Below are 72,089 nucleotides of genomic sequence, written 5' to 3'. Positions count from 1 at the left end.
AAAATCAATTATACACTTTAAAGTGGTGAATTTTATGATACGTAAATAATGTCTGAGCTTTTAAAATTACATAAAATAAATTATAAACTCGGTATATTAGTTTCCATGACTGCTGTTGTAACAGCAGGTGTAACCTGTGGCTTAAAACAACAGAAATTTATTCTCTCACAGTTCTGAGGCCAAAAGTCTGAAATCAAGGTGTCGGCAGAGCTCCACTCCCTCTGGAAGCTCTATGAGGGCATCTATTCCTTGCCTGACAGCTTTGGTGGCTGCTGGCATTCCTTGGTCACATTACTCCAATCTCTGCCTCTGTCCTCACATTGCCTTCTTGTGTGCGCACGTGCACACGTTCGTGTGTGTGTGTGTGTGTGTGTGCATGTCCCGTTTGCCTCTGCCTCTTTCTTTTTCTCTTTTTTTTTTTTTTTTTTTTGAGATGGAGTCTTGATCTGTCGCCCAGGCTGGAGTGCAGTGGCTTGATCTCGGCTCACTGCAAGCTCCGCCTCCCAGGTTCACGCCATTCTCCTGCCTCAGCCTCCTGAGTAGCTGGGATTACAGGCGCCCGCCACCACACCCGGCTAATTTTTTGTATTTTTAGTAGAGACGGGGTTTCACCGTGTTAGCCAGGATGGTCTCGATCTCCTGACCTCGTGATCCACCCGCCTCGGCCTCCCAAAGTGCTGGGATTACAGGCGTGAGCCACCGCGCCCGACCACCTCTGCCTCTTGCTGGTAAAGACACTTGTAGCATTTAGGGACCATCAAGATCATCTCATCTCAAGGTCCTCAACTTAATCATGTCTGCAAAGACCCATTTTCCAAATATTCACAGGTTCTAGTGATTCTGAAGCGGACAAATCTTTGAGAGTCATTATCAACCTACCACACCTGGGTTTAGAGATAAATAACTGATGTGGTATGGCAGCCATCCATGCGTGCCACTTGGATTTTCCTTCAAGAAATAACTTGCCTCTCACTCATAAGTGGGAGTTGAACAATGAGAACGCACGGACACAGGGAAGGGAACATCACATACTGGGGTTTGTTGGGGGGTGGGGGGCAAGGTAGGGGAGAGCATTAGGACAAATACCTAATGCATGCGGGGCTTAAAACCTAGATGACAGATTGATAGGTGCAACAAACCACCATGGCACATGTGTATCTATGTTACAAACCTGCACATTCTGTACACGTATCCCAGAACTTAAAGTAAAATAAAAAAGGAAAAAACAACAAAAACAAAAAACGAACTTGCCAATCAGCATGAGGCTGTATATTAGATGGCAGCCTCCAGCTATATCACCTTCAGGATATGCCACATCATTTGAGCTGAAGCCACATTCTTCTCAAGCAGTCCCAAGCCAGTAACTGAGTCCGGCAGATATATGAGAAGCTAGTCATTCACCCAGCATGGAATTCATCTCCTGGCAGTCTTTACGCCAGAGCTCCCCATTGGCTTGGCTGAGATTTAGCTCTTCCTCCTTAATCTACCTCTCTTTTCCTTCTCCTTACCTGCCTATTCTTATTTCTTCTCCCTTTTATATTTCACAGGGTTACTCTCATGAATCTCTTGCGTTGCCAACTTGGGCTTGGCATCTTCTCCCTTAGAGAAACCAGACTTAATCATTGATAACTGAAAGTGGTCCAAGACAGCAGATAGCAAGATGGACCTCGGGGATTAGGTAACTCACTTCCTCGCGAGAAATGATGACCCCATGCCCCAGTGGCATGGCTAGTCTCTGGTAGAAGGTAGGGGTCTGTTTGCTAAACTTTTACCAATGGTGACTCAGGACGGTATTCCGGTGGAGGCAACTTCTCTGGCCAGTGCAATAATTCGGGCAGTTTAGGGTGAACGATGCATACAAGGACAATGGAATTGGCTGGTTATTATTAATTTGTATTGATGCCATACAATAGTATAATGAGAAATTGAAGGCAGTTAACAAACATTTAAAAACTAAGTGTGAGAGCCAAAGGACCTCTCTGGCAGCTTGCAAAGAGGCCTTATCTACTGCAGTGAGAGAACAGACACAGCTGTGGAGCAAATTCAGGGCAGCCAAACTTCAAAGACGACGAATACTCAGCCAAGGCAAGTCTGTTATGCTAAGATCAGGGCTTTGTTTAGAAACTATGGGACCCTGAATCATGGGATGTGGATGAATCCTCAAAGACTTTGGCTCTCAGAGCCTGTTGAGGTTCCCTACCCCTCCCTATTAAGAGTTAGTGATTCTTCCATGAGGCCCTGTTTTGAGTTAGCATTTCCCCTGTGTGAAAAGACCCCTCCCCTGCAAGACAACTGATCTCCCTTCAGAAGCTGACCCCACTTCTCACCTGGCTGCCAGATTGATAACTAGGGTTAAATCTCAACTAAAACAACTGGGCACATACTGGCAATGATAAGACAGATTACATCCTAAAGGAGCTGCAAGGATTAGCTAGGATATACTAGTGAAAACTATTGGATTGGATTTTGAGCACGCCTGATCAACTGCTGTTTAAGAGTTTATTGACTTATGAGCACTTTCTCAGAACACAGGATTTAACACCCTAGCAAGGGAATGGAACAAACTAACTGAAACGGTGGTTTTATTTTATTTTTTGAGACGGAGTTTCACTTTAGTCGCCCAGGCTGGAGTGCAATGATGCAATCTCGACTCACTGCAATCTCTGCCTCCCGGGTTCAAGAGATTCTTCTGCCTCAGCCTCCTATCTGGAATTACAGGCATGCACCACCATGCCCAGCTAATTTTCACCATATTGGCCAGGCTGGTCTCGAACTCCTGACCTCAGGTGATCCACCCACCTCGGCCTCCCAAAGTACTGGGATTACAGGCGTGAGCTTTCACACCCGGCCTAAAAGTGGTTTTAAAAACCTCGAGAAAGTGATGGCCCATGCTGAGTGGACTTGAAATGCATGAATTGCTATAACAAGCAGGGGTGAAATAATGACAATGCAGGGAAATAGGCATGCTGGAATGTATGTATTATGTAGGGCCAGAAGACCAATCAGATGATTATGCTTCATAGGAGAACCTAGAAGACACCTCATTCAAAGAGGCCATCAGAAATGCAGTGGTTAGAGAAGTACCAGCATCACTAAGGAATTCAGTGGTGGTCCTCTTCCGTAGTCCAGGGCTGACAAAAGGAGAAGCAATCTCAGAGAGTAGCTTGCTAATAGCAGTGGTGACAATGAGTCCCTGAAATAATACAGGCCAGGTGGTGGTAGAAAACTGCCCAGCAGAAGTCCCCCATAAGGATAGAAAAGGGTACACCTGGGATCAGCCCAGGCAGAACAAGTAGCACGTGTGACCTGCCTGAGGCGGTAGTGCAGGCTCCCACTTCAACGCTCCTTCTTTTGCTTATACCTACTGGTCATACAGAGGGTCCCACATGACCAGCTGAAGTCAGAAGAGACAGCCTGAGCTTCATTTATAAATGTGTTGGCTCTGTTTGTGTGTAAAAGCTGAAAATAAATAGAGGCTGCTTTACAGTCCCCTTCAGGACTGCCCTTGAAAAATAGTAGGGAGAGACAATCTTTCCAAGGACAGAAGCTTCACCAGGTACACTTGGTCATTCACTTTGTGTGGAAAGAGAGGTGGTCTGACATAAGAATACATATGGAATCATGGGCAGTAATTAATGGCCCAGGAGGCTGGTCAAGGGCCTAGAAAGCAAATTCTGAGAGACTGATGCAAAGAATTCTGGAGTAGAGGCAAGTGGGTGGACGTATGGAGATGAGCACAAAGTGTAAATTGTTGTATCACACATTAATGCCCATCAGAAAGCACGTACCAGAGAAGAGGCAACAAGCAACCAAGTAGATAAAATGACTCAGCCAATTGACATTAGCCAGCCTTCATTATCCATCACTTAAGAATTGGAAAGGGCTGGGTGCGGTGGCTCACGCCTGTAATCCCAGCACTTTGGGAGGCCAAGGTGGGCGGATCACCTGAGGTCAGAAGTTCGAGACCAGCCCTGACTAACATGGTGAAATCCCATCTCTACTAAAAGTACAAAAATTAGCCAGGCATGGTGGCGCATGCCTGTAGTCCCAGCTCATCGGGAAGCTGAGGCAGGGGAATCACTTGAACCCGGAGGTGGAGGTTGCAGTGAGCCAAGATCAGGCCACTGCACTCTAGCCTGAGTGACAAAGTGAGACTCTATCTCCAAAAATAAAATAAAATACAACTGAAACGACTGGCATGCAAATGGAGCATAATTACCCTGGCAAAGATGGGGAAACACATGCACCCAACAGCATAGACAACAGCATTTACTTGCCAGTGCTCATCTAGGTACTGTTATCACTGAATGTCTAATCTGCCAACAATAGAGACCAATAGTGAACCCATGAGATGGCACTGTTCCTTGAGGGGACCAACTAGCCATTTCTGGCCAAGCTGACTACATTGGACCTCTTATGTCATGGAAGGACCATTGATTTGTTCTCTCAGGAATAAACACTTACTTCAAATAAGGGCTTGTCTTTCCTGCCTACACCTTTCCTGCCAGCACCATGATCTGGGGGCTTAGAGAAGCTAATCTGCAGGCATGAAATCACACACAACATAGTGTCCAACCTACTTTACAGCAAAGGAAATAGAGTAGTGGGTCCGTGACCATGGGATCCTCTGGTCATACCAGACACAATGCCATCCAAAATGCAACCAGGCTGCTAGAGCTGGCTGGCTGGTGAGACGACCTGCCAAGACCCAAGCTGAGGGGCAACACTGTAGCAAACCCTGAAGAAGCTGCTCCCCATATGTGTGTGGAGAAGTGGATCTGCTTGGCATCGGAGGACTGTGGTAACCACGAAGTGCACCTCGTGGATCTCCCTTCAAGAACTTAAAGTATTTGGGCTCAGCCCATGATCCTCCTGGATAGCCCCCAGCTAATGACTGAGCCACTGCTGCCCGAGATGGAACTCATCTATGGGAAATCTTTATACCGGAGCTTTCTGGTGGGCTGGCTGAGACTTTCTCAGACAGGCACCATAGTCTGTGGCTCTTCCCACACAACCCTCTTTCTTTCCATCTCCTTTCATAGGCATCAGACTTGCACTGCATCTGAAGACTTCCTCTGCCTCCTCTCACTCCGCCTTCTTTCTAATTCCCATGCACTTTTGACAGGTGTCTTTCACAATACAGCTCTTGCATGTCTAACCCATCCCAGTGTCTCCTTCCTGGAGGGCCTAAACTGACACATGTGATCGATTTTTCTTACCAGCCAATCTAATAAAATTAACTTATATTTCTTACTTCACCATCACCCCACCGATGGGCCTCTATGTAACAGCACACAATGAAGTACTCATTAAGGATCTCAATATGTACTGTTAGCTACAATACCTGCAATAGGCCTAAAGTCACTAATTCATTCATTCAACAATTATTTATGAAGTATCTACTCTATTCTAGATATTCTGGTACGCAATGGGAATACAACAGGAACCGAAACACGAAAAAGTTCTTCTCTTCATGAAACTTACATTCTAATGAGACAGACAGGCAAACAGACAATTAAAAAGATAGACCAGGCCGAATGCGGTGGCTCATGCCTGAAATCCCAGCAGTTTGGGAGGCCAAGGCGGGAAGATCACTTGCGTCCAGGAGTTCAGGAAGAGCCTGGGCAACATAAGGAGACCGCTTCTCTACAAAAAGTAAAAAAAATTAGCCAGGCATGGTGGTGGGCACCCCTAGTGCTAGTCACTCGGGAGGCTGAGGTGGGAGGATTGCTTGAGCCTGGGAGATCCAGGCTGCAGTGAGCTATGATGGCGCCACTGCATTTTAGCCTGGGCGACAGAGTGAGATCCAGTCTCAAAAAAAAAAAAAAAAAAAAAAAGACCAGCAGAAAGATGCAAAAGATGCATATTGCTTTTTATTCCTCAATGGATTTGCCTTTCACAGTATGACAGTGCAAACATCAGCCTCGGCTTTTTATTATGAACAAATAGAAGAAACAACCATATGCACAATCTCCATTGCATTTTTTTTCGGTAGAATGACGAAAATGGAAAGTTATTAAAGAGTATTTTTAAATGAAGTTCAATGAAGGAGGAAAAACAAACCCTCTTCTGCATAATAAGAAGCCAAAACTGTGTGGGAATTGACACCACAGAGTCAGAGGGAGAGAACACACACACACACACACGCACACACACACGAGAAGGCAATGTGAGGACAGAGGCAGAGATTAGAGTAATGTGGCCGAGGCATGCCAGCAGCCACCAAAGCTGTCAGGCAAGGAACAGATTCTCTCATAGAGCTTCCAGAGGGAGAAGAGGCCTGCAGACAACTTGATTTCCTTGATTTCAGACATTTGGCCTCAGAATTGTGAAAGGGTAAATTTCTGTTGTTTTACACCACAAGTTCCAAGTTGATGGTTGTTTGTTAAAGCAGCCATGGAAACTAATACGCCAAGTTTATAATTTATCTTACGTAATTTTAAAAACTCAAGACATAATTTACATATAAAATTCACCCTTTTAAACAGTATAACTAATTTTTAATGTAGTCACAAGTTGTACAACCATTACCACTATCTAATTCCAGAATATTTTTATCAATCCCCCAAAAAAACCCATTAGCAGTCACTGTCCATCTCCCTTTTCCTGTTTCCTAGCAATCACTGCTCTATGTCTTGAATTTGCCTACTCTGAACCATTCATAGAAATGCAATCACACAAAATGTTGCTTTTTGGTCTGGTTTCTTTAACTTAGCATCATGTTTTCAAGGATCATTCGTGTTGTAGCATGACAGAAATTAACCCAGAATCCTTCAGTGTTAGGTATTTGAAATTTAATATATGTCAATTATATACATGATTTTATTTATGTATAAATTTTTTTCAAGACCAATTATAAAGAAAAAAGCAGGAAGCTGCCACACCAAGTCTATGGCCCTCAGTGAATCTCAGGACCTTCTTCTGTCCAACTTTGAAAATTAGGGGAAAAAGCAACAAAACAAAACTCATACCCTACAACAAAGTATGGAAAATTAAAAGCTATCTAAGAACGAGGATCTGGACTTACAAGTCTGTGGGCTAATCCCACAGAGGAGGGGAGACCAGCCAGGTGAGAGAGTGGCCTCCCCCAGTTCTGGGTTGAGAGGTCTCCCACACTGGGATCAGGGCCCCATAAAGCACAGAGCAGCAAGCGGGGCCAAGACCAAGGCCTGGTGGACAGATTCAATCAGAGGAGACACACGAGCCCTTTTTAGACTTAGACAATGTATTTCTTACCTAGACAGAAGGTAGCCAAAAGTCCCAGCTCCCTGTGATCCTTGTCTCATACAACAAAAAGGATGACCCAAAACAAAGGGGGCCAGATGATTGCCACGTGAGCTGTGGGACATCACATTGCTGAGAAGCGAATTCTAAACTCAAGGTAGGGAGTTTTATAGTCTGCAGCCGTATTCTAAGGCAGACTACTTCATACCTCACCAGAACCCAGGAGGCCATGAAAGACTCCTGAGAGATGGCCTTGGAGCCACTAATCATGGACCTCACATTCTGTCATGTGCTGGGAGAATAATAAGGTGCTTCTGCTAAGACTCAGGTTAGCTGTGGTTCCAGCCTTTGCCTGCACAGCCTATGTGGATATGTCCAAGGTTGCTCAATATGCCATAGTGGAGCCATTCCCCTAGTGACCCCACAGGGAGCCTATCATTAGGAATCTCATGTAAAGACAATAAACTTCTGGAGTTCTGTGTGTGCTTTCTTGCAAAGGACAAGAGGACACCGATTGTTCAACCAACCATACTCAGTAGGGACAGCCAGGGAGGTTAAGAATTCCTGATCTAGAGATCATATGATTGTTAAAACTGCACATAGTACCAGTTTAATTAATATTCTTTCCCATTTCCAAGATAAGGAAATTAGTGCCTGGGCTATAGGAATAATGACACCTATTAATACAGTCATGTGCCACAAAACAACGTTTTGGTCAAGAACGGACTGCATATATGATGGTGGTCCCATAAGATTATGATGGAGCTGAAAAATTCCTATCACCTAGTGACGTCATAGCCATCTCAATGTTCTAATGCGACATTTTGTGTTTGTGATGATGATCATGTAAAACCGATCATGCTGCCAGTCACATAAAACTATAGCACATACAATTATGTACAGTACATAACACCTGATAGTGGTAATAAGCGACTATGCTACTGGTTTATGTATTTACTGTGCTATACTTTTTATTGTTATTTTAATAGAATGTACTCCTTTTACTTTGGTTTTTTTTTTGTTTTTTTCCTGAGACGTAGTCTCACTCTGTCACCCCGGCTAGAATGCAGTGGTGCGAACTTGGCTCACTGCAACCTCTGCCTTCTGGGTTCAAGAGATTCTCCTGCCTCAGCCTCCTGAGTAACTTGGATTACAGGTGCACACCACCACACCCAGCTAATTTTTATATTTTTAATAGAGGCGGGGTTTCACCATGTTGGCCAGGCTGGTCTCAAACTCCTGACCTCAAGCGATCTGCCCGCCTCAGCCTCCCAAAGTGCTGGGATTACAGGCTTGAGCCACCGCACCTGGCTCCTTTTTTTTTCCCTTTCTCTTATCATAATTTTATTTTTTTAACATTACATGTTATTTAATTTTATTATTATTATACTTTAAGTTTTAGGGTACATGTGCACAACGTGCAGGTTTGTTACATATGTATACATGTGCCATGTTGGTGTGCTGCACCCATTAACTCATCATTTAGCATTAGGTATATCTCCTAATGCTATCCCTCCCGCCTCCCCCCACCCCACAACAGTCCCCGGTGTGTGATGTTCCCCTTCCTGTGTCCATGTGTTCTCATTGTTCAATTCCCACATGAGTGAGAACATGCCGTGTTTGGTTTTTGTCCTTACGATAGTTTGCTGAGAATGATGATTTCCAGTTTCATCCATGTCCCTACAAAGGACATGAACTCATCATTTTTTATGGCTGCATAGTATTCCATGGTGTATACGTGCCACATTTTCTTAATCCAGTCTATCGTTGTTGGACATTTAGGTTGCTTCCAAGTCTTTAAAAGGTTAACTATAAAACAGCCTCAGGCAGGTTCTTTAGGTGTTTAAAAAGAAGGCATTTTTATCACAGGGATGACAGCTCCATGCCTGTTACTGCCCTGAAGACCTTCCACTGGGACAAGATGTGGAGGTGGCAGACAGTGATACTGAAGATCCTGACCCTGTGTAGGCCCAGGCTAATGTGTGTGTTTGTGACTTAGTTTTTACCAAAAAAGTTTAAAAGTTAAAAAAAAAAAAAAAAAAGGAAATAGAAAAAAGCTTATAGAGTATGAATATAAAAAAGAAAATATTTTTGTACAGCTATACAAAGTAATAAGTGTGATTATAACATCAAAAAGGTTAAAAAATTTAAAAGCTTAGAAAGTAAAAACATTACAGTAAGCTAAGGTTATTATCAAAGAAAAGTATTTTTTCATAAATTTAGTGTAGCTAAATGTAGGGTGTTTATAAAGTCTACAGTAGTATACAGTAATGTCGCAGGCCTTCACATTCACTCATCACTCACTCAGTCACCCACAGCAATGTCTAAACTGCAAGTTCCATTTACGCTAAGTGCTCTATACAGGTGTACTATTTTTTATATTTTATACCATATTTTTAATATTTTATACCATATTTTTAATATTTTATACCATACTTATTTTGTAATTTATTGATTCCACGTTTGAAAACTTACTATCAGCCAGTATTGAATCACACTGATATGGTTTGCCTCTGTATCCCCACCCAAATCTCATCTCAAATTGTAACCCCCATGTGTCGAGGGAGGGAGGTGATTGGATCATGGGGGTGGTTTCCCCCATGCTGTTCTCGTGATAGTGAGTTCTCACGAGATCTGATGGTTTTATAAGGCAGTTTTCCCTGCTCTTACATGCTCTCTCACCTGCCACTATGTAAGATGTGCCTGCTTCCCCTTCCACCATGATTGTAAGTTTCCTGGGGCCTCCCCAGCCATGAAGAACTGCGAGTCAATTAAATCTCTTTTCTTTATATAAACAACCCAGTCTCAAGTGTGTCTTTACAGCAGTGTGAAAACGGACTAATACACACATGCTGGACAGAAATTGGTGAGTAAACAAGGCCCCATTCTCATAAAGTCTCTATGCTAGTAGGGAAGACAGGCACACAATAAATATATATACACAGGTGATGCTAGGTGGAAAGAAGGAAAACCATTTATTACAGTAGGCATATTGACAGACACAAAAATGTAATGTACACAATAACTATTAACACCTTTAAGGAGTCTACATAACCTAGTGGACAATGTTTACACATTTTTATTAAGAAATATATTTTAAAAAGCTTTTCAACTTTATAATTTAGTTCTTTTTTCCAGCTTTTCTTTATTGATATTATCTATTTGGTTAAGGATTGTTCTCATATTTTAATTCTTTAGACATGGTTTCCTTTAGACTTTATTTTTATGTATATATTAATATTTATAAATATTATTTTTTTGAGAGAGGACCTCACTCTGTTGTGCAGGTTGGAGTGCAGTGGTGCAATCACAGCTCACTGCAGCGTCAACTTCCTAGGCTCAAACAATCCTCCCATCTCAGCCAGCAGAGTAGCTGGGACCACAGGCATGCATGATGGGGTTTCACCACGTTGCCCAGGCTGGTGTTGAACTCCTAGGCTCAAAGCAATCCATCCACCTCAGCCTCCCAAAGTGCTGGGATTACAGGCATGAGTCACTGCACCTAGTCTATAATATTTTTATATTTATCCTATAAATAATATATATATTTAATAGCTGGTTTAAAGTATTTGTAAGACGAACAATTAGACCTCTCAGGGATAGTTTCTATTGACAGTTCTTTTCCTGTATATAGGTCATACTTTCCTATTTCTTTGCATATTTCAATATTTTTAATTGAAAACTAAGTATTTTAGATAATATAATGTAAAAACTCTGGAAATCAGATTTCCCCCACCCTTAGGGTCTGTTGTAATTGCTGTTTTGTTGTTTCTGCTGCTGCTATTTGTTAGCATAGTGACCTTCTGGGACCAATTCAATAGTCTTTATTCCCTGTACTGTACAACCACTAAAGTCTCTGCTCAGCTAACTTAGTGGTCAGCTAATGATTCGACAGACATTTCCTTAAATTCTGTAAACCAATAAATATTCCATTCTTTGCTGAGAAGCTCTAGATGTATGCATGTGTTTAAGACATGCCCTCAACATTCAGGCAGCTTAGAACTCTGCCTTAGCCTTCACTTCCTACTTGCACAGAAACTCCAATCAGCCAGAGGTGAAAAAGTAGGGCCCTCTCAGGTCTTTCCCAGTCATGCACACAGCTTTGCACATTTATGCAACCTTTTAGATCCCCAGGAACGTATCAGAGCTTTTCAAAGACCCTGTGGACAGCTTGTTCCCCAGATTTTTTTTTTCAAGTTTTGACCAGGCTCTTGTTTGTCCCAACTGGTATCACAGTGTCAAACCACAGAAGTGAAAATAACCAATGTGGGAGAAATTTTAGGTAAATATTCAATAAAACTTTGTGTTAGTATATGGTGCCAAGAAAAGTGAGGAGACAGAAATGATGCTGAGCCTCCTGTGTCACTCTCCCTGACCCAACTGCATTATGTTCATTTGGAGATGTGGGCAATTCACTGGCAGAATGGACTCTGCTTGAGAAACAGGCTCTCTTCCTTTACTCAAGATGAACTACCAATGCTCCACTTACCATCATGCACTGGCGTCAAGCAAATTTTTCTTGAATTGATTTCCACACAGTTTTACTGTGATTCAGAAGAAAAACAAAATTACTTGGCACGAGATGTTAAGCCTTAAATACTATATAATACAAACCCTTCTGTACATCCAAGAAGAAGATAGATTATATATTGAAGACTAAATCCAGATCATTTTTCTACTGGACAGTGGGGCTGAGGAAGGAAATCAGGCTTCATGACCGTTCCATACTGTAATTTTATCTCACAGAATCTGTACTAAAAATTCCTTAAGCACTTACACTGTTAACAAGTTCTATTGCTACAACACACCTGCACATAAAAAAAATGTTTGCTCATAGTTTCACCTATGGCAAGTGAAAACAGCTGTTTTATGATGGCTATGATATAAAAAAAAAAAAAACCTACTCCAGAATTTAAATACACAACTTAAACTACATAATTTAGAATCAGTATACTCAACAATCTCTAAGAGGCAGCACCCATTCTTAAATTAGCACTTAAAATGTAGTGGCCATTTTTCTTCAGAATAATTCTCATCAATATCTTTAGCTCAAAAGGAACTCACATATTTTCGTTTTGTTTTTATCCAGCCACTTATAACCATCCTCATGTTCTCTCAGATCTTACCTGGTCATCCAGTATAGCCAAAGAAATGTCCTGGCTCCAAATGCAATCTGGCAGTTGCTATTGATTACCCTGGGCAATTTGGGGTTACTGTGATTCGTTCCTCAAAAGACTGTCACACATTATTATGCCACATTCTAAGTTAGACTTGAGATCCTTTCTCTGTAGGAACCAAAAGAAGAGGAATGTTATAGCTCTGCTAGGTTACAGATGTGTTAAGTAGTAAGCACAGTATGAAAACCCGAAAACTATCAGTTATTATGGCCAAGTGGTTTCTCTGGTTCTATTAAGGCATCAAAGCTACCTCACTAACTCACCTAAATATATCCTAAACATAAGAAGGTCACTGTGTAAAACAGCAGTAATAATCAGCTACTAGGCTACCATTTGACACAGTGAAATAACCACATTCAAACTCAGATTTCCAGGTAGTCAATCAGCTAGTAAAATAGGTCTAGCTCAATGGATGATAAACACCACTCACTTTACTTAATTATCTGTGACCAGTGACAACTCTCGAAAAAAAAAAAATAAACCTTCTATTTTTCCAGGTCAAAAAAGCTGACAAAATCTCAACTCAAAAACTTAACATCTGATGAATACACCAACTTCTCCTTAGGATGTCATTTTTTTGCTGTGGCAAGTGAGTCTATATAACACTATCCTGGTGCACCAAACCAACACAGAGAGTCTTTTCAAAATAACACCAACACAGGAAAACAATCTTTCCTGACAATGATCAGAAACAGCTTGCAATGGGTCTAAGGGAAGAAAGTGGAGGAATTGGTCAATGCCAAAGAGAAGTATCCTGTGAGTGTTAGCTATATGAGTCTATGAATGATCTTTGAAAGCACAAGAATTATGTTGCAAGCCCACTGACTTACCACTACTGAAATTCCCTCTCACACATATAAGTGCATGAGGGTGAGCAACCAGAGGCCTGTTTGGTTGATGCCTGGATCCCTGGCACCCACACATGGGTAAGCACATAGGGGTAGAAGTAATATTTCTTAAATGTATGAATAAGTGATTGCCTTATCTATGAGTTAAAAGATAATTAGATAAAATTCAGTCAATGCTGCCAGAAAATGTAACTATTTGTTGATAACTCAACCTCGGTGACAGCCCCCACTTCTGTGATTATGAAAACCTTTTTCCCTAAGGACCAACACTGGGTATCTTCTATCACATTTACTCAAACTGACATCACATCGCTCCACTTACAAAACACTAAGAATACAGAATTTCTGCTCCTCCCCTACAAAAGCAGATTATAAAGAAACATTAAACTGAGTTTCCGCCAAAAAAAAACTAGTTATCTTCAATAAGTTTGCCATGAAATGCAAAGAAAGGCTGAGGAACTGCTCCAAACTGAAGAAAATTAGAGTCATACCAGTAGATGATCCTGGATCAAATCCTGGACCAGGAGAGAACATTCTGGAATAATCCCCCAAACCTGAACAAGGTCTGTAGAGTACATGGTTTTATCAGATCAACGCTGATTTCCTGATTTTGATGGTATGTGCTGTGGTTATGTAAGAGAGTAATTCTCAAAAGAGTGTTTGCCACAACCAGTACACCATCAGCAGTTCCTGGCTCTGTGGCTTACGGAGATTAGAATAATGGGCAACTTGGACAAAATTCTCAGATTCCAATTACCTGCCAGCAACCCACTGTGAAAGCACTGAGAACACAGGGCAATGTGTTGAGACTGAAAATGAGAATTCACAGAACAGTGAAAAGAATGCCAGGAAGGGTAGTAAAGGGACAAAAAGTCCAAGGGAGGAAGCACAAGCATCCAGGTATGGAATAAGAGAACTCTAGAAGGCAATGGTCCTGTCTGGTCTTGGGTCTGGGCAGTTACCAAGGATAACACATAGGAGAGGCATAAAGGGAACAGCTAGGCTCAAACCTAGTGGTTTTCTCATATTTGCTACCAGGAGACCACGGCTGTGCTATTGTTTTCATTAAAAAAGAACTGTAAGTATTATTCAGCAATAAAAAGGACCGAAATACTGATCCATGCTACAACACAATGACAAAACATCGTGGTAAATGAAAGAAGCCAACACAAAGGCCACATATTTTACTACTCCATTCATATGAACTATCCAGAAAAGGATATACTATAAAGACAGAAAGTAGATTAGTGCTGGCTTGGAACCGGGGGGTGGGAATGATACTTAACTATAAACTACAATATGCCACAATTTTCTCATCTAATGTATTGCGAAAATTACAGTATCTAACTCATAAAGGTCCTTTGAAGACCAAATGAGATAACAGGTTAAAAGCTTAGAACAATCTCTGGCACTCAGTAAGGGCTCAAGATGTTCACACACACACACACACACACACACACACACACACCTTTTAACCTTAAAATAAGTAAACCTGGAAATAAATTACACTATTTATGTAATAAATTATAAACACAGAAAATTGTAAGTTTATAGTTAAAGATTCAACAACAAACTATATTTTCTTTACATAGCAGCCCTTTGCTGAAAATGGACTTCCATTTTACATTTTCACTGTAGTAATTTTTTTTGGTTTTTTTTTTTTTTTGAGACAGAGTCTTGCTCTGTCGCCCAGGCTGGAGTGCAGTGGTGCGATCTCGGCTTACTGCAAGCTCCGCCTCTCAGGTTCACGCCATTCTCCTGCCTCAGCCTCCTGAGTAGCTGGGACTACAGGCACCTGCCACCACGCCCGGTTAATTTTTTGTATTTTGTTTAGTAGAGACGGGGTTTCACCATGTTAGCCAGGATGGTCTTGATCTCCTGACCTCGTGATCTGCCCGCCTCGGCCTCCCAAAGTCCTGGGATTACAGGCCTGAGCCACCACGCCCGGCCATGATTTTTTATAAAGATTAGGGGCCGGGCGTGGTGGCTCATGCCTGTAATCCCAGCACTCTGGGAGGCCAAGGTGGGTGGATCACCTGAGGTCAGGAGTTCAAGACCAGCCTGGCCAACATGGTAAAACCCCATCTCTACTAAAAATACAAAATTTAGCTGGGTGTGGTGGCGCACGCCTGTAATCCCAGCTACTCGGGAGGCTGAGACAGGAGAATCACTTGAACCTGGAAGGCAGGGGTTGCAGTGAGCTGAGATTGCACCACTGCACTCCAGCCTGGGCGACAAAGAGAGGCTCCACCTCAAGAAAGGAAAAAAAAAGATTAGGATGTTGTTTATCCTGGCAATAACATCTAGGCCAACAAACTCTGGAAGTCAGTACTACTGGGGCCAAAGGCACCTACCTCACTGACACACATACACTTTCTCATGTTTTCTTGTCTTTTATAATACATGCTGTGGTAGTGGAGGCTCCCAAGTTCTCCCTTCCCAGTAGGTGTCACACAGTGATACAGATAGAGCCTCATGAACTCAGTCTTGTTCACGGGCCCTTTCAATACAGGTACACAAAGTGAAAAGCTGCTAATCCACCACTCCACCAGACAAATGGTTTAATTTTAATCCTTTGAAATAACTACTGCATCGAATATAATCTGTATATCTTTGGTTAAACTATTTTCTCACTGGCATCAACATTTACAATCTCTCATTTATTATCTCTCAGGCCATTATTCTCTTATCCTTCAAGCATTCCCAGAAACAGTTTCTAACATGAAGACAGAACAGACAAATTTCAAGGTTTAATAAATTTTATCTTGATAACATCAAAAACAAGTTTAGCTTTTACACTGCAATATAAAAAATACATTAGTCTTCACATTAGTTTTACATGGAAATATATAATTATTTGAATATTTAAATATAGCTTTTCTTTAACCAAAAAAAAAAAAAGTGTTACTCACAGCCCTAGTTACATAAATAATTTAAATGCACAAATGCAAAAACACACTTCACACGATATTGTTCACATACTGTAGAACTCAGGACAATTACAATAAAAATCTATGCAAAATACTGAACAAGAACAAGATTAAAATACTCATTATGGTTGTAATTTGACTTTTTACTATTAAAAGAATTTAATGCATTCTTGAATACACAAAAACATCAATTGTTTTATCTATTCTGCAAATTAAGCCAACATTTATTTAGACAAAGGGGCACATCTTGTATACTACCAAATTCTGAAAGTAATTTCCAATTTAATTTAAATTATAAGTTTCAACAATTTCAAGTTTTCAAGCTTGTCTAAAATAATAATGATTACAAGAACTTAGTAAACATTTCAAAAACTTTAAACAAAATCATCAGTACTGCACTGTACTTTTATGTCTGGTAACATAAAATTTAAATATAAACCTTCTCCCTGCCCCCAGTGAAAATGGTACTTAGAAGGGCTTCCAATGTGAAAATGGTAACATTTTTATAACTTGAAATTTTAATTACTTGAATTATAGGAACTGTTCTCTCTGCATGATGTAATCACAGTATGACACATCATAAGTACATAGTACACATTTTCATTTGATCTCTTGCTTTTAAACTTACACTGAAAGAATGTAGAATGTCTATTAATAACATTTAAGGGAACTATGTGTCTATTCCATAGGGAAAAAAGACACCAATACCCACAAATAGAGTATTTTATATATCAGCTGTTTGTTTACTTCCTAGTCAGTAGGACAAAGCTTTGTTCCTAAATTAAAATTGGAGGATTATTTTGAACTACTGGCCCACAGTGATCTTTTAAGAAGAGAAATGAAAATATATTTGTGTATGAGGAGGCAAGGTTGAAGGAAACGAGACATATACTGCTTTGCAACTAAAGACAAAAACATTTGTTTTTAAACATAATTACTACTTAAATTTAGAAGTAAAGAAATTACAAAAGAACTCCATCATAGCATACACACAGGTTAAATAATGGCCCCTGAAATAAAACCACATTTAGAAACCAACTGTTACACTATATTTCATTATTTCTAAGGTAACACATTTTAAATTCTGAAATCAAGATATGGTTCAACATTGACCTTAGTTTCAATAAAATATGGCAGTCATACAATATAGTTGTAATTCATGTTTCCTCTTAACATTAATGATAGAAGATCCAGGATCTTGGCTTAACATGAATGAATGACAACTGAATGCATCTGTACCAACTCAACCAGTGTCCCTGAATAAAGGTTCTGGATCTATTCTGAGTATCCCAGACTCAAACTGCATCTCGTTAACATCTTTCATTTGAACTGTTAAAATCTGTTAACAAGTTAAAGACAAACTAATGTATAAATACAGGTTTCCACTTGCAAAATGGGCCTCCACAAAGATTACCAGTTGTATTCAGTTTTTTGAAATATTAAGTAATTTTCTAATGAGAATTAATGGCCTGCCCAAATATTACCAGGCCAATAATTTCAGTTCAAGTTATTAAAAACTGATATGGTAGGCTGGGCATGGTGGCTCATGCCTGTAATCCCAACACTTTGGGAGGCTGAGGCGGGTGGATCACGAGGTCAGGAGTTTGAAACCAGCCTGGCCAACACAGTGAAACCCCCATCTCTACTAAAAATACAAAAGTTAGCCGGGCATGGTGGCGCATGCCTATAGTCCCAGCTACTCGAGAGGCTTAGGCAGCAGAATCGCTTGAACCCAGGAGGCGGAGGTTGTGATGAGCTGACATCAGGCCACTGCACTCCAGCCTGGGCAACAGAGTGAGACTCTGTCTCAAAAAATAATAATAATAAATAAAAATAAAAATAAAAACTGATATGGTAATACCTAAAGTATTTTTAGGGGATAAGGCCACAAAGTAACCTGGATTTTCATATTAAACCACCAACTCTTCATGTAGAAGGGAGTAAAGGTGGTTAAAAAAAGGGGGGAAAAACGCCTAAACACATGGGCAAAATTATTTTCCCCTTTAAGATCTAATAGGCTAACCCAAAAAACCTAGAGACTGTATGTGTGCATGTGTCCAAATGATAAAAGTTAGAGACTTGCAGATCCAATTTAAATGAAGCAGGAGGAGTTTGTGTTATGCATAAAAAAAAATCACCAGTTTTTAAAAACTGTATTAAAGATTATGGACTCTCATTTTCTGGAATGCTTTAAAAAGAAAGAAAACTTATATTTTGTTTGTATTCATTTAAGTCAACCCCATTCAAAAGTTGACATAATTCATTATAGTTCTTTCTTTTTAATAAGTTTGCTATATTCATTCTCACAATGTTAAATTTGCTGGCATGAGAGATAATCATAAAAAATAACAGGGATATGATTTAAGGAACAAAATCCTATATACGGTGCTAAATTATTTTGTGACATAAATTAAGATGAAGTTCTTCTACAGAAAATGTTGGACAAAGGCTGCTTCTGAATCTTAAAATGAAAGGACTCTAAACACTAATTTTAAATGAATATAAAAATTCTGAAAAATAATATTTATAGCAAAATAGTTCAAGATTAGTTTTCTCACCAAAGCTGGGAAAGCTGTGTGCACAAAGTACCAAATATATTTCAACTGAAGTACTGAATCCTCAACTAGCCTGAACACAAAACCAACTTCTATTTTACCTCATTACCTCTCAATTTGTTTGCTAGCCGAGTCATCATTCTCTCACGTTGTTGTAAAGAAGATGAGCTTCTCAGATCATATGCTCTCACAGGTGTAGAAGGATTTCTCTGTCGGCCATGGTAGCTTTCATCACTCTTCTTCCTCCTCCTTGCAACGCGGCAAGAAGCCCGCACAGGTCGCTTTGGAGGAGGATTTGCGATAGTGCTCGACAGCTCTTCAGCACCAGCTGGTGGAACTGAGGAGTTCAAAAGCACTTTAGCTGTTCTCTTCGCCTTCTTTAGCCTACTGACAACAGATTTTTTCTTCTTCAGATACATTCCAAGAAAAGCGCTCCTGGACTGATATCTACGACGTAAAAAAACAGAGTATTTCGAAATATACTTTCTAATGATATCACTTGGTTTGGTCCGAATCCAAATTGACTGTTTCTCTGAAGCTTTTCTGGGTTTTTGCCGGAGAATAATTGGTTTATAAATCTTTTTGGGAAAACCTAGCTTATTACTACTAGTGGTCACCTTCTTTCCGTGAATTTTCTTTTTACTTTTACTTTCCAAAAGCTTATTTCTAACTGATTTTGGAGAGATTTTGACAACATCACGATTTAAAAATGTTAGCTGGAAATTTCTTTTCTTTGGAACCTCGCGAACATGCAGAACCTTTGATTCTTCCAGAAACAGAGAAGAGTCACTGGTTCCCTGATGTGAATTAAATCCATATCTTGCCGGCACTGCCATTAAAGGTGCTGAAGCAGAGCCTTGTCCATCAGCATCATTATCTCCTGCACTGGAGTTTTGGTTGCTCCTATTAAAATGAATTTTAACCCAGTTACGCCTCTCAAACTCTGGTACTATTACATTCAGGGGAGGACTAATTACAATTTGCTTAATCAAGGGCTCATAATAATCAAAGATATTCCGTTTATATTTGCATATAAACCGAATATCATTATCCCAACTATGGTGCCTCATTTTAGGGAAAGGAAGGCCTTCACCCTCCTTCAGTTTAATATTTAAAGAAGAAAGAACACAGACTAAGGCTTTGGGTTGCATAGGCTTCAAAACTTTAGTACATGATGCAGGAAATTCAACTGTCCCAATTTTGACTTTCTTTTTGGTTTTTCTGTCATCCTGTAAACGTGAACACTTACTTTTTGGTGGGTCTTCCTCTTGTCTAATTATTTTTCTTTTCATCACTGGGTAATTCTTATAACTGGTCTGAGTACTATGGCTGATTTTCGCTGTCTGGCATTGAGAAGCCACACGCCACTTTTGCTTAGGAGGCCTCTCTGCTGGAGGATGACGATGGCATGGTTTATCTAAGGCCACTGACAAGTCATCAATATCTGAAATACCACAGGCAATATCATCACTCTCTGACACAGCTTGAGTTGGTGCAGTGTCCTCCTTACCTTGCAAGTCAGCCCAGGTAACCTTTTTTTTCCCCTTTGAAGAAACTTTTTTGGTCTCACAGTCATCATCAAAGTAACAGTGGAAACGACCTTCCCTAAACTCCTTCACAAGAGCATTAATTTTTATGTCATCTTCTCTCATTATCTGAGACCATGTTTTCCCCACAAATGAAGGAGGTACATGAGGCAAGGCTTCAAGAACTGGTTCATCAGGATTATCTTCTATGACATCCTTTACTTTTTTCAGGTTCCTTACAGAATCAACCTTGGGAACAGAGCTTGACTGGGAATCACGGTTCTTTTCTTTCAAGTCAAAAGATACCTTCTTACAAGGGTGTCTTTTCTTAACAGTTTCTTGAGGCTGATCAGTATCAGACGGAAGAGGGGGAGCACACTGAAAATTCATCTCAAAACCATCTGGCTCACAGCTCACTTCTAGATCTCTATGTTTTAGCTTCGAACGTTTTTTTTTATCAGCCCTTCGATGGAGCGCTGACTTGGAAGAGGCACCAAAATCCACTGCAGAAGCACTAGACTGACAGCTCTTACCTTTTAGGCCAGCATTTCTTGGATCTTTCCGAAGGTTGGCTTCTTTGTGAGCTTTCTGCAGTCGGTGAGTCGTTCGATGAGAAGTGTCTTCCAAATTAAATTTTCCTTTAGAACCATTATATCCACAGCTCTTATCTTCTGAGTCAATATATTTCACCATTTTCTCATCAGGTCCTTGTGACTCGTAAGTCACGGACTGATCAGAGGCATCAACATTAAAATTCATTTCAGAACCACAAGATTGACAACTTGGCTCTCCCAGAATAATATAGTCCTTCTTCCGGTTTATTATTTTGAAAGTCTCTTTGCATTGGTTTGTCATTGAGGGAGTAGAGGCTTTACAACTACATCTGACTTCAGAACCAAAAAAGTCACAGCTCTTATCTTCTATATCAATACATTCTGTATTTATACAGTTGATATCTTTGATAGTCAACTGAGGTGGGTCAGTCACTAACTGAAGGGGAATATCATCTGAAATTACTTCATAATCACTATCACTGGGCACCAGATTCACAAGTACCACCTTTGGAAGGTGGGTTTCTTTGACTGACCCTGGAAATTGGTTAACTACTATTTGAAAAGGAACATCAGAATCATACATCATTTCTGAATCACTAGGTTCATCGGTCTTTTCTTCCATGACAACATGCTCTTCCTTCTGAAGGTCTGCCTCTTTGTAAGACACTTGAGGTTGGTCAACTTCTGACTGAAGATGAACACAAGAATGACATTTTATTTCAGAACCACAAACTTCACAGTTCTTACTTTTTAGATCATTATGATCCTTCTTTTGCAGGTTTATTTCTTTGACAGGTACAGAAGATTGATCAGTCACAAACTGAACAGGAATATGAGAAGCATAACTTACATCAAAATCACCTAATTTATAGCTCTTATCTTCCAGGTAAATATGGTCTTCCTTCCAAAGATTTATTTCTTTGACAGGTTTTTGAAGCTCATCTGCTGCTGCCTGAAAAGAGTCATTGGAATCAGAACTTTCTTCAGGACTACAAGAATTACTGCTCTTATCTTCCAGACTGGCATACTCCTCTTCCAAAATTTGTGGTTGTTTTATTACTGACTGAAGAGGGATATTTGAAACATAAATTATTTCAGAATCACTGGGCACATAGCCCTTATCATCCAGACAAACATGTTCCTCCCTCAAAAGATTGATTTCTTTATTCGCCCCTGGAATTTTATTAGTCACGGACTGAAGGAGTTCATGAGAATCAAATTTTATTTTGGAATCTGTAGGTTTGACAATCTTATTTTCCAAGTCAACATGCTCTTTCCAAAGACTGACCTCCTTAAGTACTTCTTCAGGTTGGGGCTGAAGAACATCAGAATCATACATAATTTCAAAACCCTTGGCTTCATTTCTCCTTTCCATGTCAACTTCTTCATCCTTCCAAAGGCTTATTTCTTTAACGGTTTCTCTCAGCCGGTCAGCCACTGACTGAAGAGGGTCATCAGAATCAAAACTTATTTCAGAACCACAACATTGATTGTGCTTACCTTCTAGTTCAATGTGCTCCTGCTCCAAAATAGTTATTTGAGGTCGATTGACTATTGACTGACCCAAGAAACCAGAATCCAAGTTCATTTCCGAACAACTATATTGGCTGTTCTTAACTTCCAAGTACATATGGTTTTCATTCCCAAGGTTTACATGTTTAATAGCTACTTTGGGTTGATCAGCCACAGATTGGACAGAAACATCAGGATCATGTATTAATTTATAAGTACTAGGTTCATTAATCTTATTTTTCAGGCTAATAACCTCTTCCTTCCATTGGTCTATTTTTTTAACCGCTTCCTGAAGTTGTTCAGAATCAAAGGTTATTTTAGAGTCACCTGATTTACTATTTTTGTCCTTCAGATTAACATGTTTTTCCTTCAAAAAAGCTAGTTGAGGTTGGTCAGTCATTGACTGAGGTGGAACATTAGAATCCAAAATTATTTCAGAACCACTACATTTATCATTCTTGTTTTCTAGAACATATTGCTTCTTTCTGTTTATTTTGTTAACAGCTACTTGAGGTTCAGTTACTGAATAATGAGGGACACCAGAATCTAAACTTGTTTTTGAACCACTGAATTCAGTACTTCTACCTTGGAATTCAGCATGCTTTTCTCTTTGAAGCCATGTTTCTTTGACAATTACTTCAGGTTTGTGAGTCGCTGACTGAAGAAGGACATCAGAATCCAAACTTGTTTCAAAAACACTCTTATTTTCTAAGTATATGTGCTCTTTTGTGTGAAGGCTTATTTCTTTAATGGGATCTTCAGAATGTCTAGTCACTGAATGAAAAATGATATTATAATCCAAACTTACTTCAGAATCAATAGGTTCATTTTCCTTATTTTCTAAGTGTACCTGCTCTTCTTTTTGAGGATTTAGCTTTTTAACAGCTACTTCGGGAGAATTAGTCACTGAATGAAGAGGGGCATGGGAATCCGAACTTATTTCAGAACCACTGGGTTCATCATTCTTCCTTTCTAAGTGAATGTACTCTTCTTTCTGAATTACTTCTTTAACAGCTACTTCAGGGTGATCATTTCCTGAATGAAGAGGAATATCAGAATCAAAAGTTATTTCAGAAACACAAGATTCATTACTTTTACTTTCCAGATCAACAGTTTCTTCCTCATAAACAGCTACTTCAGGTTGTTCAATTACTGAATAAAGAGGAATATCAGAATCAAAAGTTATTTCAGAACTATCTGACTCACAGCTCTCATCTTCCAGGTCAATGTGCCGTTCTTTTCCTTCAGCATCCAGATGAGACTGCTCAGAAACTGACAGAAGAGGCGGATCAGAATCAAAAGTCAACTCAGAGCTGGAGCAATCATAGCTCTTAACTTCCATGTCAATGTTTAACTCTTTAAGATTTACTTCATCCAAAGCTTCTTGAGGCTCATCATGAGCTGAATGATAAAGAGAAGCTGGAGAATCAGAACTTAGAGAACTGCTAGACTGAACACTCTTATTCTCAAGGTCAACATCCACTTTCTGAGGCTCTATTTCTGCTACTTGAGACTGGTCAGCTAATTGAGCATCAGCCTGAAAACCCATTTCAGGACCATGGGATTCACAGTTCATATCCATAAGGTCAGCATTCTTCTCCTTCAGAAGATTTATCTTTTCAACAGCCCTCTGGGATTCATCTGCAACTGTCCCAAGTGAGACATCACAATCAAGATGTGCTTTAGCACTACTGGGTTTACGCTTCTTATGTTTTAGGTGGACTTGTCTACCTTTCAGGTTTCTTCCTTTGACAGTCAGTTGGGGATGATCAACTACTGACTCAAGAGAAACATCACAATCAAAACTTGCTTCAGAACAACTCGATCCATAGTTATCAACCAAGCCAGTATGAGCCTTCTTCCAAAGTTTTGTTTCTGTGACAGCCACTGGGGGTCGGTCAGCCACTGACTGCAGTGGGAAAACAGAATCAGCACTTACTTCAGAGCTACTGGAACCATAGTTCTTATCAACCAAACCAATGTGCACTTCCTTAGGAAGGTTTACTTCTGTTACAGATTGTTGGGGGTAGTCACTAGTGGACTGAGGTGAAGCATCACAATCAAAATTCGTTTCAGAACTACTAGATTCATAGCTTTGGTCAACCAGGCTAATATGCCTTGCATTCTGAAGACTTATTTCTTTAACAATCATTTGGGATTGGTTGGTAACCAAGTGAAGAATGTCATCACAATCAGAACTTATTTTAGAAACATAAGATTTATTATTCTTATACTGTACATCAGTACGTACTTCCTTGGAAAGGTTTACTTCTTTGGCACTCACTTTAGATTGGTCAGTCAGTGAATGAAAAGAGGAACTGCAATCAAAACTCATTTCTGAACCTCTAGATTCACAGTTATCTTCTTGGTCAATTCGCTCCTCCTTCCAAAGATTGAAGTCTTGTGCAGTCTCTTGGGGCTGATCAGATGCTGACTGAAGAGAGCTACAATCAAACTTCATTTCAGAACTCACTGAGCACTTCTGTTCCCAAAAGGCTGTCTTGTTAAAAACCAAATGCTTTTCTTCCTGGGTACAATCCATATTAGAAAAGAATTCCTCATGGTTCTTTGCAATAGTATCTTCAAAGATTCCTTTATTAAAAGGCATGTCAGTTTTATTTGGGTTTACTGCTAATTTGGAAGGAGATTTAACTCTTAAGGAGCCCTTAGTACCCATGCGTTCATAGAATTTCAAGCCAGCTGACAAAGTTTTACCCTGAGATTTTACATCTTTCCACAAAACCAACTTATCTGAATTCATGCGTAAAGATTTCTTATTTGATTCTTTAGCTTTCTGATATGAAAATGAAGAAGTTTCTACATGGGATGATAGCACAGGATTTCTAGAGGCCCCGTCTGGCTGTTCAAGATATTTCTCAACTTTGTTTGGGTCACATTTGCTAACTGAATCCAAATGAGCTGCTGGTGGTAAACTAGTTGTATTAGTTGTAACTGGTCTATCATTAGAGCTTTCAGGTAAACAACTAGCAGGAGCATTACAAATCACTGGGGGGCGTACCAGGTTGCTTCCCTTATTTGTAGCCTGACCAATATCTACTAGGTTACATTTTTTCACACCGGCCCCAATTTTATGAACAAACTCCAAGGGCTGCTGCTGTCCCTTCTCCAGTTTTTGAATAACTGATGGTCGAACTGAAACCTCCTGCGTGCCTTCCTGAGATTCACGAGGTCTGGAATGTAACTCTTCAATAGGTTCTGAAACCTCGGAGGGTCTCTCTTCAGTAGCATCCTCATCCTCAACCTTATCCTCATCCTCTTCCTCTTCTTCAGAAAAAGCATCATCCAAATGCACCACTTCAGATGACGACCCAGTATTCACATGTGTCTCATCTTGTGTTGAACTAAAAAGAAAGGGGGAAAACTCATAAACATATTCTAATGTCTGTTTAAAATATTAAAATAGAGGCATAATAAATGTTATTTGCTTTCTGTTCTGGACTATCCTTAAAGGACAAGGAATCCAGGCTGAACACTGCATGGACCGCAGAGGGGGAATTACTGCAGAAGGTGGAGGTGGCTCCGCCAATTGCTACTTAAATACAAATGGCCCCTAAACATGAATAACTAAACAAATAAAATCATATATTATTTTTCAGTTATCAGAGTAGTAAACAGCAAAAAGTTTGACATATGTTACTTTGTATGCTTCAGTTTCTGTCTCCAAAAAAAGGGAATTTTACACTATTTTCCCTCATGAGATTGTTTTGATGAGTAAATTAATTGTTACATGTAAAGAGCATTAAAACAAAGAAACAGCTTGGCACATAGTAAGCATTCACAAATGTTAGCTATTATTATCTTAACACATTGTTTTCGTGAGCATGTAAGGACAAAGGCACTTTAATACATTGTTCATAGGAATATAGATCAGTTATCAGTTACTGGTTAACCTCTATGTAGATTTGTAACCTCTACAAAGAGCAATTTGGCAATGTCTATTAAAATTAAGAATGTACATACCCTTTGACCTCTAATTCCACTTTTGGTTTTCTCATGTGTTTAATGAGGCATGTACAAGAATATTTACTGCTATTTTTGAGGAGAGGGAGGGGTAATAGCAAATGACTAGAATTAACCTGAATACTCAGTAACTGGGTACTGGTTAATTAATGGTATTTAATGGAATACAATGTGGTTTTTAAAAATAATAAAGCAGCTCTATATATACAAATAAAAACCAATTACTATAAACATTGTTAGCGAAAAGCAAGGGTACACAGAAAGCTACCATTTATGTAAAATAGAAGGGAAAAAAATAATGCACTTAGAATATCTAGAGAATGGCACATACAACTGTAGAAGTCTAGAGGTGTCAAGTGTTACCTCTAGGGAAGAGATTACAGGATGGCAGCAATTTAAGAAGACTTACTTTTGAACGTGCGCTGTGAATTATGTCTACGTATATGTATTTCCCATTCAAAATTTAAATTCCATTATTTTTAAAAAGACCCAAAACTTTCATATCTGAAATCAGTCTATGAATCTCTTCTACTAGTATCAAGACAACATGTTTGACCAAAGCATTTCAGGGACTGCTCTTTCATGTACATAAAACCAGCTGACCTAATGATATTGCCATGTCCTGAATTCTTAAAGTCAGGCAAACATTCATTCACGTAACAACCATCTACTAAGGACTTACTACTGCATTACAGGCACTATGCTAGGTACTAAGGCAAATTCAAAAAAAGTTAAGCTGCCTTTGAAAGACCATTCAAGTAGCTGCAGAAGGCAGACACATAAAAAATAAAAACAATTCAAAGAGATAAGTATCATCACATCTAGACTTCTTTAAGAAAAAAAAAAAAGATTAAACTGTCACAGCCAAGAGGCACCTAAAGAGACATTACAAGTTAATGTAATGTGGTATCCCAGATGTGATTCTGAAACAGAAAAAGTAGTAAAACTAAGGAAATCTTAGTTTAAGAAAACTTAGTTTAAGTAGAAACTAAGAAGTCTGAATAAACCATGGACTTTACTAATATCAGTTCATTACTTGTAACAAATATACCACATTAATGTTAATAATGGAGAAATTGGGTAAGAGAGTAATATAGGCACACTCTGTACTATTTCCTCAATGTTTCCATTAATCTAAAACTGTTTGTTTATAAAAATAGCCTATAACAATTAAAAATAAACACCTAAAAATTTATTGAATTTTTCCAATTTGAGATGTTATTTGTCTAAGAGAACATGCATACATGTGTCAGCCATATGCAATTTTATTTTAGCCTAAGTATTACTGTTACTATCTTTCCCATATAAATTTATTACCTTAATATTAATTTTGAATTTAGAAAATAAAAATGTTAACCCTGCATCAAAAGTATTGTGATGCAGCTGTTGGCGGGCGCCTGTAGTCCCAACTACTCGGGAGGCTGAGGCAGGAGAATGGCGTGAACCTGGGAGGCGGAGCTTGCAGTGAGCCGAGATCGCGCCACTGCACTCCAGCCTGGGGGACAGAGAAAGACTCCGTCTCAAAAAAAAAAAAAGTATTGTGATGCAGCAAAAAAAATCCTAATTTTTCATACTTCTCAACAATGACATTGCAGTGCAACAACCACTTCACTCTAGTTTTTCAGAACCCTAAACTATCTTCATTTGTCTTAAGGACTATCACAACATTCTCAAAATAAAACCAATTGTGCAATATGTAGCTAAGAAATGAAAGAAAAGGGGGAAAAGAAGAGAACGTATAATCATAAAATCATACAGTTGGTAAAATCCCAAGAAGGTCATGAACTGCCATCTGGATGCTTTGATCTGCATCTGTATTTGTGTGTGTGATATGTTTAACAATTAAATCATAATCCACATTTAACTCATCATTTGTAACTACACAACAACAAAAAAAGCTCTCTAAAAATCTAACCATTAAAGATTAAAAACCACTCTTTTGGCCAGGTGGTCAGGTGTGGTGGTTCATGCCTGTAATCCACCCACTTTGGAAGACTCAAGTGAGAGGATCACTTGAGGCCAAGAGTTCGAGACCAGCCTTGGCAACATAATGAGATCCTGTTTCTACAAAAAATTTAAAAAATAAGCCAGGCATGGTGGTACATGCCTATAGTCCCAGATACTCGAGAGGCTGAAGCAGGAGGATCACTTGAGCCCAGGACTTTGAGACTACAGTGAGCTATAATAACACCCTGCACTCCAGCCTGGGCCACAGAGTGAGACCTACAAATGAACAAAAAACAGCTAAACTCTTGAGCTAAAAAGAAAAACTCTTGAGCTAAAAAAAAAAACATTTTTTAAATTATCTAAAAGAAAGAAAAACTGAGATATGGCCAAAATAAAAACATCATACTTTTAAATACTTCCATTAAGAAAAGAATTCATAAATACAACTGGGCACCCAATTTAAGATGAAAAAAATAACAACCAAATTGCCCCTATAAAAAGGTAGATGAAATACATGAAGAAAAAGAAAAAATTAACGAAGATGAAACAAAAATAAAGCAAGAACTGATTTTCAGGAAAGCTAAAATAGAAAAATTTACAATGTCTAGACAAGGGGGGAGCAGAAAGGAAATGTTTTAAAATTATGAATCCTATAAGTTAGAAAGCTTATACACATATAATAAAATAATGTACTATTGGCATGGGATTTTTTTTAAATCAAGGAAACAAAATGGTATTCAAAATGAGATATACATACACACATATACACAAATATAAGAACTTGGGTTATCACACAGGTGGTGACATTTTATATCAGCAAGGATAATTAGAGATACAAGGAGTCCTGCCTCACACCACATATAAAAACAAACTCCAAGATGATTACAAATATTTAAAAGAAAAAACAAAGGCATGAAGAAAAAGGCATACAAGAAACCATAAAGAAAAATTCTCCTTACATCTGATTAAGTCAAAAATTTTAATTTCTGTATAATAAAGAATAACATATACAGTTAAAAGACAAACAATTGGGTTCTGAAAAAAATCTGTAACACATTTAAAATACAAAGGATATTACTCGTACTCAAATATTTCTTACAAAGCCAAAATATACAAATAACTCAATAGAAAAATGGGCAAAGTATACTAACAAACATATCATAGAATAAAATATGGCCAATCAGCATACAAAAAAGTTCTACCTGAAAATAGATAATATGGGATTATCGTATGTATATCTACACATTTTTGGCCTATTATGTTGGGAGGGAAAAAAAGCAGCTGATAATCCCAGTGTTAGCAACTGTGACAGGAAATGAGCATTCTCTTATGCTGCTGGTGTGAGTATAAATTGGTATAGCCTTCTAGGAAGTGTCTAGCAAGGACTTCAAATGTCCATACACAACTTGAGCAACAAAACAAATAATAAATCGTAACAAATTAAAACCCATAGAATAAAGGAAATATCCATGAGTCTATAATGATATAAATAAGTATTAAATACTTGAATAAGTGAAAGAACAAGTAAAGATCTCCTTTATAGTAGAATTTTGATCAAAGAGTCATTAATGGTTGCATAAAATAAGTGGGCAAAAGTAAGATAAGAAACAAGGTATTTACATAGTCTCAAAGTTCTTCCCCATACGATCCTTATTAATTAGGAAAAACAGTAACTTCACAGTGGAGTAACTTGGCAGACAGTAGTACCTTAATCAAGTGGCTCAAGCTAACATCACCCAAAATGATACGGTAACATTATGTGTCTCCTGATGCCACACACTGAGAAGGGCACATCGATTCTAAGATATTCTCGCCCAAAATGCATAACCGAAGTTTAATCATAGGAAAATATCTGGCAGACAGAAATTGAAGGCTATCCTATAAATTAACTGGCCAGTACTCTATAAATAACGTATCATGGTCTTAAAAACAAAGAAAAACTGAGGAACTATTTAAGATAAAGGAAAACTAAGGAGATGTTGACAACGAAATGCAATGTGTGATTCTGGATTGGTTCCTGGTCCAAGAAATGGACATGAGTTAAGACAACCAACAAAATTTAAACAAGGTCTATAGATTAGCTGTTAGTATGGTATCAATGTAATTTCTTGGTTTTTGGTTTTTGTGTTTTTAAAACTGGCTCCCTCTGAGCAGGGTTCAGGGAGTTTTTTGCTTTGGGTTTGTTTGTTTGTTTTGAGACCAAGTTTCGCTCTTGTTGCCCAGACTGGAGTGCAATGGCACAATCTCAGCTCACTGCAACCTCCGCCTCCCGGGTTCAAGCAATTCTCCTGCCTCAGCCTCCTGAGTAGCTGGGATTACAGGCATGCACCACCATGCCCAGCTAATTTTTTGTATTTTTAGTAAAGGCAGGGTTTCTCCATGTTGGTCAGGCTGCTCTCAAACTCCCAACCTCAGGTGATCCGCCTGCCTCGGCCTCCAAAAGTGGTAGGATTACAGGAGTGAGCCACTGCGCCCAGCTTGGGGCTTGTTTTTTTTTTAGAGGCTAAGACAGGCCTCACTATGTTGCCCAGGCTGGATGCGCCTATTCACGGGCTGGGGGGGAGGTCAAAGTGCACTGCAGCCTCCAACTCCCGTAGTCAAGTGATCCTCCTACTGCATTTGTAGTTTCCTAGTTTTTATCATTGTACTGTGGTTTTTTAAATCTTTTTTTAAAGAAGGAGTCTAGCTCTGTCACCCAGGCTGGAGTGCAATTCAAGGAATTCTTCTGCCTCAGCCTCCCGAGTAGCTGGGACTACAAGCGTGTGCCAACATGCCTAGCTAATTTTTGTATTTTTAGTAGAGATGGGGGTTTCACCATGTTGGCCAGGCTGGTCTTGAACTCCTGACCTCAAGCCATCAGCCCGCCTTGGCCTCCCAAATTGCTGGGATTACAGGCGTGAGCCACCGCACCTGGCCTTCTGTGGTTATTTTGGATTTAATGCTTGAGAAAGCCAGGGGAAGGTGATCCAAGAATTTCTTGTACCAGTTTTGCAACATTTTTGTAAGCCTGAAATTATTCCAGAAAGGAAAGTTAAAAAATAAAAATAAAAAAATTTTAAGGTCCATAAACTCTGACCCAGAACTTCAAATTCTAGCAAGCTATACCATAGAAATAGTTGCATGTGGCCGGGTGTGGTGGCTCACTCCTGTAATCCCAGCACTTTGGGAGGGCAAGGCAGGCAGATTACTTGAGGTCGGGAGTTTGAGACCAGCCTGGCCAACATGGTGAAACCCTGTCTCTACTAAAAATACAAAAATTAGCCAGGCATGGTGGCATATGCCTATAATCCCAGCCACTCAAGAGGCTGAGGCAGGAGAATTACTTGAGCCCGGGAGATGGAGGTTGCAGTGAGCCAAGATTGTGCCATAGCACTCCAGCCTGGCCAACAGACCCAGACTCTGTCTCAAAAAAAAAAGGAAAAAAAAAATTCATGTAAAAACATGTTTGCTGAAGCACTGCTTATGAGAGTTATACATTGGAGCTGGGCACGGTGACTCATTCCTGTAATCCCAGTACTTTGGGAAGCCAAGGCAGGCAGATCACCTGAGGTCAGGAGTTCAAGACCAGCCTGGCCAACATGGCAAAATCCAGTCTCTACTAAATATACAAAAAAATTAGCCAGGCATGGTGATGGGTGCCTGTAATCCCAGCTACTCAGGAGGCTAAGGCAGGGAGAATTGCTTGAACCAGGGAGGCGGGGGTTGCAGTGAGCTGAGATCATGCCACTGCACTCCGGCCTGGGTGACAGAGCAAGACTCCGTCTCAAAAAAAAAAAAAAAAAAAAAAACTGGAAATGTATACTGACCCCAGGATAGGCTAATTCTATCTTCCCATCAGCTAAGAAACCATCTTGTTTTCCTCTAACTTTTCCCCATTAAAATATTTTTGCCATTTCTAAGGTCTATGTTAGTGATTTGAAAGGCTTCTAAGAAGTTTATCCCTTTTTCTACTAACTGGTGCACATCTCAGTTAATTCTGCACAGATGTGCCAATGATCTATTTTTAACTTATCTTGTACAGCTGGAGCTACAAACATACTATAATATTTAATCTGATTTTCTACCAATGTTTTTCTTTAACATAGGGCATTAACTCTTAAATGTTATCAAAATAATTACTTTTATTAAAAACAACTAAAACAAATGGATACAAGAAAAGCTACCAAAATACAGACAGATTATTTAAAAACCCAATTCTTTTTGATATCTCTTTTACTCAGAATTAGCAGAGTTCTATTAATGTGGATTTGACTCAGTTTTGACTTGATTGTCCTTACTCTGCTATTGTCACCAGTTTTTCTGTTGCTAACCTTTTAAAAACTATTTTGCCAGGTGCAGTGGCTCACGCCTGTGGATCTCAGAACTTTGGGAGGCCAAGGCGGGTGGATCACCTGAGGTCGGGAGTTCGAGACCAGCCTGACCAACATGGCGAAACCTCGACTCCAATAAAAATACAAAAAATTAGCCAGGCACAGTGGCACATGCCTGTAATCTCAGCTACTCAGGAGGCTGAGGCAGGAGAATCGCCTGAACCTGGGAGGTGGAGGTTGCGGTGAGCTGAGATTGCGCCATTGCACTCTACCCTGGGCAACAAGAGCAAAACTCCATCTCAAAAACAAACAAACAAAAAAAAAAAACTATTTTTTCCTCCTTTTCCCCCTGCTTAATCCTATAACATGCTTATAAAATATCTTAATGATATATAATTATTAGCCTAAGACTTTTATTTAGAAAAAAACATAGTCCATATCTTCTGTAGTGAAATTTCTTACTTCAGCTAAGAAAAAATTTAAATTGCAAATGAAAGTTACTAAAATTTTACTTTATATTCCTTGACTCAAAGATTCACTTAAAGTATTGATTGGGACATGAACACAAACACCTACTGTAACATATAACTACGTATAAATATTATTCCAATCAACTACTTTACCTGCTCTCTTGACAATGATATGGGTGGTGCTGCAGTACATCCTGTAAGAAACGTTCCATCAAACTACTGGTACATATTTGACGTCTACTCTGTCTGGTCAAACTCCTGTGCTGAGCACTGAACAAATGCTATAAAGAAAAAAGAAATGGAATATTTTTAAATGCACAGTATTCAGTAGTGAGAGTTCGACAAAATGGATTCATTTCTATACTCCTGGTAAAATTATGAATTGAAAGCTTTTCTATAAAGCAATTCTGAAATTTGCATCTAAAAACCATAAAACTACTTTCCCTTAGGTAAAATAATGAGACTTCCCTAAGTATAGCCTAAGGAAATAGTCTTAAAGGTAAATGATTCATGCAAAAAAGATGCCATTATCATGGCATAACAAAAAACTGGAAACCTCCTAAGTTTCTAACAGTAAAAGACTTCAATTATAATAGGCTCTAAGATGTAATACTATGCAGCTATCTGAAATAATACAAAGAATTTTAAGTAACATGGAGAAACATTACATATTAATAAAAAATGAGTGTGGTAGTGTGGCTCAGTGGTCTCAGGAGCTGAATTTAGAAAATTTTTAATAACATGGGGAAACGTTACATATTAAGAAAAAATGAGTGTGGTGTGGCCGAGCAGTCTATGGCACTGGATTTAGAAAAAAATGAGGAATGCAAAAACCACATGTATGGTTTCATGTCAAACTACAGTTTAAAAACATACAGACAAGTAAATGGAAGAAATTACAGTAGTCCCCTATTATCTGCAGGGAATTTGTTCCAAGACCCCCAGTGGATGCCTGAAACTGTGGATAAGTACCAAACCTATATATGTTTTTCCTTATGTACCTATGATAAATTTATAAACTACACACAGTAAGGGATTAATGACAATAACTGATAATGAAATAAAACGATTAGAACAATATACTGTAATAAAAGTAAAATAAGGGTTACTTGAACACAAGCACTGTGATATCCAACAGTTGATCTAATAACCAAGACAGCTACTGAGTGACTAATGGGCAGATAGCAGGAATATGCTGGACAAATGGATGATTCATGTCCTGAGTGGGACAATGAGTGACAGCGAAGGATTTCATCAAGCTACTCAGAATAACATGCAATTTATTTGCCCATTTATTTCTGGAATTTTCCATTTAATATTTTCAAGCCACATTTGGCTGTAACTGAAACCAACCACAGATAAGGGGGGACTAGTGTACACCAAACCTTACTAGTACAGATATCAGTGTGGTGCAGTTATGGGTAATTTTTCAATTTTTCTTATAAATTCTTGTATTTTTCAATGAGTAAATGTTTTTTAAAATGAAAATCTGTTAAGAGAGAGAACAGGGTTGGATTATTGTATTAAAAGAGGTCAAAGACTAATTGACAAAAAAGGCACCTTTATTTTCTTTCAGAAATTAAAAATCCCAACTTAAACACAAAATTAAAATAAATACACTAAATTTTTCAGTCTTGAAATTCTCTCTACAGTTAGATTCTTTCTTTACTGATATTATTTAGTGGACTAGCAAGCAGAATGGGAAAAAGTCTACCTATGGAGCACCTATATGATGCACCAAACACAGTGCTATTCCATTGACACAGTAATCTTCACTGACTTTTCACTGAGTAAGAATATCGTTCCCATTTAGCATGAAAAGACTAAGGCACAAAAAATTAGAGTAAACTGGGCTGGGCACAGTGGCTCAGGCCTGTAATCCTGGCACTTTGGGAGGCTGCAGTGGGCAGATCACCTGAGGTCAGGAGTTTAAGACCAGCCTGGCCAACAAGGCGAAACCCTGTCTCTACTAAAAAATTAAAAAAAAAAAAAATTACCCAGGCATGGTGGTGCTGCGTGCCTGTAGTCCTAGCTACTTGGGAGGCTGAGGCAGGAGAATTGCTTGAACCCTGGAGGCGGAGGTTCCAGTGAGCCGAGACTGCATCACTGCACTCCAACCTGGGTGACAGAGTGAGGCTCTGTCTCAAAGAAAAAAAAGAAAAGAAAAGAAAAAAAAGAATTAGAGTAAACTGCCCAAAGTTTTATACTGAACAAACAGCAAGGCCAGGATTTGAATCTAACTCTAAAGCTTATCCCCTTTCATTGTATCATGCTAGCAAATAGCATATTTCTAACATGTTATTTATAATAGTGCATTTTAATTTAACAATACTTAGAAAAGATATTTTAAAATATCACGCTAAAGGTGTTAAAGAACTTAAATCAGGTTGCTAGCTCCTGACCACTGTTACAACTCTTGGAATTATTTTCTTCCATGTTGACTTCAGAGGTCCATGCTAGTGCTCCTAGCCCCAGGAACAATCTAAATTATGATGCTTTCAAAATCCTGCTACGAAACTCTCCACTGTCCAGGGCCCATCACCAGAGTTAGATTGCCTGGTGTTTAAAGGGGACAAATGCACAAGGAAACAAATATTCAGTTAAAATCCAACCTTACTGAATAAAGAATATGTGGTACATACACATCATGGAATACTACACAGCCATAAAAAATGAGATCATGTCATTTGCAGCAACATGGATACAGCTGGAGGCCATCGTCCTAAGCAAATTTACACAGGAACAGAAAACCAAATACCACATGTTCTCACTTTTAAGTGGGAGCTAAACATTAGGTACACGTGGACATAAAGATGGGAACAAAAGGCACTGGGAGATACTGGGTCAGGAGAGACAAGGCAGGGGGAAAGGGCTCGAAAAACTACCTATCAGGTACTATGCTCACTACCTGGGTGATGGGATCATTTGTACCCCAAACCGCAGCATCACACAACATACCCACATAACAAGCCTGGACATGTGTCCCCCCGAATCTAAAATAAAAGTTGAAATTACAAAAATAAATACTAAAATCCAACCTTGTCCTCTCTCTGCCAAGGCAAAAAGAAAAAAGCACTGTGAATAGAAAATTTCATTTAAATCCTATAAGGTATCAGTTCCTTTAGATTTTTTGAATTGATGTATAACATACATAAAGTACACAAATCATACGCATACAGCTCAATCAACTATCACAAAGTAGACACATCCTTACCCATCTATCCATGAAAAGTTGACAAGCATCCAGAAATCCCTGTAATGTCCCATCCCAATCCCTTCCCTTTTCCCCAAAAGTAACTATTACCTAACTTTAAATACTATAGTTTTGAAATTTTCTGAAATGTATATAAATGGAGTCATATAATATGTATGCTTTTGCATTCAGCTTATTTTACTCAATATTATACATGTGATATTCATCCATATTGGCTGAATCTGTTCATTTTCTTTTCTGCATAATATTTCATTGTATGAATATGCCATATCTTATTTATTCATTCTACTCTTGATGGACATTTGTGTTGTTTCCAGCTTTTGGCTATTACTAATAATGCTGTGAAGAACCTTCTTGTATGTGTCTTTTGGTGCCAATGTGCATGCATTTTTGTTGAGTGCATTATTAGGAGTGAAACTTCTGGGTCATAAAATTTGCATATGTTCAGCTTTAGTACTCCCTACCGACCAGTCTTCCAAAGTGGCTGTACCAATTTATATTCCCTACCAGCAGTATTCCTACCTCCTTATCAACACTTGGTATTGTCAGTCTCTTTAATTTTAGCTATTGTAAGGATGTTTATTGTTATATCACTGTGGCCTTAATCTGTAATTTTTGCAATAGCTTTTCATATTTACTAGCCATCTGGATATCCTCTTTTATGTTGGGTCTGTTCAAGTCTCTCTGTTTTTCAAATGGATGTTCTGTCTCTTCCTTATGGACTTGTAGAAATTCCTTATTCTGGACACCAGTTCTTTGCTCAATTATATGTGTTTCGAGTACCATCTTCCTCTCTGCAGCTTCTTTTCACTTTCTTAATCATCTTCCATTGTTAAACTTTATTGCAGTCCAGTTTTTATCTTTTTTTCTTTGTCAGTGCTTTTTGTGGCCAGAAATCTCTCTTTACCATCAAAGTCATAGAGATTTTCTCCTGTTTCTAGAAGCTTTACTATTTTCGCTACAAAATTTACATCTATAGTCTACTTCTAACTGATTTTTACATGCAGGGTGATTCGGCAATAAAGTTTCATTTTCCTCTCCATATGAATATTCAATTGACCCAGTATCATTTATTGAAGAAAGTCCTGTCCTCACTGCTGTGCAGCACCTTTGTCACAAATCAGACATCCATATATGTGTCTGTTTCCGGAATTCCTGGTTTTTTTCCATGGTCTTTCTAACTCTGCAGCAAGACTGCACTATTTTAAAGACTAAAGACTAAAGTTTCATAAGTTTTAGTATCTGATAGAGGACATCTATTTACTTTGTTCTTAAGATTATCCTAGTTCTTCTGAGCCTTTTACTTTCCCACATTTATTTTTGGAATTGGCTTTTCATTAAAAAATACTTCTCTGAGATTTTGATTGAAATTACATTGGATAAATATAACAATCTAGGCAGAACTGACATGTTTACAATATTGACTCTTCAATCCATGAACGTGAAAATTTCTTTCAAGGTTTCTAGTTTCTAGTTTAAAGATCTTACATTTTCTTATGTTTATTCCCTAGATTTTGATGTTCTTTGATGCTATTGTAAATGATTTTTTATCTCATTTTCTGCATGGTATCTGTATATAATATTACATTTTCTTTTTACATTAGTGTAACAACCTTTTAAAATCACTTATTGATTCTAATGGTTTACCTAGATATCTTTTGAGTTCTTATGTCCACCATCATGTTGTGTATAAATAATAGTTTTATTTCTTCTTACCCAATCTTTATCATTTTTATTTTTCTTTCCTTATTTCTTTGACTAGGACCTCTGACAAAATATTGAATACAGTTGTAATTCAAGCATCAAATCTATTTTCACTTAATATATTATTGATAGAGTTGTATTTAACTTTTTCAATCTGTTACTCTTGCCTATACGATTATCCCTTTTCCTCTCCTTTCTTGTCTTCTTGTGGACTATGTTTTATCATTTCAATTTTTCCCTTTCTGTTAACTCTGTAGTTAGTTACAGACTTTTCATAGTCTATTTTGGTAAGAGATTACAATGAGCAACCCTGAACTGTCAACGTCTAAAATTACTTGTTACTTTTATTCTCTTTATAAACAATGCAAAGTCCTTAGAAATTAACATCATTTACTCCCCTCCCAATTTATATGCCATTGTTGTTCATCCCACAAGACAGTATTCACTTAGATTGATTGCCTACATATTTACCTTTCCACTGTTCTTCATTACTTCCTGTATCTCTGAGCTTCCATCGGGAATCATTTTCCTTCTGCCTGAAGAACTCCTTTTTAGTTTTTCCTTTAGTGAGAGTCTGCTGGTGACAAATTCCCTTAATTTTTATTTCCTGAAAATAGTTTTATTTCACCTTCCTTATTAAAAGATATACGTATTGAGTAGAGAATTCTAGGTGGCAGTTGTTTTCTTTCTTTTGGCTTCCATTGTTTCTGTTAAATACTTCACTAGATATGGGCCCCATATTACTTCACTGCTTTTATAGTTCTCCAAAGCCTTGAAATACAAGGCTGCAAACATTCTCAACAAAATATTATTAATAGAAAACCAAATCCAGCAACATATAAAAAGGATTATACACCATGACCAAGTGGGATTTATCCTACAAATGCAAGATAAGTTTAACATCTGAAAACCGATCAATCTAACTCCTATAGGTTGAAATGCATCCCCCCAAAATTCACATGTTAAGGTTCTAACCCCTAATGTGACTATATTTGGAGACAGGGCTTTTAAGAGGTAATTTAGGTTAAATGAAGTCCTAACAGTAGCGACATCATTCAGTAGGATTGGTGGCCTTATAAATTAGGAAGAGAAATCGCCCTCTCCCTCTCCTAGAGGAGGACACAGTGAGAAGGGCTGTTAGGTATTGGTCTGTGGCCTGCTAGGAACTGGGCCACAGAGCAGGAGGTGAGCGGCAGGCAAGCAAGCATTACCACCTGAGCTTCACCTCCTGTCAGATCAGCGGAGGCATTAGATCCTCATAGGAGCGTAAACTCTATTGTGAACTGTGCATGCAAGGGATCTAGCTTGCGTGCTCCTTATGAGAATCTAATGTCTGATGATCTGAGGTGGAACAGTTAAATCCCAAAACCACCCCTCCACCCCATCTGTGGAAAAACTGTCTTCCATGAAACCAGTCCCTGGTGCCAAAAAGGTTGAGGAACACTGATTTAAGCTACCTAGTCTATGGTATTTTATTATGGCAGCCTGAGCTGACGAATATTGTAATATATTATATTAATAGACTAAAGGAAAAAAACACATACATCTAATAGTTGCAGAAAAGCATTTGACAAAAGCCTATACCCTTTCATGATTAAACACTTAGCAAATTAGTCTAAAACCCACAACTAATATCAAACTTAATGACGAAAGACTGAAAGTTTTCTCCTAAGATCCAAAACAAAACAAGGATATCCATTCTCACTACTTTAACACTCATCATACTAGAAATTCTAGCAAGAGCAATTAGGCAAGAAAAAGAAATAATGGCATACAGTTTGGGGAAAAAAGTGGTAAAACTATTTGGAGAGGACATAATCTAGTACACAGAAAATTCTAACGAATCTACAAAAAAATTATTAGCACTAATAAACAAGGTCAGCAAGGTTGCATGATACAAGATCAATATTTAAAAATCTATTGAAGCTCTCCATACACTCGCAATAAACAATCCAAAATGAACTTAAGAAAACAATTCCATTTACAATAGCATCAAAAAGAATAAAATGCTTAGGAATAAATTTAGCATAAGAAGTGTAAAACTTTAATATTGAAAATTACAAAACACCACTGAAAGATTTTAAAGCTCTACGTAAATGGAAATACATACCTCTATTCATGGATAGAAAGACTTAATATTAAGATGCACATTCCCCATGAATGTATCTACAGATTCAACACAATCCCTACCAGAATTCCAGCTGCTTTTCTGCAGAAACTAACAAAGTGATCTTCAAATTCATATGGAAATACAAGGAACCAAGAATAGCCAAAACAATCTTGAAAAAGAGGAACAAAGTTGGAGGACTCAAATGTCCTGATTCCAAATTTTGCTACAAAGCTACAGTAATCAAGACTATGTGGTGCTGGCATCAGAGCAGATATATAGATAAATAAAATGGAATTGAAAGTCTAGAAGTAAACCTTATATTTATGGTCAACTGATTTTCAACAACGATGTCAAGGCAATTGAATGTGGAAAGGATAGTCTTCAACAAATGGTGCTGATACTACTGTATATCACATGCAAAAGAATAAACTTGGAAAAAGATGGCCAGCACAATGAACAAACAACTATATTTTAAAAAAAACAACTGAAGAAGGGCAATGGAGTGCATCAGAAGAGAAACAGACACCAGGGTGAGCAAAGAACTCAGAATGGCAACACAGAGAGCAGAAGGGAATGCCAGGCCTCCACCACCCCATTCCCAACCGGGATCAGCTGGGAACCAGGAAGAACTTCTCCCTATAGCAAGGAGGCAAGCAAGAGGATCCCAACAACCAACCCCCATTAACACCTTGGACACCTACAGACCTCACCCCTGCAGTCCCCACAGGGACAAAGACCAGCTGAGGGAGCCGTCTGGGGTCTACACCACTGTGTTCCCCAAGAGAAGAAGCCAATACTGTGCCCTGGCCCCTGTGGCCCATGTGGCTACACCATCTTGCAAGTGGAACTATGGCTGAAATGTGTTTTGCTCCAGGGGCAAGTAGCCATGGCTCCCTTTTATCCCTAAGGCTAAGCCACTGCTGAATCATCCCAGCCCGGTGGCCTCACATCCCCAGGCCAAGCTACAAACAGTGGTCAAACCCTTCCTCATAGAACCAAGAAGAAGTAAAGCCACTTCACCCACCCCTCGTCTCACCCCATCAGGCTGGAGCTGAAGTGGTACCCTGCCTCCCAGAAAAATAGTACCTCGGTGGCTCAAAGAAGTCATGCATCCCCAGCACCTAGGTTGAAGTAGCATTCTGAATTGCAGGAAACTGCCTTACATATTCAGAGTAGTCACACACCCCAATACCTAAGCTGAAGTGGCACCTTGCATCCCAGAGAAATGGCCGCCAGGAACAGTCACGCCACTGTCCCCCAACCCCACCCAAACCTGAACTGAAGCAGCACATTACCCCCTGGGGAAACAGTGTCCTGGCCAAGCTGAGCAGCTGTGCACTCCAGGGTTGAGTACCTCAGGTCCCAGAGAAACAAGGGAGTGGCTAAGCTTAGACACCTCATCCTACTAGCCAAACAACTCTAGTACTCTGCTTTCCTAGACCAGACTAGCCCCCTAGAGTCTGAGCTGCTGAGACATTCGTTTACCTGGGGAATGGAGTCATTGTTGTACTGTTCCCTGCCCTACCCAGGGTCCAAACAACAGCTGTGTATCTGCTGCTGCTGAGTCCCACCATCCCAGTGTCTAGAGTCACTACTACACAATGCCTCATCCCCTGAGACCTAAGTTGCCACTGAGCTCTGAACTGCAGCCACACCCTGCTCCCCAGGATCAAACCTCCAGAGCAACTATTTTTCCCTGGAGTCAGGTCAGTGCTGTGCCCTGCCCTTCAGGGGTAGAATCTCAGCTACAACCTGACTCCCTGGGCCCCAGCTACTGGGGGGTGCCTAAAAGTTACAGGTCCTGGCTCTGTGGGCAACCTACATCCAACCCCACCAAAGAGCAAATCTGTACCCCAAGATCCAAATGCAACAATAAGTTCATAAGCCTATGAGCCTAGGACCCTGGTCCCACAGCCACTCCAAGCACCTGCAACCGGAACACAGTGCTACTAAAGCTGCTTGCTTATAGGCCGCATCAGACCTAACACCAAGAGGGATCTACTCAGTGAAGTCTCCCCATTGTAATGAAAACAAGAACAGATGGATCCCAGAAGCCCTTGACATCAAGGACATTCACAGCCTATGCTGCTGCCACCGCCACAAACTTCTACAGTGTAGGCCACTGAAGTGCCCACAGTTATTGCTGATGGTGAACACAGCTGAAGAAACTGAATGAAGACTATACACCACTGCATCTATCTGGCAACAGAGTAACCACACTCTTCCAACTAGAACATTAAAGCCCAACTGCAGGTAAAAGTTATTCAATATGAAAGCCACTCCAGAAAGTATGGAAGAAGTAACTGTTCCACCAGATGCAGAGATATCAATGCAGGGACATAAGAAACATAAAAAAGCAAAGAAATATAACATCACCAAAGGAACATAACTTCCTCATAAAAAAAACCCCAATGAAAATAAACTAATTTCTGAAAAAGAATTCAAAATAAAGATCTTAAGGAAACTCAATGAGAGACAAGAAAATACACATAGACAATTCAACAAAATCAGAAAAACCATTCACAATATGAACAAAAATTCAACACAGATAAAAATCATAAAAAAGAACCAAACAGAAATCCTACAGCTAAAGAATTCAATGAACAAAATAAAAAATACAATAGATTCAACAGCAGATTTGATAAAATAGAAGAAAGAAATCTCTGAATTTTTAGATCAGTCATTTGAAATTACCCAGACAGAGGGAATAAAAGAAATAATGAAAAAGAGGTGAAAAAAGCCTACAAGACTTATGGGACACCACTGAGTGAACAAATACTTGCGTTTTGGGAATCCAGAGGGGGGAACCTATTCATTAAATAGAAAACCTATTTAATGAAACAATAGCCAAAAACTTCCCAAGTCTATGGACTCCAGATATAAGAAGCTCAAAGAATCCCAAATACATTCAACCCAGAAAGGTCCTCCTTGAGGCACATTATAAACTGTCAAAGGTCAAAGACCAAAGATGGAATCTGAAAAACAGCAAAAGCATCAAGTCACATATAAGGGAATCATTGTTAGACTAACAGCAGATTTCTCTGCAGAAACTTTACAGGCCAGCAAAGAATGGGATGATATATTGAAAGTGCTAAAACTACTCCAACAGCCAAACAATACTATACCCAGCAAAGCTATCCTTCAGACATGAGAGAAAAATCGTCTTTCCCAGAGAAACAAAAACTGAAGGAATTCATCACCGCTAGGCCAGCCTTACAAGAAATGCTCAAAGGAGTCCTACATCTGGCAAGCAAAAAAGACAATAGTTACTTTCATGAAAACATCCAAAAGTATAAAAACTCACTGGTAGAACAGACATGCAAAGGAGAAAGAGAAAAGACACCCAACTCCACCAAAGAGCAAATCTATACCCCAAGATCCACGTGCAACAATAGGTTCATAAGCCTATGAGCCTAGGACCCTGGTCCCACAGCCACTCCAAGCACCTGGAACTGGAACACAGTGCTACTAAAGCTGCTTATAGGCCATGTCAGACCTAACACCAAGAGGGATCTACTACCTACTTACTACAGAAAACCACCAAACAGCAATGATAAGACAGAAAGAAAAGAACAAAGCACACACAAAACAACTGGAAAGCAACTAACAAAATAACAGAAGCAATTCCTCGCCTATCAATAACCATTTTGAATTTAAATGGATTAAATTCCCCACTTAAAAGATAGTTGGGCTGAATCGATTTTAAAAATCATGACCTAACAATACACTGCCTACAAGAAACTAACTTCACCTGTAAGGCACATATAGACGGCTGGGAACAATGGCATGCATCTGTAGTCCCTGCTACTAACAAGGCTGAGGCAGAAAGATATCTTGAGCACGGAATTCAAGGCCAGCAAGGACAACACGGTAAGACTCCATCTCTTTTATTTTTTTTTTTAAAGACACATATAGACTGAAAGCAAAGGGATGGAAAAAGATAGTCCATGCATCGGAAACCAAAAGTGAGGAGGAGTAGCTACATTTATAATAGATAAAACAGACTTTAAGTCAAAAACTGTAAAAAGAGACAAAGAGGGCCATCATATAATGATAAAGGGATCAACTCAGCAAGAAGATAAAACAACTATAAATATATATGTACTCAACACCAGAGCACCTAGATAAATAAAGCAAATACTATTAGACTGGCTGAGGACTTGATTATCACACTCTCAGAACTGGACAGATCATCTAGATAGAAAATCAGCAAAGAAACACTTGATTTAAACTGCATTTTGGACCAAATGGGCCTACCAGATATTTACAGAAGATTTCATCCAACAGCTACAGAATACACATTTGCTTCATCAGCACATGCAACATTCTCCAGGATAGGCCATATATTAGGCCACAAACAGTTCTCCAAATACAAAAGAATTGAAATTATATCAAGTATCTTTTCTGACCACAATAGCATAAACTAGAAATCAGTAACAAGAGGAACTTCTGAAAACGTAGAGATATGAAACAAAACAGAAAACCCAGAAATAAATCTATGCACTTGCAGCCAACTGATTTTTGACAAAGGCACCAATACCATAAGTTGGGGGAAAGAATAGCTTCTTTAATAAATGAAGCTGAGAAAACTGGATATCTATATGCAGAAAAGTGAAACTAGACCCCTCTCACCATACAAAAAAACAACTCAAAATGTATTAAAGACATATATGTAAGCCCCAAAACTATGACACTACTAGATGAAAACACAGGGGAAATGCTTTGGGACAGTGGTCTGGGTAAAGATTTTACGGAAAAGACCTCAAAAGGACAGGGAACAAAGCAAAAATAGACAAACTGGATAATATCAAACTGAAGCTTTTGCACAGCAAAGGACAATCAACAGAGTGAAGAGACAACCTGAAGAATGGGAGAAAATATTTGCAAACCATTCATCCAAAAAATGACTAATACCTGGAATATGGAATACTCAAACTCAATGACAACAAAAGGAAATAATCCAACTTAAAAATGGGCAAATAAGCTGAAAAGACATCTTTCAAAAAGTCATATAAATGGCCAACAAGTATATTAAAAAATGTTCAACATCACTAATCATCAAGGAAGTGTAAATCAAAACCACAATGAGACATCATCTCACTTCAATTAGAATAGCTATTATTGAAAAGACAAAAAATGACACACTGGCAAGGATGCAGAGAAGGGAATTCTTACACACTGTTGGTGGGAATACAAATTATTATAGTCATTATGGAAAAGAGTATAAATGTTCTCAAAAACCTAAAATATAACTACCATATGGTCCAGCAATCCTACTGACTAGGTATTTATCCAAAGGAAAGGAAATCAGTATATCAAAGAGATATCTGCATCCCCACATTTATTACTACAGCACTGTTCACAATAGCTAAGATATAGAATCAATCTAAGTGTCCATCAACAGATAAAGGAAAAAAGGGGCCAGGCGCAGTGGCTCAAGCCTGTAATCCCAACACTTTGGGAGGCTGACGCAGGTGGATCACCTGAGGTCAGGAGTTCAAGACCAGCCTGGCCAACATGGTGAAACCCCATCTCTACTAAAAATACAAAAATCAGCCAGGTTGTTGGTACACTCCTGTAATCCCAGCTACTCGGGAAGCTGAGGCAGAAGAATTGCTTGAACCCAAGAGGCAAAGGTTGCAGTGAGCCAAGATCACGCCACTGCACTCCAGCCTGGGCGACAGAGCAAGACTCCATCTCACAAAAAAAAAAAAAAGAAAAGAAAAAAAAAAAAGGAAATGTGGTATATATACATGGTAGAATACGATTCAGCCATAAAAGAAGAAAATCTTGTCATCAAAGTTGTGCTCGTAAAACTAGAGAATGGTGATTACTAGAAGCTGGGAAGTCAGGCGAGAGAAACTGGGAGAGGATAATTAATGAATACAAAATTAAAGCTAGATAGGAGGAATATGTTCTAGTTGTTCTAAAGTCCTATACAACACTGTAGGATGACTATAGTTAATAATAATTGATTGTAAATTTCCAAACAGTTGAGAGAGGATTTTAAATGTTTCCAACACAAAGAAATGATAAATGTTTGAGGTGATGAGTATGCTAATTACCAATTTGATTATTACACATTATATACATGTATCAAAATATCACACTGTATCCCATAAATATGTATAATTATTGTAAAAATAATAAAAGTAAACAAATCAATATAAATACATACATACATACATACATACATAAATCCACTACAGGTAGCACAGGGAGAGCTCTAATGAGCATGAATTTTAACATGATTTCTATGAAATAGGTTTAATTTTACAGACAAAAAAAAAAAATGTATAGCCCTATCTCACACCCTATACAAAAATGAACTCAAAACAGATAAAAGACCTAAATGTAAGAGTAACTATAAAACTCTTAGAAGAAAACATAGGCATAAATCTTCCATCCTGAGATTAGGCAACCCTTCTGACATCAAAAAACATAAGCAAAACATAGCAAAATTTAAAACTTTTGTGCATCAAAACATAGCATCAAGAAAGTAAAAAGAAGGCCAGATGCGGTGGCTCACACCTGTAATCCCAAAACTTTCAGAGGCCAAAGCAGAAGAATCACTTGGGCCCAGGAGTTTGAGACCAGCCTGGGAAACATAGTGAGACCCCATCTCTACAAAAAATAAAATATTAGCTGGGTACGGTGGTGCACACCAGTAGTCCCAGCTACTTGGGAGGATGAGGCAGGAGAACTGCTTGAGCCCAGAAGGCCGAGGCTACAGTGTGCCATGATCGCACTACTGCCCTCCAGCCTGGGCAACAATGCAAGACCCTGTCTCAAAAAAAAAAAAGAGTAAGTAATAAGACAACCCACAGAATGGAGAAAGTATTTGTAAATCGTATGTCTGATAAAGGTCAAGTATCCAAAATATATAAAGACTTCTACAAGTCAACAATAAAAAGACAACACAATTAAAAATAGGAAAAGGATATGAAGAGGCATTCCTATAAACAAGACATACAAACGCCAATGAAAAGACACTATATGTCATTAGGGAAATGCAAATCAAAGCCAAAATGAGATACCATCTCACATCCACAAAAATGGCTATAACGACAACAACAACAACAACAAAAAAAAAACAACAAGTGCTGACAAGAATGTGGAGAAACTGGAACCCTCATACGTTGCCGGTGGTAAGGTACAGCCACTTTGACAAACGGTGAGGCACCCTCTCAAAAAAGTTAAACACAATTACCACATGACCCAACAATTCCACTCTACATGTAAACCTAAGAAAAGTGAAAGCATATGTCCACACAAAAACTTGTACACATATATCCATAGCAGCACTATTCATAACAGTCAAAAAGTAAAAACAACCCAAACATCCATAAATTGCTCAATGAATAAGCAAAATGTGATATATCCATGTAATGGAACATTGTCAGCCATAAAAAGGAAGGAGGTCATGATGCATGTTACAGCCTGGATGAACCGTGAAAATATTATGCTACATTAAAGAAGCCAGACACAAAAGGCCACACACGTTTGATTCCATTTACACACAATATCCAGAATAAGCAAATCTATACAGACAGGAAATACACTAGTGGTTGCCAGGGGCTGGTGACAGAAGGGAGGAGTGAGTTACTGCTCAGTGCATACAGGGTTTCCTTTTAGGGTGATTAAAATGTTCTGGAATTAGACAATGGTTGTACCACTTTGTGAACATAATAAAACATCACTGAATTATACACCTTAAAGGGTCAAGTTTATGGTGTATGCGTTATATCACAATAACAAAATTTTTAAATCTCTATACCAACTATTTTTCCCTCAGCAGCCAGAGTGAACCTTTTAAAACACAAAGTAGATGATTTAACTCCTATGCTCAAACTTTGAGATGCTCACCCATCTCACTTGAAATAAAATTCAAAGTCCTTACCTTAGCCTACAATGTCTTAAAGAATTGACTTCTCCGATTTGGGTAATGGGTATACTAGAAGCCCAATCCCCACCAGGTATGCAATATACCCATGTAACAAACAAGCCCATATACCCCCTGAATCTAAAATACAGAACTGATTTGTCTGAATTCTTTGCCTATTACTTCTCACCCACCTCCCCACATCTATGCAGCCACTGGCCTCCTGGCTCTTCGTTAGTGTGCCAACCACTCTGTACCCTCAGGGTCTCTGTCTCTTCCCTCTACCTAGAAAATCTTTCCCCAGATAAATGCAAACCTGAGACCCAAACTCCAAATCTCAACTCAATGTCACTTCCTTAAAAAGGCCTTACCTGGCCACCCTACCCCTTCCCTATTTTGTTTTCCTCATAACATTTATCACAATCTCACGCATGATGTACTAAATTTATATATTATTTATCTTCTGTCTTACTACACTAGAATATAAACTTCATGAAAAAAGAGGCTTGGTTTTTGTTCATGGTCAAATCCCTAGAACCTTAAACAGTGTCTGCCAACTAAGATTCCCAATATGATCTGTTCAATGAATAAATAAATGAATTTAATAAAATGTAAGAGAAAGTCACAACTAGGTCCTCTGAGATATTATCATATTAATAGAAACCGCTCACCTGTTCCAGGTTATTATACTGCACACGGCAATAACTGCAATATCCTTGTCTTTTCTGCATCTTGAATAAATAACTGAAGTCAGATGGCTACTGTCTTTGAATACTCAAGCTGAAAAACAAAAAGAAAAACGGTAAAAATCATGGTAATTCCTTACTCTTATGAGGAAAATGGCTATGACAATTAGCAAAAAACAGAAATTCACTTCTACTTCTAATAATTAGGAAAATATACAAGGCTGCCATGAGCCACTGAATAAATAAGTGAACCTGGAGCAGAGACAAGAACTATGTATCTTATGAAAGAGCAGTTTGTTGCCAATATTTGAAGACTAGATGACTAAATATTTAGTTTTTCTAATAACTTATTAGAGATATTAGATATTGATTTAGTAACAAAGAATACAACGTTCAATTTGCGAAGACCAATTACTTCTAAGATATTGTTATGGTATATTTACTATACTCTAATGGAGCTCATTAATTTCCCCATCATGTTTCCATATCAAACCCCAGATTATTTGACAATGTCTCATTCTCTGTTATCATGAGCATAAAGACACCACACGGCATTTTCTGCTCAGCTCATAGAGAGGCAGATTTTTAAATAATTTATCCAACACAGTTGCTAAAAATCAGAATAATTAATTTAGCCTCTGAAACACAAAACACTTTTCTTCTGACAATTATGTAAGCCAGATAAATAGGAGGGATTTTTTCCCTACTAGTGTTTAGATTTCTCTACAAATAAATAGTTTTCCAGTTTCCACTCACTTAAAAGTATAATCCTTCAACATTACATACTGCATGGTTCCCAAACCAGGCTGAATACCCAAAATTTTAGTAGAGCTAGGGGTGAGCCTAGCTAGGGGTGAGCCTAGGATTCAGAATTTTTAAAATTCCCCCAGTAATGTTCATGCCCAGCCAATGTATTAACTGACACAATGTACATATAATTTATGATTATTTTAAGTAAAAAATTTAATGCAGTTTATTTGCTGCTTTAAGCTGAAAATAGAATTGCAAATAATTTTGTATTTCAATTAATTTAAGCATTCTTATCTGTTGGAAAATATATAACCATCATTCTAGAATATGAGTATTTCTGCAATGGAAAAAATTTAATCATTAAAATCAATAACTGAAAAATGAAATAACAGCCTTAAAGCCATAAGATGAGGGGAAAAAAGCTTCATTAAGTCAAAATGCTAGCATAATATTTACTTACCTATTACTTCTTATTATGAGAAATTGATTTTCTGACTTCTCACATTTATGAGGAAAATTAATCAATTAAACCAGCCTCTGACACAAAAAACATGTAAGACATTACTTACTTAAAATTTGGTCTCTTTTCCACTAATTTACTTCACTTATTAACCTACAGCAATAAAACAGAACAAACTTTTATTTTAAATTGTACTTACACATAAGGCAAATTTCAAGCTGAGAGAACCTAGAGCTTAAATGTAAACTTTGAAAAATCCTAAAATAAACTTTTGGGGGATTGAAAATATAATTAAAACATTCATTGAATAAAGGACAAAAGTAAACCATTAATCTAATATCACATACACACAGAATGTAAACACTTAAATATTTTTGGTATTTAACCCTATGGCCCTTAACTCCTGTGGCATTATCACTTGCCACTTTCATCATCTCTAGTGCCATAATGACAGTGAGTTACAATAAACCAGAAGCATGTGTTGGCATTTTTAAAAATTAACATGCCAGGACCCCATCAGAAACTTACCAAATCAAAATCCCAGTGGTCAAGGGAACCCAGGACATACATTATGAAGCATATTTAAAATGCTCAAGGCAGCCGGGCATGGTGGCTCATGCCTGTAATCCCAGCACTTTGGGAGGCCGAGGCAGGTGGATCGCCTGAGGTTAAGAGTTCGAGAACAGCCTGGCCAACATGGCAAAACCCTGTCACTACTAAAAATACAAAAACTAGCTAGTAGTAGTGGCAGACGCCTGTAGTCCCAGCTACTCGGGAGGCTGAGGCAAGAGAACCATTTGAACCCCAGAGGTGGAGGCTGCAGCATGCCGAGGTCATATCACTGCACTCCAGCCTGGGCGACAGAGCAAGGCTTTGTCTCAAAAAAAAAATAAAATAAAATAGAATAAAATAAAATGCTCAAGGTGATTCTGCTGTAAGTTGACTCAATAAGTCATCATTTTTTATAAACTAATAAAACTTATTTATTAAAGGGATCATTTCTTTAGGGTCTGGATTTATATTACTTTGCATGCCTAAATAGGTCTTTTTATAAACTCTGAATTCTTCTAGAACCTGATATTTTTATAAAGTAACAAACTATTTACCTGGAGCAGAAAAGGTCAGGTATTTCATCAGCTGTATTAGTTCTGGTAAATATCTGTAAATCAAAATAAAATCTTTTTTAAAAGAGGTCCCATAAGTGTCTACCATTGACCAAATAAATACATCCAGATATATTTTGAACAGTGACATGTTTCCAATAATACAAGAAAAATATTCACTTTGGAACACAAAGCACTTTACATACTATGACTCACTGAATCTCACACATGACCTCCTAAAGTTCTGGCGCAGTGACTGTGATGGCCCATCTAACCCACCATCAAACACTGCAGGTCTCTGGGTTCCTGGAACAGTAGCTTTAAAAGACTATAAGGCTCAATTGTGCCTCTGGTAAAGTTGAGAACAAAAATGCTGTCAAACCCTAAATTAGCTTCATGAGAAACTTCCCGAGGCTCAGGTACCATGTTAGCTTTAATGAAAAATACCGTCAATTCTTTTATCACCTATCTATATCAATACACTATTAAGCAGAAGCATGTTTTTTATTCCTCCGCATTGTTGTAGACAAAGTGCTACTCCTTAGCCCGGATCACTGGTTAAGAAAAAATTCCAACACATGGGCTCAAGAGAGCCAGTCGCACCATGGTATAATCAAAGAATAACTATTAAGCACCCACTCAGCGCAGAGTTCCATGCTAGAAACTTTAAGGGATAGAGACAAATATGAGACAAGTTTTCTTGCCCTCAAAAAATTTAAAATGAAATTGGGAAATTAAAGCCAAAGAATGAGGTGCTGCCTAAGAAATGCCTCAGCAAAAATAATAAATGCTAATGAGTTCAACGCAAAGTTCAGTTTTAGCTAGAGTGGCAAGGGATGCCACTGTGGATATGGTTTTTTAACCAGATACTGGAAAATGGGTAGGATTTACTCACTCAAAGGTTGGGAAATGATATAACAAGCAAAGGTACAAAAGCAAGAAAATACAAAGTACATTTGGAGACAGTAAATTAACAAATTCAGCTGAATCTAAGGTTTCATTTGAGAATTTAAGGGGCAATAAACCAGGGCAAGTAGATTGAATTTTGACATGGTAGTATTCCAAAGCAGACTAAAGAATTTAGACCGTACCTTTAGGCACTGTGGAAGTTTTTTTGGAAAGAGGTATTCTTGAGAGTGCTTTAAGAAAATTCTAGAAAAATGATTCTCTCCTACTCAAAGGAGCTTTTCAAAGGGTAAGGGATATAACTATTAACTACTCAGCACCATTTCCTAAAATACTGGAGAATTAGTTAATTCCCAAAATCTCCAAGTTAAGAGTCAGTATCCCTTAAAGCATAGTCATGTATGCTTACAAAATAAGAAAATACACATCTTATTTTTCTTTAAAAAATGACTTTTATTAATTTTTATTACAAAAGTAAAGCATTTATAATAGTACAATTATAAAAATAAAGAGCATAAAAATCAGCCATAATCTACCCACCATTAACATGTATCGTATTCGTCTTTGTTCTAAACATATTTTTACAAAAATGGGAAGGTACAGTACATTCTATTCTATAGCCACCCTCTCTCACTGAACCACATATAATGAGCACCTTTATATACCATTATAAAATGCTATCATAAAATAGAAGAAAATAAAGTAAAATAAAATAGAGTGTTTAATGATTGCATAGTATTTCATTTTGTCAGTGTAAATAAAAGCCCTGTCAAGACAAGAACCAGTAGTTGGTGGGTCAACTTCTTAAAGTCAATCAGTAAGATAATTTTTTAAACGCACACATAACCTTAATATTTAACTTAAAACTTCTAAATGTATATATGTTTAAGATCAAATTGGGCTTTTTTGTTTCATTGGTATTTTTAGTATGGGGGTTGTTGCTTTTTTTTTTTTTTTTTTTTTTGGTCAGATTAGCTAGAGTTTCGAGACATGTCTTTTCATAAACAACATCGTAATTCACCCGAGTTTCCATTTTTGTTCCTCAAACGCAGAACAAAAATCTGAAGGCAGTTTCAAATCTGAGAGCAGAATTATGATCAATGTTAAACATTTTTCCCCAGTCTTTCACAGTTGTCATACCCAGTTAAGTACTTTGCAAATATAGCCTTTTTATGAATCCAAAGCATTCTATTTATTTTTCAGAAAAATAATAATGCTGTTTTTTAAAAATGACTATGTTCACCTTCTTATTTCATTCATTTATGTAACATTTAAAATTGCATAAACCTATCCTGGGCAGTGAACAGAGATTTCTGAGCTACCCAGATGACTTAGGCAGAAATGTCTTAAAATAAAAATAAAACAGCATTTTGGGTTTTTTTGTGTGTGTTTTTTTTTAAGAAATATTTCTTGCACACCTGAGATCTGCACCAGCTGCAGAGGTAAACATGGATAAAAATATTTCTGAAATGAGTTTGGATTTGTCGTGTATGTATTTCTCAAACTGAGTGTGGCGGTGTGGTAAGAACTAAAACCCATAATCCTCATAAAACATATTTTTCAACTGCCTGACAAAAGAGACATCAAGTTAATTAAAATAATAATAATAATAAGGAAAGACGATAGAAAGGCATTTGGTTTTCTGAACAAGACAATCTAAATTTTCCATCCAGCAGTAGGGAAACAATTGAGGAGCAATGACAAAACAATGGCCGAATGCATAAAAAGACCACACTAATTCAGTGTCAGTTCCTCCACACAACCCTACTAATTTTCAATTTTCCCCTTTTTTGGATTATCCACGCTATGCTGGCTTTCCTCTGGTGACAAGCATTATCCTAGACACCTCTATGCAGTCCTAATAAAATAATAATAGCTAATACTTAGTACTTAATCTGAGCCAGGCGCTCTGTCAACAGCTTCCTGTGCATTATCTCATCTAAATAACAAACAGCTTTATAAGGTAGCTGCCATGATTAATTCCCATTTAACAAATCAGGGAACTGAGGTTGAGAGAAAAGAGGTATCTTGTTGCAGGTCTCACACCAATAACCTGCGTAACTGAGATGTGATCACTGGTCAATTTGACTAGTTTATTCTTTAACCTCTTAACGACTTAGACACTTCCTCTCTGTATTTTTAGGAATACTACTTGTTTTAATATTAGGTGAAAACAAATAATTAGGACTCTTATTTGCTGCAATCAACATCACCACTATTCCAAAGAAAAAATAAAACTAATGTCTAGTTTAATTGCATCTTGCTCATTTGAGTGCTGACAGTACCTTGGATTAGCGACTTTCAAGACTATTTAACATAACACACAAGAACCAACACATTTTTAATTACAACCGAGCACACACGCACAGGCACACACGCACAGCTAAAAGATTTTTCACAAAACAATACTCTCATTACATGTAATGCATTCTGATATTTTCTATGCGATCTTACTTTTTTTTAATGCTAGTCACGACCCACTAAATTTCACAATGCACACGCACACAGTTAAAATATTTTTCACAAAACAATACTCTCATTACATGTAATGCATTCTGATTTTTTTTATGCGATCTTTTTTTTAAATGCTAGTCGTGACTCACTAAATCAATTTCACCATGCACGAACCGGCTGAAAAAACTCAGTTTGAAAAAACACTGCCTCCAATTATTATGCAGAGTAAACAATATTTTATAGAAACCAGTTCTTACCCTGAATTCAGCTTATTTCTATCCAAATCACTGGCCGCTGCAGTGATACTTTATCAACTCTCTAACGAGTTGCTTTCTTGCCTTCTATGCTTTGGGTTCAAATGACAGAGAAAAGGTCTTCCATGTATTAAGTGAAAAAAGCAAATAAACACCCCTCATGTAACACACGTATATATGTTTGTGTATTAATTAAAGAGAAAGGAAAGATACCCCCCAAATTGTTAGCAAATTCTCTCGAGGATGAGATCGCTACAGGCTGCCTCCGTCGTCCCTCCCCCTCCCCACACGTAGCATATTGCTGTAAAAAAGAAAAACAAAAACAAGCTATTTCCTTTAGGTGGGGGTGGGGTTGTGGTCCCTTGAGAACCAGTATCTTGTTATGCATTTTTTTCACGAGCTACCAAGAATCACCGCGTGAGATAATCGCAGGAGCTGGTAAGGCCCTTCTTAGGAGCAAGTAAAAACGATGGCGTAACATGACCACATTTACACAACTGTTGCACAGCGGTAGTAAAAAGATCATTAACACAAAAATAAAACGTTTTCAAATAAACTATAATCGCCCGAGGCTGGGAAAGGCCTAGGTCTGGGGCCAGCTGGACCCAACGCAGGGCACTGGTGGAAGGGGGTGTGTGGACAGGTGGCTCGGGATCTCGGCCCCACAGGTGCCCAGGGGCAAGACTCCGCGGGTTCCCGGCCCTCAATCCGATCCCGCAGACCGCCCCCTCCCCAAGCCCGGGCCCGAGGCCTCGTCCGCCGGCCCCTCTGACCCAGGGCCCCGGACAGAAGCGCAATGCAGCCTGCGCCCCACCTCCTTCCCTCGCCCCGCCACCTCGATCCCGGCCCGGAGCCGCCGACACCTCTCACGCAGCAGGGGCAGAAAGGGACGCGGGCTGGGGGGAAGCCGAGGACCTGCGAGGCGGCCGCTGGAGCCCAACGAGCGGTCCTGGCGTCCCTCGGGAAGAAGAAGGCGCCCCGGGCGCCCGGCGAGCAGGCCCCGCCCGCGGGCGTCGCCCCGGCCGCGCCCCGCCCCCGCCGCGGCACTCACCTCCGCGGAGGCCGCCCGGATTCCTTCCGGGCCGCGGTGGAGACCGAGGACCGCGCCGGGCGCTCTCCCTTCTTATTCCGGTTCCGTGGCGGCGCCCGAACCCCAGACCGTCCGAGCGCCGCGGCCCCGCTGCCCGCGGAGCCAGAAATAGGCGCCTTCGGCCTCTGCGGTCCGGAGGGGAGAAGCGGCGCGGGAGCGCGTCTCTCAGGACGCGGGCCCCCGAGTCGCGACTCCACTCACGCAGGCATCCAAGGCAACGTGGCGTTGCAACCCTGATGGAGGTTTGACGTCAGGGAAGGTGCGAAAACCAGACCCCTTCTGACGCAGGAGCGGCGGGACCGCCCCCTGCCCGCCCACCCACTCACTCACTCTCCCACCCGGGCGGAGGAGCCCCTTCCTCCCCTCCAGAAGCTCTTAAAGCGGACACTTCCTCCCTGGTCAGGGCCCCACTCCGGAGCTTGGGAAATCTATCACGTTCCAACGAAAATGACTAGACTCATAAGCACAGTTGGGACGCGAAGTAGAGACCAAGGTTTTAGCGTTTGAGGGTCCAAATAAAAACTGCTTGCCAATTCAAAGCAACGTATGAATGTAGAAACGAAAACGGGGCTAAGAGAGCTAGTCGTTTCCACGCCTATTTCATAGTGAGGTGCATCTCACAAAAGCTGCTGTTCAATGAGCGCTTGCTTTGTGCTAGGCACTGTTTAAGGTTTCTATACATTATTGCATTTCATTTCAGAGTAACTCTGAATGAATCCTATTATTGTCCCCCTTTGACAAATTGAGAAAACTGAGGCTTAAGGAAGTTAGGTATTCAAAGATCTACCCTGCACATTAAAGGGTTACAAATATTAACAAACAACATTAGGTCATGCAATTATATTCACTGCGCTACCCATTACGAATATAGTTGTGAGCAAAAACAGTTTAAGTGTAACGCAGATCACAAACCTAAATGAATCACACTACTGAATATGAAATTATAATCTGCGATAAGAAGTTTCTGAAACACCTAAACCAATTTTACTAAAATGGAGAGAGGCCCTGTTGCAAAGCTTATGTCTAATGTAAAAATAATCTTAAAATGAGCTACTTTGCCCTTTGGCTGTAGCTGTAATTGTCGTTACCCTTTTTAATAAGCTTGTGATTTTGTCCCTTTAAAAAACAAAAACAAAAACAAAACTTGCCCATTGCTTTTGCGTCCATTGTTTTTATTCTTTCTGTATTTCTCAGCTCCTTCTTCCCCCACTACGTCTTTCTCTCAGTTTAAATTTGGGCTCCTGCAATTGTTCGATTTATAACCTCCCTTAGATTTAACATACCAAAAAGTACAGATTTCTTTTAAGGCAAGTTTTTTCCACATCCCAACTTTGGAATTATAGAAAATCCACTATACATTGATCGAACCACCATGACATTGTGTATTTCATAGATGCTAAGCCATGTTTTTCCCCACATTTTAACATCTGTGAAATCAAGATGCATCTTATAAACTCTCGTTGACTGGGTGGCAGTACAGACCTGGTTATCATTACCTCCACGTATTACAACGTGGATGTTGCTGTGCAGGTTGTTCTCATTTCAACTGAGATAAGTGCATTGTTTAATAAAACCCATAACCCTAGGAGGAAAGGAATTAACAGACAAAAGTCACTCAAACTTGGAGAGAGATTTTCCTAGGGAAACGGAAGATTTTCCTGGAGAAGAAGATTTTTGTAGGACCAAAAAGAGATTTCCCCAGCATTTAGAAAAGAAAGAGATGGGACTGGCTAAGAACTAGTAGTCTTCTGGGAGCCCTGAATTACTCACCAAGTACATTCATTCTTGATGGATTTTGGGAACCCATATATGAACAGTTAAATACTAAGCCTACTTGCACCCCCCAAAAATGAAATAACTTCGATATTATTCTTGATAGCCTGATTAGTCAGTTACAACCCCTATAGATTTTATTCAATAACACCATTGAAGGAGGAAAACAAGTCCTGAATGTTTTGCGTGAAAACACAAAATTGACATATTCAGGTGAGATCAAGAAGGTGCCAGCATCAAAACTTGCAGAATAAGATCAGCTGCTTGGAAGAAAATCCTGCCTGCATACAATAGTGCAGCATTCCTCCTTTCTCTCTGCTTTTTTTCTTTTTTTCTTTTTTTTTTTTTTTTTTTTTTTTTTTGAGACAGGGTCTCCTTCTGTCGCCCAGGCTGGAGTTCAGTGGCGCAAACACGGCTCACTGCAGCCTCTACCTCCCAAGCTCAAGCGATCTTCTTGCCTTAGTCTCCCAAGTGGCTGGGATCACAGGCGTGTGCCACCATGCCTGGCTAATTTTTTTATTTTTTGTAGAGACAGGGTTCTCACTTTTTTGCCCAGGCTGGTCTCGAACTCCTGGCTTCAAGGGATTCTCCCACCTTCGCCTCCCAAAGTGCTGAGATTACAGATATGAGCTGTAACTGTGCCCGGCTGGAGCATTCTTAAAGTTAGACGCATCACCAACACCTTTGGTGGAAAACTACAGCCATGGACAACTGATTCAAAAAGTGATTCATAAAAGTTGAGCTCTGGGCGTGGCGCGGTGGCTCACGCCTGTAATCCCAGCACTTTGGGAGCGCGAGGTGGGCGGATCACCTGAGGTCAGGAGTTTGAGACTAGCCTGACCAACATGGGGAAACTCCGTCTCTACTAAAAAAGAAAACACAAAAATTAGCCAGGCATGGTGGTGCGTGCCTGTAATTCCAGCTACTGGGGAGGCTGAGGCAGGAGAATCACTTGAACTCGGGAGGCGGAGGTTGCAGTAAGCCGAGATCGCGCCACTGCACTCCAGCCTGGGTAACAGAGTGAGACTTCGTCTCAAAATAAATTAATTAATTAATTAAAAATAAATAAATAAAAGTTGAGTTCCGAATATGAAGAAGTTTCTGAAATACCTAAACCAATTTTACTTATATTTCCCTTTTTATGCATTCACAAGATCAATGCATAATAAATGTGTCAAAGTCTGAGAGTGCTCTTTTACTGTGTATGAAATAAAAATAGGCCAGGTATGGTGGCTTGCACGTGTAGTCCCAGCAATTTGGGAGGCTAAGGCGGGGGGATCGCTTGATCCCAGGAGTTCAAGACCAACTTGGGAAACAGTGAGACCTCGTCTCTACAAAAAATACAAAAAAATCAGCCAGGCATGGTGGCGCATGCCCTGTAGTCCCAGCTACTCAGGAGGCTGAAGTGGGAGAATCACCTGAGCCCCGGATGTAGAGGCTGCAGCGAGCCATGATCACACCACTGCATTCCAGCCTGGATGACAGTGTAAAACCCTGTCTGAAAGAGAAAAAAGAAAAAAAAAAGAAAAACACTAAATTACAAGAAATTGTTGTGTTATAGTTTAGTTGGCAAAATTTTTCTCCCAACATGATACTATCATAAAACATCAAAGGGAGTGCCATTCTGCATCAGATCAGCAGTCCGCACAAACCAGATTTCCGTCTACTGGCAATGGGCACGTTTTGTGGGAGAGCTTAGTTATCTATAAGGTTAAGCTCCAAAAGTTGTAATTTCCCCCTCAATTCTTTATTAACCCATTACAGATCTAAACACATTACACATCTAAACATATTTAAAGGACCTTAGAGATCAAGATTGGGTTTGTATGTACTTCGTTTCCTCCCCCAACATATTTGGTCCAGGGAGAAAAAAGTGCTGAGTATGTGTTATTTCACATTCTTCCTTCTTTTAAGGAACACCAAAACCTGCTCTTTTGTGTCTAGAAAGCACTCCAATAATGCCTACATTTTGTAAGCCATTTAAGCTAATATTAGGCTAATGTCTTAAGGAAAGGCTGTTGGGAAAAAACGAGATCTCATAGCTGGGTCATAAAAGAATTTAGATTTCACCAATTTAGAGTGTGGACTGTGTCTTTTCCCAAATTCTATTACTGTGTGCTTCATTCTACCTATTTACAGCCAGGTGAGGTCATTATAAAGGTTTTACCTCTAAGCCTGGCATGTTAGCTCTTTAAAAAGTAAAACGTTTTCTTTAAGCATAAAGGGATTCATGTGCATGCCCCAACCAAATCATTATTTTAAAATAATTGTGGACCGGGCACGGTGGCTCACACCTGTAATCCCAGCACGTCGGGAGGCCGAGGTGGGCGGATCATTTGAGTTCAGGAGTTCAAGACCAGCCTGACTAACATGGTGAAACCCCAGCTCTTCTAAAAATAAAAATTTGGCTGAGCGTGGCGGCTTGCACCTGTAGTCTCAGCTACTCAGGAGGCTGAGGCAGGAGAATCGTTTGAACCCGGGAGGTGGAGGTTGCAGGGAGCCGAGATCACGCCACTGCACTCAAGCCTGGGAGAGAGAGTGAAGACTCCATCCCAAAAAATAAATAAATAATAAAATCAAATTAAATTAATGTGAATGGTCAGAAAATATCTTCATTTTGTCATGTTGATTCCTCCCTGTAAAACAGACAAAAGTTTCATTTGCAAGGTAGAGGGAAAGATGGTAATGTTAAATGTCCTCATCTTCCTGGTTGTTGGAACAAAAATGTTGATGAAAAAAATGCAGGCCAGGCGCGGTGGCTCATGCCTGTAATCCCAGAACTTTGAGAGGCTGAGGCGGGTGGATCACGAGGTCAAGAGATCGAGACCATCCTGGCTAACACGGTGAAACCCCCTCTCTACTAAAAATACAAAAATTAGCTGGATGTGGTAGTGTGCGCCTGTAGTCCCAGCTACTCGGGAGGCTGAGGTGGAAAAATCGCTTGAACCTGGGAGGCAGAGGTTGCGGTGAGCCGAGATGGTGCTACTGCACTCCAGCCTGAAGACAGAGTGAGAATTGAGAATCCGTCTCAAGGAAAAAAAAAAAAAAAAGGCAGGCCGGGTGCAGAGGCTCATGACTACAGTCCCAGTTACTCAGGAGGCTGAGGTGGGAGGATTGCTTGATCCCAGGAGGTCAAGGCTACAGTGATCTGAGATTGCACCACTGCACTGCAACCTGGGCAACAGAATGAGACTGTCAAAAAAAGAAAGAAAGAAAGGAAGGAGAGGAGAGGGGAGGGGAGAAAGGAAAGGAGGAAGGGAAGGGAAGGGTAGGGTAGGATAGGGTACGGTAGCTCATGCCTGTAATCCTAGCACTTTGGGAGGCTGAGGCAGGCGGATCATTTGAGGTCAGGAGTTTGGGACCAGCCTGACCAACTTGGTGAAACCCCGTCTCTACTAAAAATACAAAAAAAATTAGCCGGGCTTGGTGGCACGCACCTGTAATCCCAGCTACTCGGGAAGCTGAGGCAGGAGAATCGCTTGAACCCAGGAGGTGGAGGCGGAGGCTGCAGTGAGCCAAGATCGTGCGACTGCACTCCAGCCTGAGCGACAGAGCAAGACTCCGTCAAAAAAACAAAAAAAAAAAAGAAAGAAAAAAAAGAAACAATGCAAGTTAAAGTATATGGTTTTAAGTTACAGAAATATACAGTAGACAGTTGCGGAATGGCAGTATAACTAAGTGTGGGGAGAAGAGTACAAGGGGAAATCGTGCAAATGAGTTATTAATAACTCCTCATCTGTCATGCAGGAATTTAATATATAATATAATGTCTACAGTCAGCAAATCACTAAATAGCAATATAAGCCTTTTTTAATATAAACATACAGATGATCCACCTAGGACAAAATAATTTTTTTTAATAGAGACCGGTTCCCACTCTGTCACCAGGCTGGAATGCAGTGGCATGTAATTCACTGCAGCCTACAACCTGGGCTCAAGTGATCATCCTGCCTCAGACTCCCAAGTAGTTGGGACTACAGGTGCATGCCACCGCATCAGGCCAATTTTTTTTTTCTTTAGAAATGGGGTCTTGCTATGTGGCTAAGGCTGGTCTCAAACTCGTGGCCTCAAAGGATTCTCCCACCTCAGCCTTCCAAAGCACTGGGATTACAGGTATGAGCCACAGCACGCCCAGTTCAAAGTAAAATTTTAAAAATAGTTGCTTCTCCTTATCAGGAGTAGATGTGGGCAAAGGAGTTGCAGGGGCAAGAAACTACAAGTATAAAATCATGATAACATTTTCCCCCACATGAATTTAAAATTATGCATAGTGTGATTTTTAACTTCTCAGCTATAGTCTTTACATTGTATTCTTCCTTCATTCTAGTCTTTTCCACTTTACATTATATGGAAACATTTGTAATACACCTCCTTCATACAGGCATAGCTGGGGTGTTTGTTTCCAATAATTCTCTACCAATTCTTGCCATATTCTACTCCTTTCTCTTTTTTTCTTTCTCTATTGCTCCTCTTTCTTTTTTACTCACACGTTTTTTTCTCCTCCTTTCTCTTTTCTTTCTAGTAGAAACACAATTGGTAGCCCTCAAAGAGTGCTTTTAACATCTGGTGATAATTGGGGCTGAAAATGCTACGAATGTCACACTTGTTTCTTTCTTTAATTCAAAAATCATCCAAAGCTTATGTCCTCTAGAGATATAACTTTAAAGAATTACTATTGCCTTTTAGACAATGAGGTCATCAATATGAAAACTATAGTACTGGCCGAGCGCAGTGGCTCACACCTGTAATCCCAGCACTTTGGGAGGCTGAGGCGGGCGAATCACCTGAGGTCGGGAGTTCGAGACCAGCCTGACCAACATGGAGAAACCCCATCTCTACTAAAAATACAAAATTAGCCGGGCGTAGTGGTGCATGCCTGTAATCCCAGCTACTTGAGAGGCTGAGGCAGGAGAATCGCTTGAACCTGGGAGGCGGAGGTTGCTGTGAGCCAAGATCGCGCCACTGCACTCCACCCTTGGCAACAAGAGCAAAACACCGTCTCAAAAAAAAAAAAAAAAAAGAAAGAAACGAAAAGAAAACTATATTATTGAGCTGTTCTATTTAAACTCAGACATTTTCACCAGTTAACTTGCAACACTAAAGCAATTTATATTCAAATAGAATAACTCTATAAGAATTTAGAGGCTGTGAATTCCACAGATCCTATTTTTTAAAATTAATTGGTAGTGTTCAAATGTTAGGATATGGTAAGGGCTCCAGAAAATGTTGTAATGCTAGAGCACTACAAGTCCAATTGGATTAACTGTATGTTCTTATTTTCTGTATTATTGATGCAATTAGGGCCTTTCGGACCTGAGGAACCACTTCTCTCAGGTTTAACTCATTCTCAGAGATAACAAACAGCTTGCCTGCCAGCACACCTTTGCTATGCAAACCAATCACCTGTCCACCACCCCTAGCCATCTCCTTTTATCAGAACTCTACAGCCTGGGACACTATCCCCTGTCCTATTTACTATAGCACCAGGTACTAGACCACCAGGGACCCACCCTATAACTCAGAATTCGCTGAAACCATGCAAACTATCCAATCCTAAATTTGCACCACTTGCTTACTTTGTTTTGCCCATTCTTTCCTGAAAATTTCATAATAAAGGCTCTGCCAGCAGTTCCCCTCTCTCTACACTTCCTCACCCCAATTTGTCACTTCCCTGTGTGGCCCTGTGTAGTATGCCTGCCTCCCGTGTCTTGGGAATTGTGGGTATAATAAAAAATGTGCCAGGCATGGTAGCTCACGCCTGTAACCCCACCACTTTGGGAGGCCAAGGCGGGCAGATCACGAGGTCAAGAGTTTGAGACCAGCCTGGCCAACATGGCAAAACCTCGTCTTTACTAAAACTAAAAAATCAGCTGGGAGTGTGGCACCCACCTGTAATCCCAGCTACTCGGGAGGCTGAGGCAAGGAGAATTGCTTGAATCTGGGAGGCAGAAGTTGCTGGGAGCTTAGATCGCACCACTGCACTCCGGCTTGGGCAACAGAGCGAAACTCCATCTCAAAAAAAAGAAAAAGAAAAAAACGGTATTCCTTCCTGGTGATCATTTGCGTGTCTGGTGTGTGTGCCTTACTACACCTGCTCAAAAACAAGGCCAGGGTATATCTTTAGAACATTTAGTACAGCAAACAAGCTAGGTGGTGTACACCACATGGAGACGATGAATCTGTAGAGTGCTTAGTAACTGGCCCCAGCAGACGGCAGCCACTGCCTGAGAGGGCACCCCAGTGTTGGCACCTTGCTGCTTGCTGGCTACTGCTTGTGTTGTTTTTTAATGAGTATTACCATGATTTTTCAACCTAAAACTGGGGGGCTGGAAAAGCTGAGTTCTCCCTGAGCTGTCCCATAGATTGCGGTGAAGAGCACCACGCTGTGTAGATTACTGTACGGATCACCATGCACAGTGCCAAGCAGCAGAGAAGGAAGAGTGCAGGACCCTTGGCACACGAAAACCCCATCTGAATCCCTGTACTGAGACCTGATCAAACAAGTTTGGCTTCTAGCAGCATAAGGCTGTGTCCCTAGAATGATCCCATGCCCCCTAAATAGTGCCTGCCTGAGAAAGCTAAATGCCGCCAGGAAAATTTACTATGTGCTCTAGCCAGCACACATCTGATGATAGCTCCTTGACCACCCTTTCTTAGGGCACTTACCAAAAAGTCCTCACATTTGTAACTAAGGAGCATCTCTCTCAAGGATCTGAGAGCCATTCCTTCAAAATATAATCATCAAGAAGGATAAGGCCTCTGTCTCCAACTCTCTGTGGGAGGATAGATCCCTAATTCAGATAACTGCCTGCTAGCAGACACAGCTGACCTAATCACGTTTATATTGACCAATGCTTTGTACTCTTTTCTTTGGAGCTTGGAAGTCATTTAATCTGGAAACATTATTCAATATATATGCTTAAATCACAAACAACAGTTCACAAGTGTATATATATTGTTTCCTGGATAACACACTGAAGAGTCAAAAGTGATAAGAAGCACATTTAGAGCAATATCCCTAGAATTAAAATTAATTCTAGAATACCAAAGGGCCAAAATTATATTACTGTGCTTAACAATGCAAAAAGTGTATGTTTTCTCCATTCAGTTGGGCATTGATTATATATTACCCATATAGTATTTCAATCAGAATCAAAATTTTCAGATGCATTACCACTAATAATGGGAAAAGTTCTTAAACCTTGTTCCCCTCCAGCTCTAAGTTGGTACAAATGTTCTTTCATGTGCTGAGAAATATGGCAAATTCGCCCTTCTATGCCAGGTACTGCAATTACTGCTGATGGCTTATCTGATTCTTCCTCGAAGGCTGTTAATAATGATGATTTGTTCGTAGTAGTAATCAAATTCATTCAATGGCCTGAAAGACACTGCTTCCTTCCCTACAAAATTTTTATCGATTAAAAGTGATTCATGATGACTGTGGAAGGTACTTGTACAGTTTCTGTGTCAAACATTCAAGAACAGCTATCAGGCATAAGGTAACTATCTTTCCCATGTGCAATATATTGTTTATAGCAGCAAGAAGGTAAATTTTTTTCGTGCGGTCCTTGAACTTTCACAGTGTCTCTTATCATTCAGTGTCCCAGTTCTGCATCTGAATTGAGTCCAAATTCTATTCCAACAACTTGAGAAAAACTCCCACCAAAAGCTGAATATTTGTTAACGTCATTTTCAAGACCTTCAAGCAGCTGTGCCTGTGTTACTCTGACAACTAAAACTGGGGTCCACTATGAGACGGTTAGCCAAAAAATCATGCAAAGTGAAATTTCCCACCGGATGTATTCAATTAGATCTGGAAGTACCTGTATGAAGCAATGCTACATTGGCATGAATAGCTTCCAACGTGGCATTAGTTACCAAATTTCCAACGTTGCTTCGGTTCTTCTTACAGTAATTTCACAGCTATTTAATTCCGTATCAATTGGGTGGAGAACTTCTAACACAGACACGTCCAAGAGGTTCAGAAGTAAATCTATCATCAACATTACTGAGAAATCAGATGAAGTGCATTTGTTTCATAGATTCTTCCAAAATATCCACACCAAGATCAAACTCGTGGTTTCCAAAAACTGCAAAATCACCGGGCGCAGTGGCTCACACCTATCATTTTAGCACTTTGGGAGGCTAAGACGGGAGGAGGATTGCTTGAGGCCGGGAGTTCAAAACTAGCCTGGTCGACATAGTGAGACCTCTATCTCTATAAAATAATATAATATAATATAACATAATATAATATAATATAATATAATATAATATAATATAATATAATACAAAACATTAGTTGGGCAGTGTAGTGCGCAGATGCCTGTGGTCCTAGCCACTCCACAGGCTGAGGTGGGAGGATCACTTGAGCTCAGGAGGCTGAGTAGGTAGTGAGCTGTGTTCCCACCAATGCACTCCAGCCTGGATGACAGAATAAGACCCTGTCTGAAAAAGCAAAACAAAAACTGCAAAATATACTTCCGATTCATTAATATAGGAATCGTATGCTTTCCTTTCGTTATGGTACTTAAAACTGAGGCATTTAAGCAATCGCCACTAAAAATCAAAAGTGGATTCAGAAAATTGAAGTTTTTCAAAGCTGCTGCAAATTTCCGTTTACTGGTTTACTATAAAGGAAATTACCACGTATGCAGATGAACAGCCAAAGGGAAGAGATACACAGGGCAAGTGCGCGGTGGCAGCGGGAAGGTTCCACGTCCTCTCTGGGAGGACACCCTCCAGGAACCTCCACGTACTTCGCTATCCGGAAGCTCCCCTTTGCACTTTTTCACTTCCCTGACACTTCGGAGCTCCTTTATTCCCGTCTCCCTCATTCTTTCTTTAAAACACCCAAATCACCTCTGCCGAAATCGGAATAGAGCTCAGCTCCTTCCCTGCTTTCAGTAGTTACTGAATAAAATCTGTTTTTTCACCACTTTAACTCATGTCCAGCTGTGTTTCTGACAATGGTCTGGTACGGCAACTCGGGTCCGGTTGGGAACCACCTACCTCCTGCAGTTTGGGTGTCCAGTGGGGAATCGGACTCCACATCCAGTGTCTTAACAAGCATTTATTCAGGCACATTGAGGACAGGTTTTCATTCTTACAATTCTTCCCCCCCGCCTCCCCCGCCCGAGGCAGAGTTTCACTCTTGTTGCCCGGGCTGGAGTGCAATGGCGAGATCTTGGCTCACTGCAACATCCACCTCCCGGGTTCAAGCGATTCTCCTGCCTCAGCCTCCCAAGTAGCTGGGATTACAGGCATGTGCTACGATGCCCGGCTAATTTTGTATTTTTTTAGTAGAGATGGAGTTTCATCTTGTTAGGCTGATCTCACACTCCGGACCTCAAGTGATCCACCCGCCTCAGCCTCCCAAAGTGCTGGGATTACAGGCATGAGCCACCGCGCCCCGCCTGATTCTTAGAATTCTGAGTATACTCTCAGAAACTGGGTTAGAGTCCCAGGCTTCTTTTGAAAAGTACCTCCTAGGCTGGAAGTTCTTGCTGGCTCCTTGTTCTGATTGGAATTCATTCCCTGACCCCTGGAAAATTTTCCTTCCTGGCTCCCCACGACATCTTTCTGTTCTCTCTATTTGAGCCTGTTTCTCTCACAGGAACTTCTCAGTCAACCGAATCTCCTGTTCCTCCAATCCTGCGTCACCACGATGGTCCCAATACTGGCCGGGTTCTTTCTCCGCAGCAAAAGTTTACTGAAGATCTTGAATTACAATGGCCCTCTGGGGCTCCTTGGATATCCCCAAATTAATCCACCTAAAGAGACACCCAAAGCAAAAAGGAACAAAATTCTCAGATGCATGATGGTCTGCTTATTTAAGGAAGAAGCCAAAAAACAGTGAAATAATTCATACCTCACTCAAACCATTGAGGCTTTTACATCATGCCTTCAGAAACATGTTTTTAACCCAGAAAACCCCACAGCAATTCCATACCCTGCTCCCAGCTCTCTCCTGCATCCTTCTCTCCCAGAATGTCCTCCGCCAACTGAACCTCAATGCCCCTCAACTCCCTGTAACCTTAAGATTCATTGGGCCCTGATCTCCTACAGATGAAGCCAGGATACAGTAGGCCCCTGTTCCCAAGCTAGACTGAGGAAAGAGACATAATTTAAACTTCGGTCTTGGTCTGAATTACATGACATCACCCGTGAAAGGAAAGGAAAAGGAAAATTTACTGAACAATTCAGAATTGTCCTGGGGTCATACTCTCCCTGACTTATATCAATGTAACCAGCTCTTGGTTGAACCTGGAGATGCTGCCTTTTGGTTAAAAAAAAAAAAAATGGACCACCATTTCTGGGGACCTTTTTTCTCAGCCTATCCCTGACCCCTTCTGAAGACTGAAAGAAATGAGATAAACTACTGGGAGGCATCCCTCAGTTCTATCCCCTTTGCTCTGCACAGTTTTGAGTATCTGACCAAAACCTATTGGCCATATACTCAAAACTGTATACAACAAAGAGATGAAACTGTGGCAAACTATCATCATCGACTGGAGACAACAAGGAAGGAGCATTCATGGTGGGTACTGATTTCCCCAAAAAACCTCTGCTGTGGCCACTAGAACATGGTAAATGGTCTCAGGCTGGAGTTCACACATCACAAAAAAATAATATCAATGCCTGGGCGCGGTGGCTCAAGCCTGTAATCCCAGCACTTTGGGAAGCTGAGGCGGGCAGATCACGAGGTCAGGAGATCGAGACCAGCCTGACCAACATGGTGAAACCCCATCTCTACTAAAAATACAAAAATTAGCTGAGCGTGGTGGCGCATGCCTGTAATCCCAGCTACTCAGGAGGCTGAGGCAGGAGAATCACTTGAACCCAGGAGGAGGAGGTTGCAGTGAGCCAACATCATGCCATTGCACTCCAGCCTGGGTGACAGAGTGAGACTCTGTCTTAAAAAAAAAAAAAAAAAAAGGAAAAGAAAAAGAAAAAATAGTATCAACTAGAAAAATGCAGACATGTATGAGCTTCAGACATTAGTCCAACAGTATAAAGGTAGCATTTCCAAAGAATTGGAAAATACAAAGGTTTGTGGCAATGCAATCAATGTAATCACAACAATTAGAAAAACCCTAAGATTTTAACCCATGGGGCAAGCTCCAAAATCATGGGTTCCCAGTGATCTGGAAGCTTGTCAATACTGTAAAGAAAAAGAACACTGGGTCCAGAATTGCCCAGCTCTCAAGAGGAGGAAAAACTTTCAGGGCCCTTCTCGTAGAAAGTCACTGACTCCCCTCTGAGGAAGTAAATGTGCAGCACTTTCAATTGCCACCAGACTCAAAGTTGAAAGGCACTTCACCATGTTTCTTTTATTTATTTATTTATTTATTTATTTATGAGACAGAGTCTCGTTCTGTCGCCCAGGCTGGAGTGCAGTGCCACGGTCTCGGCTCACTGCAACCTCCACCTCCTGGGTTCAAGCGATTCTCCTGCCTCAGCCTCCTAAGTAGCTGGGACTACAGTCGCGGCTAATTTTTGTATTTTTAGCAGAGACGGGGTTTCATCATGTTGGCCAGGCCAGTCTCGAACTCCTGACCTTGTGATCCGCCCGCCTCAGCCTCCCAAAGTGCTGGGATTACAGATGTGAGCCACCGCGCCTGGCCCACGTTTCTTATTGATACCAATACCTGGACTGCACCATCATCTAACCTTAACACCACCCACCACCCTGGTTCCTGTGCTCCTTCCTCAGCATTACCAGACTTTTTTAGTGGCAGGTTTTGATCATGTGTCTCACGATTTGCCTTTCTCAACCTCTTAATGTTTTTGGGGAGCCTCTTAAAGCTCAGCACAACTTTTTTTCTCAATTATCTCACCCCTGTAAATCTGTTAAGAAGGGATCTTTTCAGGAATTGGAGTATCAAAATTCACTGTGCCCACAAGGGACCCCTCTCAAACTCTGCCCCCCTCCATGTCTGTCCCCTAATGGCTTTGTCTGACTTTTCTGAGTTCCTCTTCCCCCTTCAACCTAGCAATGCTCTACTAAGGACTTATATCGACTGTTAGACAAAATCCTTCCTTTGTGGGCAACAAACTCCACTGGGAAATGGCCCACAGAATTCCTTAAGGTGGAAACAGATCTTCCCACACTCCTCCCCAAACTGCCCAAAATCATTTGAAACCACGGGGACTTGAAGGGCTCCACCCAATAACCCAAGATTTATTAGACAAAAAAGGGCTAATCCCCACTTCTAGCCTAGGCAACACTCCCATTTTGGCCACTACAAAGCCAAACGGAAGAGGATTTTCAGCCAGTCCAAGATCTGAGAGCTTTCAATAAAACTGTCAAACCCAGATTTCCCCTGATGCCCAACCCTAATACTATGCTGGCTGTGATCCCTTCCAAAATCTAATATTTCACCTGTCACCACTTTGCGTTCAGATTTTTTCAGCATCCTTTTTCATAAAGATTCCAAGTATTTGTTTTTCTTCACAATCAACAATATATCTGGACAACAATATATCCGGACAGTTATGCCCCAAGGATTTACTGAGGGTCCTATTTAAGGGACTTAAAATATGCAGGAAACTCCACTTTATTTCAATATGTGGATGATGTTCTATCTCCTGCCCGTTATGACAGTACTCTTCTGAACCCTTAAGGCATTAGCAATAAAGGGCCACCAGGTGGCTAAAGACAGCTCTGCATTCAATATCTGGGTCATGATATCTCAGCCACAGGAAAAACTATCTCCACAGACTGGGCTTCTACTATTCAACAGTTCACTCTGCCAGAAACAAAAAGACAACAGAGAGGGTTTTTGGGTCAGAAACTGCACGATCTCTCTGTAACTGCCTTGCCCCATATGCCCACCTGGTCGCCCAGGACCCCTATCCAAAGATGCTTTTGAGAACCTTAAGAGCTCTTTGTTTTTGATCTGTCTGACTAGCCAGGTGTCCCCTTCCTCCTGAAGCTGCGAGCTCCGTCAAAAAGGACAACCTACTCTGAGAGAGGAGGATCGCTCTTCGATGGAGGGTATCTGAGTAGCTGCACTCCCGTTAGAACCTCCAAACAGGCTCTCAAGGGCTCTCTAATTTCACGTCCCACCTTGGACTTTCTGATTACTCCCTACTTTCTTCCATGTGGATTTCTCCCTACCTTTTTCCAAGTGGCCAGGCAGCCCCACTTCAAGAAGGCTCTCCATGCCTGAAGTCTGCAGGTACCAGTACCCTCAGACGCCCTCCCTCCTGCCAAGATGCCCTAGAGCAAGTTCCCCGCAGCTGAAGGGGCAGTGAAGGAAGAGCCGAAGTGAAGACTGGTGAGGTTATCAGCTAAAACCGCCCCTACAAAAGTGAAAACAAATCCAAAACAGGCAGCAGGAAAGGATAAATCTTCACACAAACAAACAAAAAAATGCAAAGAAAAGTATAAGACAAACAGGCCAAAGTAGCTACCCCAGAAAGTAAAGATTTTCCTGCAGAAAATGGAGAAACTGAAAATAAGGAGAGTCCAGCCTCTGCTGAAGCAGGAGAGAAAGAAGCCAAGTCTGGTTAATATCCTACACTCTTGTCTTATCAGTGGTCCCTGTCTTCCTTCTTGTGCAATTCTGAGAAACATTTTTATCAAATACCATATTTTGTAAACACACAAGTAGCTCTGCAATTTTTTTTTTTTTTTGAGACAGGGTTTTGCTGTCACCCAGACTGGGGTGCAAATGGCATGATCATAGCTCACTGCAGCCTTAATTCCTGGGCTCAAGCACTCTTCCCACCTCAGCCTCCCAAGTAGCTGGGAGTGCAGGCACAAGTCACCATGCCCAGCTATTTATTTATTTTGATTTTTGATTTTTAAAGAGATGGGGGTCTCACCACATTGCCTGGGCTGGTCTCGAACTCCTGGCCTCAAGCAATCCTCCCATCTCGGCCTCCCAACGTGCTGAAATTAAAGGCATGAGCCACTGCATCCAGTCTATAAATATTTTTAAGAAGGAAGAACTATGATTTTTAAAATGTAAATACTTTCTTTCTTTGTTTTTGAAACAGACTTTTGCTCTGTCACCCAGGCTAGAGTGCAGTGGCAAGAACACGGCTCACTGCAGCCTTGATCTCCTGGGCTCAAGGAATCCTTCTGCCTCACGGTCCTGAAGAGCTGGGACTACAGGCATGCACCACTGTGCCCGGCTAATTTTTTTTCATTTTTTGTAGAAACGGATTTTTGACATGTTGCTCAGGCTGATCTTGAACTCCTGGGCTCAAGCAATCCTCCCACCTCAGCCTCCTAAAATGCTGGGATTACAGGCTTGAGTCACTGCACCTGGCCTAAGTGCTTTTTATTTTTATTTATTTATTTATTTTTGAGACAGAGTCTCACTCTGTCGCCCAGGCTGGAGTGCAGTGGCACAATCACTGGAACCTCCGCCTCCCAGGTTCAAGTGATTCTCCTGCCTCTGGGACTACAGGCATGTGCCACCATTCCCCAGCTAATTGTTTTATTTTTAGTAGAGACAGGGTTTCACCGTGTTAGTGAGGATGGTCTCGATCGCCTGACCTCGTGATCTGCCCGCCTCAGCTTTCCAACTAAGTGCTTTTTTTAAAAAAAAGAGGCAAAATCATATGCTGTTTATTTTTTATACAACCAGAAAACGGTGGGATATAAATTATGGGAGCACTTTACTGTTGTGGGTGTCAACTTAACAAACCATAGG

The 72,089-nt window shown here is 39.9% G+C and overlaps 1 protein-coding gene across 5 annotated transcripts; it reads right to left on the bottom strand.

Annotated features, from left to right (window-relative positions):
- Positions 1-15,979: 15,979 nt before the first annotated feature.
- ZDBF2 (zinc finger DBF-type containing 2) lies at positions 15,980-55,893 on the bottom strand. Of its 5 annotated transcripts, XM_012512288.2 has the most exons (7): positions 55,473-55,549; positions 50,947-50,999; positions 49,950-49,993; positions 48,616-48,724; positions 38,424-38,526; positions 33,188-33,315; positions 15,980-25,688 (listed from the first exon to the last, which is right to left on the bottom strand). In XM_012512288.2, the coding sequence occupies exons 5-7, from the start codon at positions 38,475-38,477 to the stop codon at positions 18,827-18,829; spliced, it is 7,044 nt and encodes a 2,347-aa protein (XP_012367742.2). In that variant the 5' UTR covers positions 38,478-38,526; positions 48,616-48,724; positions 49,950-49,993; positions 50,947-50,999; positions 55,473-55,549; the 3' UTR covers positions 15,980-18,826. The 5 variants fall into 5 exon arrangements, with proteins under 5 accessions (XP_012367742.2, XP_030658805.1, XP_030658804.1 ...); XM_030802945.1 differs by lacking the exons at positions 38,424-38,526; positions 55,473-55,549 and adding an exon at positions 55,609-55,893; XM_030802944.1 differs by lacking the exon at positions 38,424-38,526.
- Positions 55,894-72,089: the final 16,196 nt, after the last annotated feature.

This window comes from Nomascus leucogenys, chromosome 22a (assembly GCF_006542625.1).
Source record: "Nomascus leucogenys isolate Asia chromosome 22a, Asia_NLE_v1, whole genome shotgun sequence".
NCBI classification, from domain to species: Eukaryota; Metazoa; Chordata; class Mammalia; order Primates; family Hylobatidae; genus Nomascus; species Nomascus leucogenys.
The sequence above is the reverse complement of the archived record's forward strand: the minus strand, read 5'-3'. Positions and strand labels throughout refer to the sequence as shown.

Coding starts and splice junctions, on each gene's coding strand:
- ZDBF2 (XM_030802945.1), bottom strand. CDS start 48,675: ATGCAGAAAAGACAAGGATATTGCAGTTATTGCCGTGTGCAGTATAAT. Junction 33,316..48,615: donor AGTATAATAACCTGGAACAG/GTGAGCGGTTTC, acceptor TTTTCTTTATAG/CATTTGTTCAGTGCTCAGCA. Junction 25,689..33,187: donor TATCATTGTCAAGAGAGCAG/GTAAAGTAGTTG, acceptor CTTTCTTTTTAG/TTCAACACAAGATGAGACAC.